Source organism: Lactuca saligna, chromosome 4 (genome assembly GCF_052625555.1).
Source record: "Lactuca saligna cultivar CGN05327 chromosome 4, ASM5262555v1, whole genome shotgun sequence".
Lineage (NCBI taxonomy): Eukaryota > Viridiplantae > Streptophyta > Magnoliopsida > Asterales > Asteraceae > Lactuca > Lactuca saligna.
In genome coordinates, this window is record NC_136420.1 from 163,495,670 (window position 1) to 163,567,758 (window position 72,089).

The following is a 72,089-nucleotide window of genomic DNA, read 5'->3' on the forward strand; positions in this document are numbered from 1 at the left end:
CCACAATCACAGGTAATTGTTAGTAAATGCTATAATGGAAAGTAGATGTATGTTTAAATGTATTTGATATGTTGATATTTTGTAGAATGGTATAATTAATTATAATGTTATTCTAATATGTTGTTAATATATTTTGTTTTCTTTATAGTTGGAAATGCTGCAAACAATACTAAAGGACCCGGCCTGTTTTGCAGCATTGGAAGAGTGGTTTCGCTCATTGCCGCCACCATATAATGAAGGAAATGATGATGAGGACGAGTATTTACTTTAGGATTTTATGGAATGTTTTGTAATTTGGAATAATACTTAGTGTGGTATTGATTAATATTTTGTATTGATTGTATAATGTGTATTAATATTTTTATAAAAACTTATCAGATTTTTCAAATGATATATGGATTAATATTTGGATTGATTATAAATTTAATGTTAAATAAACAAATTAAAAAAAAAAAATCAAAAGAGTATTAGCGGCGACACCTTTTGTGGCGACATGTACTTATTAGCGGCGATGCGTGGCATTAGCGACGACACATAGTATTAGTGGCGACTGTAAGTATTAGCGGTGACAAGAAGCGTATTAGCGACGAAACAATACCGGCAACGCATTTGCAGCGACATGTCGCCGCTAAAAGTATTAGCGGCGACGCACCTAACCTTTAGCGGCGACAAGGGTCGCCGCTATTGCCCAATCTTCTTGTAGTGGATACCAAGTGAAGTAAAATATATAAAGAACAACAAATTAAATGTAATAAATTAGCTAATAACCTTAATAGGTATGCCATTAATATACCTAAGCATCTCATTTAGTTGTGAAGTTGCATTTACATAACCCCTCTAAGAATAGTTAGTGGCATGTTTCCTTCTTTAGGGGGAATAATTTGGACTTTTCTTTTGTCATAAAGAAATGAAAAGTGATTCGTACATAACATTTTTTTATCATACACAAAAATTCATGCATTATATAGTTTTACAATACAACATTTTAAAATACCAATTGTTGTGTATGAAGAAAAATTGTTGTGTACGGATCAGCTCCATAAAAATATAATACCATGAAGAAATAAGTTTTATTCCCTTCAAAGTAGTAATATCCTCTTCGTCGAGAGCCTGAAATAAGCCTTCATATTTCGAAGAATACCCTTCACATTATCATTAACATGTTTAACGCATATTATCGACATAGAAAGTAATGAAGAATTAGTTTCGATTACATCAACAAATTTAACAGCTCCATAAGAAATAATGAAATCTCGATCATGTCTATTTATCACAGTGGGCTTTAGAATTTCCCTAAGTCACTTGGGTAATGTTCAAATCAATAATTACCCATTGTGTGATATGGCACATAGCTCTCATAATAGCAACAAAAGAAAATAGGGCTGAATCCCTTTACAAATGTGGCGAGGCTTAAAAAATTATAAATATCGTAACACAAAATCTGTTTTCAGGTTCAGTTTCTTCACTATGAACTATTCTCAGCTACTATGAACTATTCTCAGCTGCTCCTTCCCAAATGTGTTATTGCTTTTCTACCTTGGACTCTTGGTAGAGACAATCACCTGTTTTTATAAAATATTTAGAGTCTATTTAATGAAAACTTTAAAAATAAAAAGTAAAAGGGTAAAAGGGTATTATTAAAGATCTTTTCAGCAAATCTAGATAGAACCCAAGACGAAAATAACCAATGAAACTGTCATCATTTCCAAGATCCTTCTTCTCCTAAACAAAATCATTCAAAATTTTATTTGATTAACCAATGTTTTAAAACCGGGTCGACCCGGCCGGTTCAACCGGTTGGACCGTGACCCGAGGTAGAAGGCGGGTCAATTGAGACCGATTTTTTGTAAAAATACGAACCGGATCGAACCGGTCGGGTTTCCCCTAAACCGCGGTTCAACCGCTTATATCGAACCGGTTAAAACCGGACTGACCCGTTTTAATAGGGTTTTGATAGTTGGATACAAGTAGCGAACGCCAAAACGAGTCATTTGCGGTTTCTTCAATGTTATTAAATATTAAAACATTGTGGATATCAAATTATTGGTTTTATATGTTTATGCATTATGCATGAAAGTAAAAATATATAAAAATAAAAATAAAAGACCATAAACCGGGTTGACCCGGCGGTTCAATCGGTTGAACTGGTTGATCCGTGAACCGGTCATCATACCGGATCAACAAAAAACCCAGGTTTTAAAACATTGTGATTAACTGATAAATATGGTACACTACAAGAAGATTGGGCAACAGCGGCGACACCCGTCGCCGCTAAAGGTTAGGCGTGTCGCCGCTAATACCTTTAGCGGCGACGTGTCGCTGCAAATACGTCGCCGGTATAGATTCGTCGCTAATACGCTCATTGGCGCCGCAAATACTTGGTGTCGCCGCTAATACTCCTATCGTCGCTAATGCTGCTCGTCGCCGCTAATATGTTGTCGCCGCTAATATGACGTCGTCGCCACTATTCCCGTCGCTGCTAATGCTCTTTTGATTTATTTTTATTTTTTTTGTTTATTTATTTCACATTGAATTTATAATCAATCCAAATCCAAATATTAATCTGATAATTTTATATAGAAATATTAATACATAAAATCAATCCAAAATGTTAATACATAAAATCAATCCAAAATATTAATACATATATATACCACATTTAGTATTGTTTCGAATTACAAAACGTTTCATTAAATCCTAAAATAACTACTCGTCCTCATCATCATCTTCATTATTTTGTGACGGCAATGAGCGAAACCACTCTTCCAATGCTGCAGAACAAGCCGGGTCCTGTAGTATTGTTTGCAGCATTTGCAACTATAAAAAAAACAAAATATATTAACAATATATCAGAATAACATTATAATTAATTATACCAATCCATTATAGCATTTACTAACAATTACCTGTGATTGTGGTTCTTGTTGTGTCATTGGTTGTTGCTGATCGTACATAGACACAACGGTAGGGGGTTTACGCCCAATGCCTCTGATATGTCCGCGTCGAACACCCAATATTCTTTCAAAACAATCTTTTATATCAGTTGGTGCTAGACCGCTTGCCTCAGAAGTAACTTGGGTTCGTTGGTTTATCTCTTGGAGTAAAGCATTCTGTATTTTTTAAAAACAATAAAAATCATAAAAATTAGATTACTAAATACCTTTGACAATATAAACACTTATATGAAAAATACAAATTAACCACTTACGTATTGTTGCTCTACTGCAGGACTATAAAATACCCCTTGGCGATTGGAATTAGCTTTACGAAAAGCTTCGATTCGACTGATATCCTATTTAACATTAAAATTTTGATTAGTTATACTTTAAATAAATATTTAAATATATCATAACTTACCTCTTTAAAACATGCATTGCTATATGAGCTCGACCCCCCTCTATTTACAACTACTTGTTTTGCACGACATTCCTTGTTTGACGCCGAACGCCTTAAAAATTCTGGCGTTTGAAAGTGTTCGACTGCCTTCGCCCAATTTTCATGTGACATTCCGTTAGGGGGGTTGTTTAATGCAGCTTGGATATCTGCAGGCCCCCCGATTTCCTTAAAATAAGCATGAGCTTTACTTTTTCGACCTCTGTAAACTTTTGCAAGACTTGAATCAATGCTCCGCAACAATTGAGCACGCTCCGGATCCATGTTAACCTTATCCAAATCAAATTTATTCTGCAAAACACAAAAAGTTTAGTTAATTAAATAACAATCACAACTAAAATTAAAATTGTATCCAAATCTGAAACATAAATATCAAAATATACACAAAATGCATAATTAAATTCCTACAAATCTGAAAAAAAAAAAATATATATTTCAACAAAACATATACAATCAAACAAAATATTTCACATTTTATTTCAACAAAATATATACAATCAAACAAAATATTTCACATTTTATTTCAACAAAATATTCATGTCATTTTTTTATACATCAATCTAATCTAAACATTTTATTTCAACAAAATATATACAATCAAACAAAATATTTCACATTCCTATCAAAATACACACACAAACCAACAAAATATTTCAACAAAATATATACAATCAAACAAAATATTTCAACAAAACACACACAAACCAACAAAACACTCACATTTTATCATCTTAAGTAACACAAAAACAGAAAAATCATAGCAAAAAGATGAGAAATTCGACCTTGTGGAAGGAGGGGCAATTTCGGAATTTGCAAAAATATCACCGGTTTATGGCTGTCTTGGGGGAATGAGAGGCAAGCACCGGTCCAAGAAGCAATTCCAACTCCACAAACTAGTAAAAAAAGCGTGATATTGAAGAAAGAAGAAGAGGAGAACGAGAGAAGTGGAAGTAGAGAGAAAATGGCAGAAAGGGAACCTGTGAAGGGGGTAATCTGCGTTAGGTATTAGCGGCGACGGGTATTAGCGGCGACATTAGGGCAACAGCGGCGACATAAGGGCATTAGCGGCGACATGTGGAGGGAAAAAATAACGCGCGTCTCCGCTTTACTCTACAGCCGTTAGATCAAAGTGAAATCGGACGGATGGGATCAAAACGACGCGGATCGCTAAATGAACGTATTAGCGGCGACGCATAGCAATAGCGGCGACACGTAACGCGTCATTTACGTGTCGCCGCTATTGCTATGCGTCGCCGCTATAGGCGTCGCCGCTTGCGTTTATTTCTTGTAGTGGTAAATAGTTCTTAATGATTTATAAGAAGGAAAAAAAAAAAAAAAAAAAAAAGTACCTTTAGAGCATTCAAGACCTTTGAAGTTCCACTTTGAGCAACAATCAATGAGTTCTTCTTTATTCATACAAATACCAGTGTCTCTACAAAAAGGGAAAACTATACTTTGTAAATCTCATATAATTTATAAAGAAAGCTTCAAGAATCAAGAAAGTAAGTAATCTTACAATATTGTCATTGTCACTTTTTCTGGATCAGGTTTAATTCGGATTTTTGTCCAAATGCAGGTTTCCATCTTCAAATGTTTTAGATGGGTGTTGGCAAACCTAAAATTAAAACTTCAATAAACCGAATAAAAACGAATGTACAATGTTCCTTCCAAAAGTCAATTGTCAGTGATTGGTCCTACTCGACTCCAAAATCAAAAACAAAAAAGAAATTAACAGTTAAATAACGAAAGTAAAAAAATGGCTCTGGTCGTGTCTCCCTGATCTTGTAATTATCGAGTGATTACCGGAATCAGGAAGGAGGCGGAGCAACGACATGGTAAAAGACGAGAGACGATGGCGGTGGAGATGGTAACATTGACAATGGTGACTTATGCTACCAAAACTCTAAACCCAAGCGAAAAGATCGACCAAAAGAGACTGGAGAAGAGGGTTCATTAATTTGAAGATTAAAGAACAAAGGCGGTGGTCTTTCTCATGTACCAGGGACCAAATCTGAGTGATGCTTTATATAGAGAAGAAGAATGATAATGGAGGTACATGTGCAAAGTAGTGGATTATTGTTGTCCCCATGTGATTGTAAGAAAAGGGAAGACGAAGGGTAATGGAGGTCAACGTCTACATGCAGGTAAAGGTAAAATTGTCGATGAAGATATTGTCCATGTAGATGAAGTTGTTGAGATGTGCATGGAGCAAAGGTCCGGCGATGCATGAGGCAGTATTTTCTTCCATGGATGAGGGTTCACGTACATCAAAGAGGACAATGAGAAGTGGAGATAAGGTGTAGAATTGGAGTTTAATGGATACGAATCGGTTTATTGGAATTTGGGCTATACCAAGACGAAATTGATTGGAAAAGGGAGGGGGTGATATGCATTAGTTAACCTATCTTATAACTAAATATCTTTACCACATTATTAATCTAATATTTAATATTTTTGACTTCTAATTAAACTCGCTCTTTAGTTTAAGCTTTTTCCGTAACATTTTTTATAAATTTAACTTTGATCTTTATCTATATTTAAAATGTTCATATAACATTCTCATTTAATTAATAATCTTTAAACATATTATAAATAAATTATAAATATTTTAAATTAAAATTATCACTAAAAATTAGTATATAAACATATAATAAATAAAAACTATAATAGAAATAATTAAATACTTAAATAAATGCAAAACATTTAAGACTACAATAAAATAAAAACGATAAAAATAAAATAAGTTAAAAGTAGAAGGGATTAGATAATTAAAGTTTTATACTCTTAATATATATTGAGTGGTCAATATAAATACACAAAAATTAAACAACTCCTATCCAATGATGTAAATCAAAATAAGTGATAATTAATCAAAAAAAAACTCTAAAATAAAACCTCATTGGAGATGTTCTAAGCACTAGGAAAATAATATATATATATATATATATATATATATATATATATATATATATATATATATATATATATATATCCGTTTTTTTAAATAAACCAGATTTTTGGAATTTGAAAAAAAAAAAAAAAAAAAAAAAACATGAACTAATTTAAATTTAAGAAAAAAGAGAGAGATTTTTAGACTTTACAAAAAAAAAACTTATAAGTTGCATGTGTATATATGTATATTTCAGGATATGCGTATTATAATTTTCTAGTATCTGAATGCAAATAATAAATAAAATAACTTATTAAATATAATAATATACATTTTTTTGGACGATACATGCATAAAATATCAAAAATACAACAAAAATATATCTTAATTGTTTATTCCTTGACTGTATTATTTCATCACTTTATCACTTTTACTTCTACGATTTCCTGGAAATTCGACCATCATTACTCGAACATCAATAAAAAGGCATGTTCTAAAACATTAAGCAATATGCACATATATGAAAGCACAAATATAAACAAATTGACATATATTCACATATAGAATATTCTAATATATATATTTTTTAATTTTTTTTTAAATATAAATTCCAAAAATAATATTTGATTTTTTTTTTTTGAAAATTTTCAATTATTTTGCATTTGAAAAATGTTCTTTTAATTTACTAAATGAGTGGCTAGGATTACGTCTCACGGTCTCACAAAATTAGATTATCTAACATAAACCTAACCCTATATATATATATATATATATATATATATATATATATATATATATATATATATATATATATATATATATATATAGGGTAAATTACACCAATCATCCCTGGTGCAGGTGTTAAAAAGCACGTTTGGTCCATATTTTCAAAAATTAACTTGGACTGTCCCTTATTTGATTAAAAGGTGCATGTTTGGTCCCCGCAAACATAAAATGACTATCTTGCCATTTTCCTTTTATTTTCATTTATTTTTTCAGGTTTATAATTTATTTTATTAATTATAATTCTTTAAAAAATCATGTGGTCCTTATATCACCCCTAGAAAAACCCATCCAACAAGCACCACTCAATACCATCGACAACCACCACCTAATACTTCCAACAACCACCTGTAATCAGCTACTCCGACGATCCCATATCCATAATCACGGTGATAAAAAATATCAGCGATTTAAGCTTTTATGTCTGAAAAACAAACCCTAGAACAGAGTGGCAAATAAACACCGATTTGCTGATAAACACATACATATGTATGTATTTGTGTTCATGATTGATCCTGGGATGAAAAACACTGATTTGAAGTTTTTCAAATCTACACAAGTACTTGAAGGATTTCATTCTAAAGGGTTCGATTTGCAAATGGGTGTAGTTCTTGAAGGCGCATTTGCAGATTTACATATCCATATTGGTGTGAATATTCGATCTGCAACTCACTGAAACCTCTTAAATTCAAGAAAGAGGAGATGTTGTTATAGAAGCATATAGGCAGCGGTGGAGGAGCTTGATCTCAAAACCTAAGAGACCGATGACATCTGTGACGAAACCCTAGCTGACGTCGATGGCGATTGAGCTCGATCTGTTAAAACCCTTGCCGATGTCAATGGTGACGCATAAACCCTAGTCACCTCTTGTTTTTCCAGCGATACGGTAGCGAATCTCCATCCTCCCAAAGCTTCTGCCATGCCATTTAGATATGCACTCCAACAAGAGGCTACATCCTTTGACGATACTGATGATGGAACGGTGACAAGTGTTGTTCGAAGAGGTTGATTATTGGTTGCTGTACAAGGAGGGTGGCGATAGTGAATGAGGTGGTGGTTCGTGGCTATTTTTCAGGGAAATAGGTGGTGGTTGAACTGAATTTTGGTGGTGATTATGCATTCCAGTGGTGGTTGTGTATTCCGGTGGTGGTAGTTGTGCTTTCTGGTGGTTGTGGTGGTGCTTAAGTCTTCTTCAACGAAATTGAAAGAGATAGATATAGATATTAGGTTTAATAATTAATTAGAAAGATCAAGAATAAATGAAAAATAAATTGTAAAGGGTATTTTAGTCATTCCATGTCTCATAAGGGATGAAGCATGCAAATTTAAACTAACGAGGGACGAAACATGCATCTTTTTACCATATAAGGGACTAGGGACCAAACGTGCTTTTCGACACCTGCACGAGGGACGATTGGCGTAATTTACCCATATATATATATATATATATATATATATATATATATATATATATAGGGTTAGGTTCATATGAGACAACCTAATTATATATATAATTATATATATATATATATATATATATATATATATATATATACACACACACACACGTGTGTGTGTGCCGCGCATGTTTATGCTCATAAATTATTGTATATAGATATGCATATATGCCCAACCCTACATATATTTAGGCATATTTTCAGGGCGGTTCCAAATATATTTCGGGTCCGGGGCAAGAGAAAAAAATGGACATCTAAAATATTTACAAATTTCATGAAGTTCTTTTTTATAATAATTCAATAGTTGAAAAAAATTATTTATACTACTTTCTAAATATAACAATTTCCACAAATAAAAAATTAGACCCCTTTAAAAGATGGGTCTTGAACGGTTGCTTCTATCGCCCACCCTCTGAGATGGGCCTACATATTTTGGAAAACATACATGTATACATATTTGTAAATGTACATGTATTTAGACATATATTTTAATATATAAACATGTACACATGTCTTCAAATATTAACAAACATAGAAACAATCATGTTTCGTATATGTAGTTGTGTATATATGCAAATTTTCTGTTATATATATATATATATATATTCATTTATGTACATATGCATTTTTGCACGCACGTACACAACAGTCAATGATGTAAAGTTACCATAGGATCAAGTTTTGTAGCTAAGGATGTCGTTTTTCAGCACTCCCTCTCACATCTGAGCATCATTATCATCACAGGATTGCACAAACATGGGTAGTGCATGAGAAATCAAGTATGTTTGTCTTGCATGACACTATAGATACCTTTTACCAGTCATAAACATAAATGTAGGCACTTTGGTGAAACTGTTACTTTTATATAAAAAGTGCCGAGACACAACATAACAAGTGCTTTAAGTCGGATCAGACATAATTTTTCAAAAAAAAAAAACTAGAAAGCAAAGAAAACATCAAACAAAATCCTTAATCAAAGCCAAATAATGCCTTTGTTCAGGATAATTAACTTGTGAAAAATAATGTTGAATAATACATTAATTTGTTCAATCTTATCAATGAAACAAACGATAAATATGCTTTGTTGGTTTAACTTGAAAAAGCTACTTTGCAAGTTGTTGATTAAAGAGGGTATAATCTGTCAAGATGTAGAAAGCTGAAGGATGAAAGTTAGATTGTAACATCCTAAAAATACAGGTCAAAAATTTCATTTTTAAACACATCATTATAAAACCAACAGTGTAATAAAACATTTGTAATATCATGTCATGTCAAAACCAAAGTCGAAATAATCAAACATGTTATCGTGAAACAATATCAGAGTGTAATCCCAAAGATCTAATGTGCGGAAAACCATAGTGTGATGCGCTACGATCAAGCCGACTCCTTTCCTTTAAACACGAAGTACCTGAAACCAAAACTGAAAACTGTAAGCATGAAGCTTAGTGAGTTCTCCCATCATACCACATACCATATAATCACATAACATACATATATTGTCAAGCATATCTGGGTGCCCGCCCTACCCCTTCGGTCCTCACGACCGGATACTGACTAGCATATCTGGGTGCTGGTCTCCCCTTCGGTCCTCTCGACCGGATACTAACTAGCATATATGGGTGCTGGTCTCCCCTTCGGTCCTCTCGACCGGATACTGACTAGCATATCTAGGTGCTGGTCTCCCCTTCGGTCTTCTCGACCGGATACTGACTAGCATATATGGGTGTTGGTCTCCCCTTCGGTCCTCTCGACCGGATGCTGGGGACTATTTCAACCCCTACCACTACCACATAACACATATCATACAAACACATAAACATAACACGGGTAGTAGCAACCCTAGATGAATGTCACAGAGATAATCATCTAATCATACAATTCCTACTAGTGGGACGACATTGTGGCCTTAGACCCACTGCTACTAGAAGGTAACTCACCTCACACTGCTGAAGTCCCGAAGACACAATCCCACACTTGTTGAAGTCTCGCAGACTCAACCCCAGCTACTGGATGACAGATTCTCGAACTGTCAACACCAAAATAAAACCCAATTAATAATTGGGTCCCAACACATAACCATAAATACATAATTGGATAATTACTACATTACCCTAAGATTTTCTTTATTCAAGTCCAAGGCCCAAACCATAGGCCCAAAGCGAACTAGGAATCAAAGCCCAGCATATGGCCCAATTTTCCAAATTGGGCCCAGGCCTATATGTGGTCTTATGGCCCAACATAATACAATCATTAAGGCCCAACTATGGTCCATCTATGGCTCAATTTTCCAAATTTGGGCCCAACCCCTTACACAGGACTTACCCTAGGCCCATTAAATTATTTTAGCCCATATAATTATTCTTGGATGGCCCATTAATAATCCAATCATTAAGGCCCAATAGAAAGGCCCAACAATAAACCCAAATGAAGTTAGGGTTTCACATAAAATGCCGATTAGGGTTAAGTTTCCTACTTAACCCATTAAGGAATAATTCCTCTAAGGACTTAATCCATTAAGTCCATCATTCTTTTAAATAAGTCATATGGTGTGATTGGGCTTAATCACACAATTCCATTCCAATGGCCCAAATGTGGGTCTTGATAAGTCCAAGCCCATAATGCCAAATTAGAGTTTTCACATGAAATGATCATTAAGGTTCAGTGTTTCTTTCTTAACCCATTAAGGACTTAATCCATTAAGTCCATTATGCCCTGCGCTAGTTTGCCAATGATTATTAATTATTCTTTAAGAGTTAATAATTAATTCTCGTATGCGTCCCAAGCAATTTCCACAAATTAGGGTTTTATTGGCATTATGGTGTTCCAATCCAAATATTAGCCCATTTATCAATTTGTTGGCCTTTTATGACAATTAGGGCTTTATTGGGCCTAATAAGCCCACTAAAATCTTATTAAGCCCATATGGGTTTAATTGGATCCATTAGAGTCCATTAAGATTCATTGGGCCCATTAGAGCTCCTTTGAGCCTATTAGGGTTTCTAGTATCCCCAATCCAGTCAACTCACAAGACAAGCACACCGCCACCCGACACGGCGGCCGGTGGCAGCAGGAGGCGGCAACCACCACCCTACGATGGTGGTTTGAGATTTCTATTATTCTCCTTTTTTTTGTACAATTTACAATGCCAATCCGATTGACACACACACACACTAATCTAATTAAAAACACACACATACACAACCACCTAATACAAGCGCATATACAACAACCTAATGGCGGCCGGTGGCGGCAAGTGGTGGCGGTTGGGGTCTTTCTTCGGATATCCTGCCAAGAAATGCTCCTGCAACCTCATAACATCCCAATATATGAACACAACACCATCACATGCCCACAACCACCTTTCACGGTGGCTAATGGCGACAAAAGAGCTTTCCCGGTGACAGCCACCATGGTTGGTTGCCATGGTGGTTTTCTAGCGTCTTCCAGCTAACCTTTCACCCACACACACGCTCCAAAATAATCACACGCATATAACCATCACCGAAAACGCACTAATCTCGGCCACCCCTACGGTGGTGTGAAGCAGTCGAACGGACAAGCAGCTACGTCATACACATCGGAACCACAACAGCGCTGCAACATCGGACATAAATGGAGAAGGGCAAGAAGAATACAGTAGGGAGAAGGTCGTCCGACATCCGAACAGCAGCAACGACCATGCTATCTCGAACCTCCACTTCTCGTAACTGAGCATCGACTTCGCAACTCACCCTTCGCCGTTACAACACAAAAACCTGGTCTCGGTGATCCCTGTCATTCACGGTGTCACCGACAACAATGAAACTTCAACGAAGCAGCAGCGTCGGGATGCTCTCTTCCACCCCTAGACAGTCTTCGATGTTGATGGTGATGAGGACTACCCGATGATGCTGGGCGGCCAGAAGAACGAACGAAGTAGATGATGGTGGCACCGGATTGGAGATGAAGAAGGAGGGTAAGGTGGCGGCCGAGGGTGGTCACTTGTATGGGTGGCGGCTGAACATATCTTCTTAGGGTTAGGGTTTAAGAATGGGTGACGGCTTTATATACCCGGTCCCCTTAGCTACTTTCCATAATATCATCTTTAGTCCCTCCATTCCATTTTCTTTCAAAATAAACCCCCACAGTTACCATTTAAACCCTGAACTCGAAAACCCCTTTCAAATTAAGTCCCATCTTTTACCAAACAATCCCCATCTTCTAAAATCTTTACAATTAACTCCTCGAGACCATCCTTTCATACATAATTATTTATTTTAGGACTACTATTTATTCATTTATTTATTTAATAAATAAACGGGGTTTTACATAGATGGACATATAAGTTATTCATGGTATAAAAGGAAGATTGGAAGGCTTCTTTCAAAAGATCAGTTAATTTATTCATGTAAAACTGTCTTAAATTAATATCTTGTCTTCTCATTGAGTCTTAGGGTTTCTAGGTTAACTTTTTTGTAAATACTATGTTTATCTTGAGTCTGTATTTACTAGTTTCTTTTCGTTGTTAATCTTTTTGTAAGAGTGTGAGAGATTTATGTAGTGAGGTCTCAATTGTCAGTTGATGTAAACCAACTTGATCTTAATCTAAATAAAAAAGATCTGTTAATGTTGGAATTGTTTGAGTTTTTGATACGTTATCAGAGCCAATTTTGGATGTTCGTGTTCGAGTTGTTTTTCCAGATATGTCTACATCTAGGGCTTTCTGTTAGGGTTTGTTCATCTGGGTCTCTCTGTTTGCCTATCTGTGTTACTCGATTCTCTTGGATCTTCTGGTCGTTGTCATTCGTAAACGGCTCGTTAATTGTAAACACTAGGGTTAACCCTTATCCTATCAGTGGTCTACATTTAGCCAATCGGTCAACGCTAAGAGATGTGCAAATGACGATCAGGTGGTTGTGGTGGTTCTGGCATTTGAATGTTGTTGATTTGAATCAGTGTTAGGTTCTATCATTTTTCACGACATTTCTCTATATACCGAAGTATTTATGAGGATTACTTTTCCAGGTTTGTTCAACACCTTTTAAACAATTTTTTATATTGTTTCAATGCTTTATCATTCTTGATTTCTTAGTATAGCTTCTACATCAAACTACTTTGAGAATTGAAACTAGGTTTTAAATTCAATTCAAATTTTACTTTAAACCCTAAGTGCAGTCGATCGGTTAGTTTAGCTTTGTTTCTAACCTAACATACCTACAATCATGTTGTATTTATGTTGAGGTGAGAAGAAATAGTGTGGCAGTGAAACAACTTGCTCCTTCATACTTTTTTGTTTCCTGATCCATTATATGGTCTAGAAGTTTTTTTAAGTACTTGTTCCTTTCTGAAGCATTTGTATTGTGTGAACTCTTGTGGTTCTCAAGTTTGGGGTTATACCTATATCCAATTTATTTGGTACTCGTATTGAGTTTGTTTCCTATGGTTCCCTATTGGTCCAGAGTGTTGCTTAGAGAATTGTTTGTTCAATATATGTTCCCTTAGTAGCGTATTTTTTATTTTAGACTTGGCTTCCCTAAGTCATTGTCTTCATTATTACCTTATTTGTTTGGGCTCTGTTCTCTTGGAAACTTTTGCTTATGTGTATTCTTTTCTATTACAAAGCAACCAACATGAGTGTGTCTTAATTTGGTCATGCTCTAGTAAGTTTCTCTTTTCTTTCTACTGTAGCAAGTGCATCCTGCAGGCACGAGCCTGACTATGTGCTTGGCCTATAATTGAGGTAGTTTTTTAGTGTTATTGCTTTACTTTGAGTCTGTCAATTTTTTTAGGAACTCTTTAATTTTTCCATCTTCATGTACTTTCATAGTCTTCAATTAACATAGAGTTTTGTGGAAGTACTAGATGATGGTGGGCGATTTCATTTGGTGTTCCAAAATTTTGATGACTATTGATTCTCTTGTCTTTGCATATGTTTTTTTATTGATACGTGGTTGTGCTCGACTTAGTTGCCATCAATGCAACTCATTTGTTAGGATAATACATTGGTTTTTCAATCAAATGATTTAAATAATAGTTTCGTTTTTTTTACAATTGAAACAAAATTCACATTTGTGGTTTTTGGAATCTCCTTACCTGGTACATTTATTAAGAAAAAAAAATTGTTATCTACTTTAAGGGGTCTTTATCTTTGTTATTACCAACTAGCATTAATGATTGAACATGGGATTTCTGTAAGTCTTCTTTCTCACTTCACTCTGTAGCAAGATTGATAGGTCATTATTTTGTGGTTTGGGCTAGGAAATTATATGTATAAGTCTTATTAAAGTTCATGTTCATGTTAGCTTATTTTTCTGAGTTTACAGTTGTGTTTGTGTGTACGGCCGTATACCTATTTACCGCCACCAACCTCCCTATATATAGGGTGTGTCAGAGTCGTGTCAGATTTGTTGACGAATCATAGAGTGTCTCTTATAGTTTACGGCCAAGTGTAACCAAGGTGTATTTGGCGTTTATTTGTATAAAATGTGTGCATGCTTGGATTAATTTGTCTATAACCCCATTCTCTATTTGTTCGATTGATATCTGTTTGATCACTGTTCGAATTCTTAGTTTTAGGGACATTACAATTGGTATCAGAGCAGTCCGGTGTCAAAACGGATTTTCAGTCGTATTCACAGTTAAACTATTTTCAACTTATTCATTGATTAAGGCTCGATTCTACGTCATCATAGTTAAAGGGATTAAATTTGCTGGAAAATCTTGTGTTTTATCTCTTATGGAAGTTTTCGGATTAGTATTGTTGAAGGGAGTACGACCGTAAACTCTTTCTACAGCCGTAAACAGATGTTCTGCAAAGACCATAATGTGTCCATACTCTAAGACCGTAAACTGCCAGGACCGGAAACTTGTGTACGACCGTAAACTCCTCTAGCTGCAAACTGATTACGGCCGTAAACTCTTGGTCGTAAATAGTCTAATTAATTTAACTTTTGGTTCTTCAAGTTAATATTATAAATTAATTAATTAAACTCAGAAAATTAAAAATGGATTCACAAAATTCTCATCATGAATTTGATTCTATTATGGGAACTACCACTCGCATACACCATCTACTGTCTGCTGAGGAGTTTCTAGAATGGAAGTATCGTATGGAGAAATACATCAAGATGAAAGATTTCAAAATTTGGAGACGTATTTTGAAAGGCCCCATCAGATACACCACCACACTTCCTGATAAAACAATTATCAACAAAGCTATTGAAGAATACACTGATGAAGAATTCGCTAATATTGAACAGCAGGAAAGAGCACTTGCTACCCTTACTATGGCTCTTTCTCCTGAAATTGCCCAGGGTTTCAGGAATACAAATATGCAAAAGCTCTGTGGGAAGCCTTGATAGAGGTGTATGAAGGAAATAAGGACATGAAACAGATCCGTCAAGACACGTTGAGACTGAAATTCAACATGTTTAATCATGTTCTTGGAGAAACTATGTGTCACACCCCCAAACCAAAGATGGCGGAAACGTCCGGGGGTGGAGGAATTCGTGTAGAGTATCACAACAACGATATAATAGTGCTCAAAGTAAATACAACCATCATAAATATAATTGAAAAGTTACACCAAAGTATATATTTACATGATTCAAATCAATTACATTATGATACAAAATGAACTGTTTGACGAATTATCGTCTCATCCTCAAAACGTTGTTGATTTCCTGTTTCACTGAATTCCTGAGGATACAAGTAGTTTTGAAAAAGTGTCAACACAAAGGTTGGTGAGTTCATAAGCTTTTTAGAGTAAGAGTTTAAAAATCGATCTTTGTATAGAGATGTATGTTACCAAGAAAAATCCAATATTTTCCTTATAAAAGTTATGTCGTCCTAAATACCAGGACCGAAAACGAATAAGTATTTGTCATACTTAAATATATAAGAGTGGTTTCAAATGATGTGTAGTCATAAATACCTAAACCGAGAGTGTACAGTAATATCTATATTTATTGATATAAAAGTGATTTTAAATCGACATAAAACCCCTTTTGTTTTATAAAAATCCCGTAAACTTTATGTATTGTTAGCTCCCTATGTGAGTCTCTATAACCATACTATGACTAGAGGTAACCTGCACAACGTCTTTTAGACGCCCTGATCATATGACTCTTGTCACCCGCAGACCTGCCGATCCGGCTGTAGCTAGCAGCGAGGTGTGGGATGTCAACCCCAATATAGATCTATACACAATTATCACACTCTCCCTACAAGAGATTTTGGTTATAACTTACAGGAATTAGGATCCCGTACTCGGACGTACGGGGAGAGATAGTCTCACATTCTGAGTTAACGAGTTTATGTGTAGTGTGCATGAGTGTAGAACCTCTTGTATGAATGTACCCTTTTTGTACGATTGTGTTATGTGATGAATCATAAACTATACCTATTATAGTTTATCCAAAACGTTTGTAATGTATAATAACTCTTTTATGAAAATGCATTAGTGTTATGAATCCATAAACTATGCTTATTATAGCTTAATATATGTGTTCTGAATGAATGAATAATCTTATAATGAATGACTAAGTTTCAGTTTATGATGATAAACTAACAAGGGAAACACATTCAATATTTAGAACTTATTGTCATACGCTTTGCTCAACATAATACAAAGTGTTATGAAATTTATATGCTGTTAACTAAATTTAACCTTTCTGCGCTGTTTTAGAAAAGTCATAGAAAAATCATTCGAAGTCGAAAACTAAATCCGTAAATTCTTTGAATTCCCAAAATTTGTCTAGTTTACTCATAATTTTTATCATGATTTTTAATGACCTCCAACTTGGATGAAAAAGTCCATAATCACAGACTGGTCGGGATTGGTGTTTGAAATGAAAAGCAGTTTTGTAAAAATCACCATAAATTGTAGAAACATCGTATGGAGATGTGCAAGTAGTCATTTTAAAGCTAAGAACTTGAACTACTTGCACCTTGTACAGTTTTGAAAACAAAAATGTTTAGGTTGCCCAAAACAGTTTGTGAATGGAGTTGAACTTTTCTGATGAAGGCTGTTAGAAAAGTTTAGTTATGTTCTTGGTGTTTTAACTTGTATTCCCCCCCTGAAAACCTAGGAAAACATAAAAATGTAGGGGTATGAACTCACCTTGAGTGATTTTAGTGGATGAATGTTGGATTAGGGAAGTGTTCAACTCAAGAACACTTGAAGATGCCTTGAAGATTTTCAAGAATCTAACACCAAAATGATGTAATTTGTGTAAGCAATCTATGATTGGAGTAGAAGGAAGTGAAATAATCATAGAGAGGATGAATTATACTTACCAAGAGTGTGAGAAAGCTTGATAATCAGCCTTGAATCTCGAATTTGATAGAGGAAGTTTGAGAGAAAAGTGAAGTTGGATCCTTGGTGAAATGAGAGCAACTGAGAGAAGTAAGGAGAGAGGATGGATGTTCCAACTCTTAGAACGTGGGAAATGGCTGGAAATAATGAGAAAGGACTTATGAAGTGACTAGGGATGGGCTGATGGTGAATAGTGACATGGAGTGGGTATGGGAGTGGTTGCTTGTGTTATAAGGTAAAGCAAAGTCAACACTCCACGTTAATTATTCATCCACTAGATTTTTTTATTTAAATAAGGATTTTCATGAAAATATGATTTAATTATGAATATTTAGGGTTTATTATGTTAAAATACGAGTTTGGGTGAAAATCCCGCGTTAAAATCTCGAGAAACGAGCTTAAAATGCTAAAAATATCAAAAATGGGTGAAAAGGGTTGCATTTCCGAAGTCTGGCCGAGGTCTCGGCCTCTGATGTTTGGAATCGAGACTAGAAGTGAAGACCGAGAGGTGGAGAGAAGATACCGAGAGTGTGAGAGGAGAGACCGAGAGTGCGAGAGGAGAGACCGAGAGTGCGAAGAAGAAGGAACCGAGAGGAGAGACTCGGTCTTGCAAGTTTTGGCCCGAGAGGCTTCTCTTCCCAGGTTCGGTCCGAGAGGTTTCTCTTCTCAGATTCGGCTACTAAGTCTCGGCTGCTTAGGGTTTCGGTCCTAAGAGGGGTTTCGGTCCCTTAAGCCTATTTTACTCGATTTTACCCCATTTCAAGCCGTTTTTGACCCGGTTAAGGGTCGGAATGACCCGAATGACTCCAAAAAGTTACGGAAACTTTTGAGAGAGATTTGGGAGAGATTTCTCATACAAAGAGAGATTTGGGAGAGATTTCACATTCTTGGAGAGATTTCTCATACACAGAGAGATTTGGGAGGGATTTCATATTCTTGGAGAGATTTCTCATACAAAGAGATTTTTGGGAAAGATTTCACATTCTTGGAGAGATTTCTCATACTGAGAGAGATTTGGGAGAGATTTCACATTCTTGGAGAGATTTCTCATACAAAGAGAGTTTTGGGAGAGATTTCACATACTTAGAGAGATTTGGGAGAGATTTGACATACATGGAGAGATTTATCATACAAAGAGAGTTTTTGGAGAGATTTCACATACTTAGAGAGATTTGGGAGAGATTTGACATTCTTGGAGAGACTTCTCATACAGAGAGAGATTTGGGAGAGATTCTAAATAGAGAGAGATAGAGTGAATACGATTGAGAGAGGTTTCATGTGTGGCATTTATGAGTGTCCGGCTTCGCCACGCAAGGTCCGTAAACCCTGTTAAGCCTTGTGTAAGGATCTTACACACTCCCGATGAGTATGCAAGATTGTTTTATCGGTTTGGTTCACCGCGTACCACAGTTTTAGGTTAAGGAGATCTAGATATTCGCACTTTTTGATTTATGATCTCTCATTAGAATAGCGAGTTGTTTAGTATTTACCTAACATAAACTCTAGTACCCACGGGCAAAATGAGTCGAACGGTTTGACTTGTTGACTTCGGTTGACTTTGACTTGACCGGAAATTGACGGTTGTCACATCATCCCCCCGTTAGAGGGAATTTCGTCCTGAAATTTGAATTTAGGCAAGGAGTAGGCGCGAATAATCGAGCCAAGGAGTGGGGATACTTCCTAATCGATTGATTTCTCGCGCTCCCAAGTGACTGCAGGTCCTTGGTTAGTATTCCAGCGAACTTTCACTAATGGGAAGCAGCGTTTCTTTGTTGTTTGACCTTGCGGTCCGTGGTCACTACGGTTCTTCTATGAAGGTGAGGATCTTGTGGAACTCGATCTCGTCGAGGGGGATTACAAGAGTCTCGTCGGATAGATACTTTTGTAAGTTTGGGACGTGTAGGGTAGAATGTACTTTACCAAGCTCGCGGGAGTAGATTGAAGTAGCGAGTTACAGGGCTGATTCTGACAAGAATCTCGAAAGGCATAATTATATGGGATATTGGCTTTCCACACTTTCCGAAGCGTAATAAGCCTTCCCAGAGTGAGGCTTCCAGAGGAATTTGGTTTCTTATTATGGAGTTCTAAAGGTTTCTCCCTCTTGCTTCTCTTCCCAGTCAAGGGTTTCTCCCTTCAGGGTCAAAGTTGGGAGGGGTTCCGTATTTTACGAGAAGTTCCAAAGGAACTAAGATGGTAGGTCAGCGAGACACAGAATTTTGGCGTATTTCTGCTAACGCCTTTGGTGCTGACTGTTTCTCAATGGTTTTGATCAATTGAAAGGGTCCTTAAGAATTTCCACCTTGATAATGATGTGTCTTAAGAATTGGACTCCTCAATTCCAAAACTCGTATCTAGAGAACTTCGAGTAATGCTTCTCTGATCGTATTGCTTTCGTGGTTTGTTGTAGTTGCTCTCCTTAGTTTCCTTCTTACTATGAGGGTAGATAAGCAAGTCATTTACAATGACAATGACGAACTGATCTTAGTAAGAATGGCATTTCCTATTCATTAAGTTCATGAATACTGCGAGCAGGTTGGTCCTATCCAAGGGATATCACTACGGACTTGCGGTGTCCGTATCGAATTTGGAGGATTGTCCTCGGACATGCTTCTCCAATACTCGCGACTAGTGATATTCAGACCTCAGGTCCAATTTTTGAAGGGTACCTCGTTCCTAGCGGTTGGTCGGCCTATTCATCTATGCGAGGTAGATAGTAAAGGTTTCTACTAGAGATATTGTCGGGGCCTCTGAAGTCGATGGAATTATGAGCAATTTCCCTTTCTATTTGAAGAATAAGACCAGAGCTGTCCAGGGTGAGAAGCTTGGTTCTTCAATTTCATTGTTGAGTAGTTCGACAGGTTTGACCTGACAGTTCTTGTAGCTCGGTAGGAAGCATGTGGGTTTGGTTTACGCGAATAGGCCTTTTCGGATGGTAGGACATTCACTCATCCTCCTGGGCGACCTTGGCCCGAAGTTCATGGTAGGACTCGCACCTAGTTGTATCCGTCCCAAGCTTCCGTGCTTGAACCTTGTCTGCTGTATGCATCACATTCCCAAAAGGTCTCCTGAAATTACTTGTGACAAGGTTTCGGGAAGTATAACACTCCTCTGGTGCGCGTTTTGGAGTTTCACAACAAGAGATGAACCGGAGGTCCGTGCTGGATGTTTATGAGAGACAAAGGTTTCAATATTCGGGGGGTTAAGCGAAGGGTCCTTTTGTAGTCGTTAAATCGGGAAGATGAGGGCTATATCAATGAAAATTGGATGATGACAACAATATCTTTTAGATAACATGAGTTAAGCTGTATTCGTAAGAAGAGATCACTAGAGTGATAGAGTATCTTGTGTTTCTTTACAGTGTTTTCCGTTTTGTTTGATGTTATGATTACTGTAGATGATTCATCCCACAGTGTCTAGCATTGGTAGTGGGTGTGTTTCGATAGCCAGTAATGATACTTGATATCCTGATCCCTGACAGGTCTCCCTACGATCAAGCGGTATACGAACGTTGTATGTAAGTTGATGTTGGTGAAATCGTCGAGTGAATGGTTCTATCCAAGTACCACCACTAGACTTGGAACATGAATTCGAGAAGGAATTATTCACTTTAAATCTTTAGTATCTTGTTTATAATTAACCCCGCAGTATGGACAAGGTCATCACAACTTGCAGGTAATGATCCTAAGGTCATATATGAATGTCTTTGGTTTGATTTTTATGAGAGAGAGTATTTTAACTACTTTTTAGAAAGACGGTGACTTTAGAAAGCATACCAAATTCATTACAAATATATAGTACTTAAACGTTTTGTCGTTAGAACATTACAAAAGTCCTCCTACTCCTTCGTCATTCTTCTCAGTTGGACATTCTCTCTTGAAGTGTCCCGTTTCACCGCATAGGTAGCATACTAGGCCTACCTTGGTACAGGTGATTGAAGGGAGGTGTTGGGTCGGGGCCTTACAGAAACGGATGGTATGTCCTTTCCTGTTGCAGTTTTTACAGTGCATCTCCCGGCAAGCCCCATTATGATGCAAGCCACATTGGTTGCACTTTGGGAGTGATCCCTCATATGGTCTGGCCGGGATTTGGGTGGCAGACCCCGTGGCTAGTGTCGAGGCATGTGTCGTGACTGCTGTTGTAATGGTAGGGGTGGCCATAGGTTGTTGTCTTTTAGTGGATCTTTGAGATTGGTGGTGCTCTTTCATGTTCCAAAACTTTCTCTTCTTGTTCGTAGGTTTGTGGCCTAAGGTATTTTCATTGGTAGACACCCATTGGTGTTCCTGATTGTTACCACAATTTGTATTGTTAGCACCGCTTCCACCCCTATTGACGTTGTTAGCATTGAATTGCACCATGACGGCTGTCACAACTGCCGTGACTACAGCCTGGAAAGTAGCAGCGTCTATCTGCAGTGTTGGCGCCTTGCTAGTTGGTTGGTTGTCTCTAGGTGAAGACATAGCTCTGTTTCATGATGAAAAACAACTTCGTTAGTGGAAATGATTATCTTAAGTGCATCATTACAATTTATATTTACGCATATAAATTTTTGCACATTACTGTACTATTCCTAGTGTTTCCGCTAACGCTCCTGAGATGGAGTTATGGTAGTAGGTAGGAGTAGGTTTCATATGGGCGTTAAGCTTTACTCATCTTAGAATCATGTTTGTCCGAACACACTTAGCTGAGGAATTTTGATGGGACCCGGTGTATTAGTTCTTGAACGTTCGCACTCTATAGGTCTATGAAGAAGAAACTTCTCAACAAAATATTTAAAGGTGAGACGATAATGAGTTTTTAGAATGGCTATATGTCGCGAGTTTTTTTTTAACTAAGTTTATCTCATATCGATTTGTAACGTAATTCGGTTGTTGAGGGTGTTCTGAAAACAATTTATAACGAGATTCTTTATATGGTAAACTCATGTATTTTAGTAGTTCTGTATCCAAGTGAAACCTTATACTTGAACCAAGCTAGGTCCTTATCATGACCTATTGATGTATGCTTAGTTATATAATTAAGGCTAAATAGACCTTCGAGTCTGTTAGGTACATCCTAAGCCCATCTTGTTAATATGACTTTAGTAATCATGGTTTCAGTGAAAATTTTGACCTCGATGTAGGTCTACCTCACATTTGTGCATGGGCGGGTTTTGATAGTAACTAGATTTCTTGATTAGTATGACCACTTAATTTGTAGTGTCGTGATTTTACCTACAATAGACTAGCACCAGCGCATACTTATGAAGCTAATTTACCAGGTCTGGTGAGCGGTATGAACTCTACTTACGACGATCCATCCCTTGTGATGCCTAAGGCAAGGTCGATGCAATCTTGTAGCTTTGCCAATCAACGCTTGGTTGCAATCATCCTTTCTTTGAATGTTGTGTGTCTACCCTGTTACTCTCTTTCCTCTTCACGAGCGGCGATAAGGTCCTAAAAAGAGAGTTGGTCTCAGGAATAGTAGTCTAATTCTGAGTCACGGGTACGAGAGATGGTAGGGTCCGTAGTAGCGCGCAGTTTTCTGAACTCGGATTGTAGTCTTCCTGTTTTAATCCCCGATGTTCGCGATCCGCCAGGTCTTCGCCGGGAGGGCTCTGTCAGTCAGTCCCCCGTGGTTGAGGTCATAGCACCCTCGTTGGTCTCCACATGGTGGTTGTTGTTATTGTTGTCGAGATTCAACCCTCGATCACAATTGCCCAACGGGGCATAGGTTCGATATAGTCGAAACAATTCGTGGGACCCTTGCTATGCATGGAGGATCAATTACCTCCGGTTCCGCTTCTGATTCTTCTCATAACCATTCAACATTCCTCGAGTTCGGATTAGGAAAGTATGGGTCGTCCGGTAAGTAGGATCTTGCTATGTTGTACTTGTGAGAATAGGGGCGGAAGAGATAATTACTAGGCGTCTAACTCTATAATTAATTACTTATAGGGGCGATCCTTATTAGTTACTTCTATAATGACATAGTGCATACTAACTACATATAACAAGATATGATAGACCTTCGAATAAGTGATCCTACTCTAGGTCCGCATCCAAACAAGGAAAAGGAAGTAAGCTAATGACCACAAATTCTAAGTCTATGATTTCTAAGTTATATATAACCTTAAAGTATCCACTTAGGGACTATAGACCTATTATTAAGGATCTATTTAGTTTTCAGATAAGTTATGATATTACAAAATACTCCTATAGTATTTCATTGTGGTAGTGTTGGTAAGTTTTTAGACTTTTTGCCATATCACAACTATTCTTGGGCATGTGCTAATCACTCCTCGGACCAGCATAATTGATCAGGCTATGCCACTCCCAAGACTGACCATACATCCCCGAGCTTACCTGTCATATCCAACAATCATTACTTTCGTTTTGTTCTAGAATGATGCTGAGCTTAGTATGCATGCATGCATGTATACTTTTAACAAGAAACTATTTATTTCTAAAAGTATAATTGTTTTGAAAACATTAAATCAGAGACCTTTGTCCCAATGCATTTATAGTTTGTATATCTTATATGGTTCGATATACTAACTTCACTATAAACAATCCTCAGAATACCAATCTATCACACCCCCAAACCAAGGATGGCGGAAACGTCCGGGGGTGGAGGACTTCATCTAGAGTATCACAGCAACGAGTATAATAGTGCTCAAAGTAAATACAACCATCATAAATATAATTGAAAAGTTACACCAAAGTATATATTTACATGATTCAAATCAATTACATTATCATACAAAATGAACTGTTTGACGAATTATCGTCACATCCTCAAAACGTTGTTGATTTCCTGTTTCACTGAATTCCTGAGAATACAAGTAGTTTTGAAAAAGTGTCAACACAAAGGTTGGTGAGTTCATAAGCTTTTTACAATAAGAGTTTAAAAATCGATCTTTGTATAGAGATGTATGCTACCAAGAAAAATCCAATATTTTCCTTATAAAAGTTATGTGGTCCTAAATACCAGGACCGAAAACGAACAAGTATTTGTCATACTTAAAGATATAAGAGTGGTTTCAAATGATGTGTAGTCATAAATACCTAAACCGAGAGTGTACAGTAATATCTGTATTTTATTGATATAAAAGTGATTTTAAATCGACATAAAACTCTTTTTGTTTTATAAAAATCCCGTAAACTTTATGTATTGTTAGCTCCCTATGTGAGTCGCTATAACCATACTATGACTAGAGGTAACCTGCACAACGTCTTTTAGACGCCCTGATCCTATGACTCTTATCACCCGCAGACCTGCCGGTCCGGCTGTAGCTAGCAGCGAGGTGTGGGATGTCAACCCTAATATAGATCTATACACAATTATCACGCTCTCCCTACAAGAGATTTTGGTTATAACTTACAGAAATTGGGATCCCGTACTCGGACGTACGGGGAGAGATAGTCTCACATTCTGAGTTAACGAGTTTACGTGTATTGTGCGTCAGTGTAGAACCTTTTGTATGAATGTACCCTTTTTGTACGATTGTGTTATGCGATGAATCATAAACTATACCTATTATAGTTTATCCAAAACGTTTGTAATGTATAAGAATTCTTTTATGAAAATGCATTAGTGTTATGAATCCATAAACTATGCTTATTATAGCTTAATATACGTGTTCTGAATGAATGAATAATCTTATAATGAATGACTAAGTTTCAGTTTATGATGATAAACTAAAAAGGGAAACACATTCAATATTTAGAACTTATTGTCATACGCTTTGCTCAACATAATACAAAGTGTTATGAAATTTATATGCTGTTAACTAAATTTAACCTTTCTGCGCTGTTTTAGAAAAGTCATAGAAAAATCATTCGAAGTCGAAAACTAAATCCGTAAATTCTTTGAATTCCCAAAATTTGTCTAGTTTACTCATAATTTTTATCATGATTTTTAATGACCTCCAACTTGGATGAAAAAGTCCATAATCACAGACTGGTCGGGATTGGTGTTTGAAATGAAAAGCAGTTTTGTAAAAATCACCATAAATTGTAGAAACACCGTATGGAGATGTGCAAGTAGTCATTTTAAAGCTAAGAACTTGAACTACTTGCACCTTGTACAGTTTTGAAAACAAAAATGTTTAGGTTGCCCAAAACAGTCTGTGAATGGAGTTGAACTTTTCTGATGAAGGCTGTTAGAAAAGTTTAGTTATGTTCTTGGTGTTTTAACTTGTATTCCCCCCTGAAAACCTAGGAAAACATAAAAATGTAGGGGTATGAACTCACCTTGAGTGATTTTAGTGGATGAATGTTGGATTAGGGAAGTGTTCAACTCAAGAACACTTGAAGATGCCTTGAAGATTTTCAAGAATCTAACACCAAAATGATGTAATTTGTGTAAGCAATCTATGATTGGAGTAGAAGGAAGTGAAATAATCATAGAGAGGATGAATTATACTTACCAAGAGTGTGAGAAAGCTTGATAATCAGCCTTGAATCTCGAATTTGATAGAGGAAGTTTGAGAGAAAAGTGAAGTTGGATCCTTGGTGAAATGAGAGCAACTGAGAGAAGTGAGGAGAGAGGATGGATGTTCCAACTCTTAGAACGTGGGAAATGGCTGGAAATAATGAGAAAGGACTTATGAAGTGACTAGGGATGGGCTGATGGTGAATAGTGACATGGAGTGGGTATGGGAGTGGTTGCTTGTGTTATAAGGTAAAGCAAAGTCAACACTCCACGTTAATTATTCATCCACTAGATTTTTTTATTTAAATAAGGATTTTCATGAAAATATGATTTAATTATGAATAGTTAGGGTTTATTATGGTAAAATACGAGTTTGGGTGAAAATCTCGCGTTAAAATCTCGAGAAACGAGCTTAAAATGCTAAAAATATCAAAAATGGGTGAAAAGTGTTGCATTTCCGAAGTCTGGCCGAGGTCTCGGCCTCTGATGCTTGGAACCGAGACTAGAAGTGAAGGCCGAGAGGTGGAGAGAAGAGACCGAGAGTGCGAGAGGAGAGACCAAGAGTGTGAAGAAGAAGGAACCAAGAGGAGAGACTCGGTCTCGCGAGTTTCGGCCCGAGAGGCTTCGCTTCCGAGTTTCGGCCCGAGAGGCTTCTCTTCTCAGTTTCGGCCCGAGAGGCTTCTCTTCCTAGGTTCGGTCTGAGAGGTTTCTCTTCTCAGATTCGGCTACTGAGTCTTGGCTGCTTAGGGTTTCGGTCCTAAGACGGGTTTCGGTCCCTAAGAGGACTTTCGGCCCCAAGAGGGGTTTCGGGCCCTTAAGCCTATTTTACTCGATTTTACCCCGTTTCAAGCCGTTTTTGACCCGGTTAAGGGTCGGAATGACCCGAATGACTCCAAAAGTTACGGAAACTTTTGAGAGAGATTTGGGAGAGATTTAACATTCTTGGAGAGATTTCTCATACAAAGAGAGATTTGGGAGAGATTTCACATTCTTGGAGAGATTTCTCATACACAGAGAGATTTGGGAGGGATTTCACATTCTTGAAGAGATTTCTCATACAAAGAGATTTTTGGGAGAGATTTCACATTCTTGGAGAGATTTCTCATACAGAGAGAGATTTGGGAGAGATTTCACATTCTTGGAGAGATTTCTCATACAAAGAGAGTTTTGGGAGAGATTTCACATACTTAGAGAGATTTGGGAGAGATTTGACATACGTGGAGAGATTTCTCATACAAAGAGAGTTTTGGGAGAGATTTCACATACTTAGAGAGATTTGGGAGAGATTTGACATTCTTGGAGAGATTTCTCATATAGAGAGAGATTTGGGAGAGATTCTAAATAGAGAGAGATAGAGTGAATACGATTGAGAGAGGTTTCGTGTGTGGCATTTGTGAGTGTCTGGCTTCACCACGCAAGGTCCGTAAACCCTGTTAAGCCTTGTTTAAGGATCTTACACACTCCCGATGAGTATGCAAGATTGTTTTATCGGTTTGGTTCGCCACGTACCACAGTTTTAGGTTAAGGAGATCTAGATATTCGCACTTTTTGATTTATGATCTCTCATTAAAATAGCGAGTTGTTTAGTATTTACCTAACATAAACTCTAGTACCCACGAGCAAAATGAGTCGAACGGTTTGACTTGTTGACTTCAGTTAACTTTGACTTGACCGGAAATTGACGGTTGTCACACTATGGAAGCTCAGCTTCAACGCTTTATCACACTCACCACTGAAATGAGTTCAGCTGGTGTCTTTGTGCCAAGGTTAGAAGTAAACAAAAAGTTACTTAACTCTCTCCCAGAAACTTGGGATATGAATGTAGCTATCATCAAGAAAACAAAAGACCTTAATCGACTTAGTTTGGCTCAAACCATGGCCATCATTAAAGCTTTTGATCTGGATTACAAACAAAGAGAGATCAATCACATTAATTCCTATTCTTCTGACAATCTTGGAATTCAATCAAACAATGCTTTCTCATCTTTCACCAATCCTCAAGTTCCACCATTTGCTGCTGCTCAGTAATCATTTATTACTCCCCAGTCATCCTTTGTTGCTCAATCATCATTTGCTGCTCCCCAACCTTATCCCCAAGTTGCTTCTTCTTCAAAGACAAACGTTCCAGTTCCTGCACAAATTCATGTTTCCAAAGAGAATGAAGAGAACATGGCTCTTGCAACTGGTCTGGTTAACTGTTACAATGCTTTTGTAGCAGGTGAACTGTCTCCTCAGTTTTCATTTGCTGATTTGGATCAAATTCACCCTGAAGATTTGGAGGAAATGGATATAACCTGGCAAATTTCTATGGCGATATTCCGTGCAAAACAGTTCTCCAAGAAGACTGGCAAAAATAACTGAGGAATGAATACAAAGAAGAAAATGGGATTTAACAAAAAAATAAGCTTCGTTGTTTTAACTGTCATGAACCTGGTCATTTTGCCAAAGAATGCCCAAAGCCTGATAGAAGAGAAAATCATGAAAGAACGATGGTGTCAGCTGGCAACAACATGCAAGATACAACCAGCAATCAAACTGCGAATCTAGTTGGGGTAGCACATTCATTTGATTGGGATGACCAAATTCAAGCCCTAGACATCTCAGGATCTGAAAATGCGCATCTTGCTCAAATCAACGACATTGCCAAAGGAGAAGTTGAGATAGATCCAGAGGAGGAGATGATGAATCTTCAGTTTGCATTCATGGTTCAAAATACACAAGAACTTGAAAATTTTGAGGTCAGTGAAGTATCTTGTTCTCCTTCTTGCGTTAAAACTATAATTTTTTTGCGTGAACAGGCTGATTTAATGCAAAGAAATTGAGGAACTTAAGTATGAGGGATACCAACTAAGAAATGGCCAAAAACCATTAAAAACCAATTAGATGCCAAAACAAATGACTGTAAGAAATTACAATCAGATTATACTGACAAGTGTGTTCATTATAGATATCTTAAAATGGATTTTGATGTTCTAACTACTGAGCTTGACACATTGAAGAATCGTTTTGCAAATGTTGAATTCAACTTTAAAAAATTCGATGTGTCAAGTGAAAAGGTTGCAACAATAACGGAACACCAAATAAGATGGAAGGACCAGAAACAACTAGGTTATGTGAGTGTCCCTCCCCCTTTCAATCACAATTATATTACTTCTCAATTGAGTCAACTGAGATTGATCGTGAACCATTTATGGTTTATGGTAAATCAGTTGCTGAATAGGCAACAAATTGTAGTGCTAGGAATTTAGATACTAAGGTTACTACTTCTGATGCAGATTCATCAGTAAGCCAAGAAAAGCAGGAGAATGGAGGAATTGAATCTAATAATAATTATGTGTTGAAATTTGGTGTCCCTTTTTCAAAAGATGATGAACTTTTTTTGATGTTAAGACTGATGTTTTACTTGGTGATAATGTGGTGTCAAACATTAATACTTCTGATAATTGTGGTGTTATTTTTGTGAATTCTACTAAATCTGAATCTGTCACTAGCACTTCCACATCATCCATGCCTGTCACACCACCTGAATCATACACCTACACTTGTGGAAATAGTGGGAAGGTCAATAAGACCGTGAAAATTGTTAAAGGCAATACCAAGTCTTCTGAAAATAAACAAATTTGTTTTAACTGTGGTACTGCTGGTCATATTTCTCGAAATTGTTCCAACCGAGTGTTTGTGCATTTTTCAACACCGAGGAAAGAAAATGAGTCTCGAGGAAGGTTTTTAACTAGAAAGTCCTCGAGATCTCGTCTTCGTGAAGATGATTGGAAAATTCATAATAATAAGAAAAGGGCAAATCCTAAACCGAACAAATAGGTTTTATATAAATATGCTACAGGTGCTTTGCGGAAATCGACTATGGCTGAGCCAACGTCAATTTTGTCAAAGGGTGCGTCTGGATCTTCGACTACTTGTAGCCAAAAATCTAAGTGCTCAAAGAAGAAGAAAACTATTTCTAATTCACCTGTAAATATTTCAAAACCTAATTACAAATGGGTGCCCAAATCTACAATTACCCAATCATCGTCTTCCTCTAAAAATGTATCTGATGTAAAGTTGAAAAATCAAAAAGATAAATTTGTAAACATCAAGGGTAGACCCAGGACTGTAATGACATTGGTTCCCAAAACTAAATAAATCTCGCTCATTGTGCAGGAACAACTGTGGAGGAATGTTGCCAGACCTTAGTATGCCGACAACGATTGTTCCAGGCACATGACACGAGGCATCTCCCAACTGTACAACATTCAGAATTTTAATGGGGGATATGTTTCCTTTGCGGGAGGAGATGGTGGAAAAATCACTCAGAAAGGAACTGTTTCAAATGGAGTGTTGAGTTTTGAGAATGTCAATTATGTGCCTGAGTTAAAGCACAATTTGGTAAGCGTCTCTCAGATCTGTGAAAAGGGCTATTCAACACATTTCACAGATAAAGAATGTCTAATTCTGAAGTCAAGCATTCTTATCCCAGATGTGTGGATCCTTGTTAAATCAAAATGGGATGGCAATGCATACATTATTGACATGAACAATAATATTCTTGAACAAGTCACTTACCTTTTCTCAAAGGTTGTAGAGCACAATGCTATGTTGTGGCATCGCAAACTCGGATATGCCAACTCAAAGAACTTGAATCGACTTGCTAAAAATGAAATAGTGTGTGGGATCCCTATCAAAGATTTCATCACATTTAAAAAGTGTGTGGCATGCGCTCAAGGAAAACATCACAAAAAGCCACACCTACCCAAACAGGCCATTCAATCAGCCAGGTGTTCCAATTCTTACATATGGACTTATTTGGTCCGGTCAATGTCCTCAGCATCAACATAAATTCATATTGTCTGGTTGTGATCGACGACTTATCGCGATTCATGTGGGTTTTCTTTCTATCCAACAAAGTTGGGGTTGTTGACTTGATTAAGAAGTTTATTGTGATGATAGAGACCAAACCAACCAACGGGTGAAGGCACTTAGAACTGCCAAGTGACAATGGGACAGAATTCAAGAATGTTGTCCTTGATCATTTTTATGCAGAAAGAGGGATCGTGCATTAATTTAGTGATGCGCACACACCGCAACAAAATGGTGTTGTTGAGCGGCGAAACCAAATATTAAAAGAAGCTGCAAGGACAATGTTATATGACTCCAAACTTCCGTTTTTCTTTTGGGCCGAGGTGATTAATACGGCGTGTTACGTCCAAAATCGTGTACCGATCAACAAAGCTCAGATGAAGACCTCGTACGAAATTCTCTATGGTCACAAACCATTTGTTAATCATTTATGTATATTTTGTTGTCCTTGCACCCTTCTTCATCTGGATTCCAACCCAAAATTCAATGCCAAAGCCGATGACTGTTACTTTGTGGGGTATGACCACCTGTCACCTCCATCCACAAGCGAACTCTGGAAAACACCATCATTCATCTCCAAAATAAATAAATAAAAACTAGAATTAAACCCTAAAATCAAACCCAAATCGATACACTTGATCTACTAAATCAGTTAAACGAAGAAGGGAGATGAGAGGATATGAGGAAGATTGTGGTCGGAAGCAAACTCTAACCCTTATCCTAGCACTACCATGAAACCTGCAACTCCGGTTGGTTTCTCCACCAATCTCGTTTGAAAAAAAAATCCCATAAATCATTTCAACGAAGAGAGTTGATCCGATCTATTCAAACGTCATTCTTCTTCCACTAGATGTCGTCATTCCCCTTCCTCGCCTTCTTCTTCGTGTTGAAACCCTAGGAGGTACGATTTTTAAGATGATAGCGTAGATTTGAGACATTAGTGCAAAGATGGTTGTCCTCTGGCTCTCTCCAACACAATGGTATAAAGACAACGATGGTTTTCAGGGGCTAGGGTTTCAGGCAAAGAGGTGGTGATGATGGATTACAGGTAACGATCGACATTTTCAAGTGGCGATGACGGCGTTGGAAATGGTTTCAGATGTCAATGGATGTAGAAAGAAGGTTAATTAGAGGTTAGGAACGATGATGGGAATAGCCACATGAGGGAGGTTTTGTCGGAGGGAGTAGTTGTCAGTGATGGTTTAAGGAGGGTAGTTTTAGGTTTCTTGGAAGACGTTAGAGATGAGAGGAAAAGAGATATCATTAAAGGGGACGATGAGGTCGCTAGGAAGGTAGGGTAAGGGTTTTTTCTCTTTTTGAAATTACTAATAATATTAATAACATTAAATTTATTGGAAAATAAATACACAAAGGGCATTATAGTCATTTCAGATCTGATAGGGACTAAAACTGCAACAAAATCATCTGTTACGGACGAAGCGTACAATTTTTAACCAAACAATGGACGGTTCGAATTAATTTTTAAAAACAGGGATTAAACGTGCTTTCTGTCACCTGCACGAGGGATGATTGGGTGTAATTTACCCAAAAATTATTATCCACGTCAGCGATGACGTGTCGCGCCAAGAACTCTCCATGTGTTTATGCAATGCGTTTATGCAACCAGATGGTAACCGGGTTACCCTTAAAAGGGCAAAAATGCACAATTTCATTTAAACCTGGGACTTTAAGTGACGAAAAAAAATTAATAATAATAAATTAAAAAAAAAAAAAATTAAAACTTAAGGCTTTTATGACCTAACTTAATCATTGATCATCAATAAACAACTTCAATTTCAAAGGCACATTACACCTATCTTTCCGACCCAAGAAAAATGTAAACATCAAATTTACACTACGCTCTTACTTTCTTCACACTTCGTGGTTGTCTCCGAGAGCATTCTTGCCACGGCCACCGTCTGCAACCTGCGGCAGCTCTTCCTCCACCCCAATTACTTTCGCCGGAGCCACATATTTGGAACCAACGAATGTGAAATAAATCAAATTCAAAACTCCAAAACCAGCAATAATATAGTAGTAATAATCTAGCCTGTTGTTGTTAAGATCATGACTGCCTAACCATGGTGTTCTTCCGTTCATCCCTGTTAGCTTGTGGATTATATTAACGATCAGCGTATTTAAATAGCTGGAGATCGATAAAGTGATGAAAAAGATAGCACCCGCGATAGTCCTCATACTTTCCGGCATACGAGTGGTAAAAAACTCCATCATCGCCACATTATCAAACGCTTCCATCAATCCCGAAAGAACTAACTGAGGGATCAACCACGATATATGTAGTGGTGCAACGTAGGTTTTGTTGTTTAAGGCTGAATCACGGCGTTTTCTTTCTATTATCCCGGCTGTTACCATACAAAGAATCGACATAATGATCCCAACACGAAATCTCATGGCCATTGTTAATCTTGCATCCCTTTTGAAGAACTTGGTAAGTTTAGGGATGTAAATCCCTTCGTAAACGAAGATCCATATTGATAAAGTGATCATCGAGATCTCAGTCATCCAACCCGGTGGGATCATGAACTTGGATCCGATTGTTCTGTTCATTTGGATGGCTTGAAGGATCCCAAATGTGGTTTGTTGATCATTCACAAGCATACACCCGATACCCGACACCCAAATGGGCAAGATTCCAACGACACATTTCAAGTTCTCCACTTGTTGTAGGTTGCACAATCTCCACTTATTTTTAGCCACTCCAGTAGCATTCAGTTCACTCGAATCAACGATCATGGCTGCTTTATCTAAGCATTTGAATCTTTGGGTTCGTGCAACATTATGCTCTTTTGACACCGATTCTTCTTGATACAACGAGTATCTTAATTCATCATCATATGGTATTTTACGTTTCCGTATTGAAGCAACAACCACTTTGACGATATCAGACAAAACACTCCCAACTGGTTTCTTCATGACGTAAGTATGCCGACCGATCAAGAAAATAATGAAGGAGGACAACAAACAAGCTGTCGGAACTGCAAATCCGATCAACCAGCTGATATTCGTTTGGATGTAGACAACTCCGGTGAGAGCTACGAGGAGAGCTAAGGTGAATGATAAGTACCACAGATTGAAGAAGCTTTCAAGCTGTTTCTTTCCTTTAGAGTTGGTGGTGTCAAACTGATCGGCGCCAAAAGCAATACCACACGGCCTTAAACCGCCGGCTCCTAGGGCTAAGAGGCCGAGTCCAGCGAAGAGAATCGCTAGCTGCCAGTTTTCCGGCTGCACGCAGTTAATCCCGTCGGTGCACTTAGGTGGTCTAAGATGCGGCACGCCTGCAGTCAACGTCATCATACCCATTCCCTGTTTAAGTAACAAGTTTGAGTAATTAATTAAAATGTTAGAAAGTTAAACCCTAATTAGTGAGCTTTTGTTGTGTTTTAGGGTTGTGATGTATTACGTACCAGAAGAGACACTATGGATCCGAGAAAAAGAGTGAGGAATCTGCCGATATAGGCGTCGGAGATGAAAGCACCGGCCAACGTTGAAAGATTAGAGGTACCCATCCAAATGGTAACCACATTTATAAGGAAAATGCCATTCATGTTGTAATTTGATTGTAAATAAACTGTCATGTTCATAATCAAACTAATCGATGCCAGTTTTTCAAACGACTCATTACCTGTTCAACAGCAACTGTAAATTAATTGTTCGAACTATGTTTTCGTGAAATAATAATTTATTGCATCAAACTAACATGAAACAGCAGTTACCAATAATGTATTTGATGGATTTCCAGCCACCTTTCTTTCTCGTGGGTGTTTTTGGTTCCTCCATGGCGGCCGAAGAATGACGGCCGCTTTCCATTTTATTTCTTCTAGTTGTATGATGATTGAAAACTGGGATTATGTAGAGGACGACTGTGGGGGTTGTAAGCGTAATTTTGCATTGGATTACCTATTTTTGAAGAGAATGAAGTTGTGGCTATAATATTGGAGTCGTTGTAGGTTTTCTTTTAGGTTTGTTATTTGGGATCCTAAGTTTTGGGTTTGGACTACATTTTAGCCAAAGGAACTCTTTCAGTCAAGCCGTCAAAAAAAAAAAAAAAAAAAAAACCGTCAAATTAACACATGAATGAGGCCCTCGTTGGTAAGTTTGTTGTGAAATAAAAGATTGCTAGCTTTTTTATTAAAAACTAGATGTGAAACATGGGTTTATTTTAAAAAAATATATTAAATTTTAATAATTTGAAACTTTGAATTTAAAAGAAAAATAAAAAAAATTTGAATTATTAAAATTAATGAGATATTAATGTATCGAATACATTATATATATAAATTTTTTTTAATAAATACATTACATATATATTACCATACATATTAAATGTAGAATTTTTATTTAATAAAATGAAAATTGAAAAAATAGAAAATTCAAAATTTTTAGAAAATATCATGCATCTAAATAAATGAGAAGATAATATGTGGTAAAAAGTTCTTTATTTATTAGGGGAGAAGTGTAGCACCTATGAGAGTTTGAAACCCAAGAGTTGTAAAGCTTATAATTAAGGTAGCAATCATAGAAATGATATATATTGTAACATCCCGAGTCCAGGAGTGCAAGTTCGGGGTACAAAGTGTAAATTTGAAGGGCAACTCGGCGAGTCCATGGGAGGACTCGGCAAGTAGGGTCGCGACTCAGGTCGCGTGTTAAGTGGCCAACTCGGCGAGCCCAAGGCTGGACTCGGCGAGTAGGCGCTGTGTGAAGAAAACCCTAAATTCGGGGGATGAGCCCTATATAAAGGACATTATACCCTCTCCCCAGCCTCTTTGATCTCCCTTGAAGTCCAGAAACCCTAGATACGCGTTTGTAAAGGTTTTGAGTGCATTTGAGCCTTGGAGAAGAAAGTTGGAAGAAGATCTTAGAGAGTTAGGAGGCTTGGAGCAAGGGTCTTTGCTTAGATTCGGACTCCTTGTTGTTGGGGGCTTCATTTTGAGGTAATACCTCGTTCTTTGGGCTGCTATTCTTTAAGATTCTTCATTTTGGGTTATATGGAAAGTTTGGCTTGTGGTATATGGAGTTTGAAGGTTAGATCTGAGGTTGCTACCTCAGATCTGGAATGGAGAAGGTCTAGAGTGCATTAAACTCCCTGTTAATGAGTGATTGGTGAAGCCATCTTGTCCCAAACCCTAGCCTAGAGTGTAAAATGCCTAGATCTCTTTGGATTCACGTAAAGTTTGCCACTTTACCTGATAGAAGGGTTGTAGAAGGGTAGATCTACGTTTTGGATCGATCGCATGGCCTGAAAAGCTTCTGTATAGGTTAAGAACTAGTGGTACTTGGCGAGTCACAAAGGTGTACTCGGGGAGTTGCTTGAAGATGGACTGGAACTCGGGGAGTTGCTTGAACAACTCGGCGAGTAGAGTCAGTCAGGAGGTTGACTTTGACCAAGAGTTAACCAGTTGTCTTCCAGGGATATTTTGGTAATTATTGGTATTTATTGAGTTCAGTCTTTTGGTATTATCAGTGGTGGAGTTCGTGTCGGAGGTTGGATCAGCGTGATCTATCTTTTCAGTCAGTAGGTGCGAGGTGAGTTATCCTCACTATATCAACAGGGTCTAAGGCACCAAGGCCGAGCCTTTATCAGATTGTAATCCGGGTATTGTTGTTATGTTGTTTTTTTACTATGTTTGCATCCTGGTAGTTAGGATGGTATTCGTTAGAGACCTGGTTAAGGTCGGTATCCTGGTATATAGGATGATGCTATGCTAGTGACCGGTTAGGTCGGTATACTGCTTAGAGTATGTTGTAATACGTGATCTGCTAGATCGGTTTTGTAACATCCCGGAATAGTAAGAGTAGAGTTGAAGGGCTAAAAGTGTAAGCCTTGAAGGGCGACTCGGCGAGTCCATGGATGGGCTCGGCGAGTAGAGTCGCGACTTTGGTCGCGTGTCAAGTGACCTACTCGGCGAGTCCAAAGATGGACTCGGCGAGTAGGTGTTGGGCGAAGAAAACCCTAAATCCGGAGAATGAGCCCTATATAAATACCATTATGTTTCCTCCACAGCCTCCTTGATCCCCCTTGAGTCCCAGAAACCCTAATTTCGTGGAGGAACCCCATTGTTAAGCAAATTGGAGCTTGGAGAGGTGCTTGTTGAAGAAATCTTGAAGGAGAAGAGGCTTGGATCAAAGGGCTTTGCTTGGATTCGAGTTTCATTGCTGTTGGGGCATTCTTTGGAGGTAATATTTCGTTCTTGGGCTGTGTTCTCTTAGATTCTCATTTTTGGGGTTGTGTGGGAAGCTTAGTTGTGTGGCATCTTGAGTTTGAAGGATGGATCTGAGGTTGCTACCTCAGATCTGGAGTGGAGAAGATCTTAAGAGCATTAAAGCCCCTATTCTTGTGTTGTTAATGGAGCTATCATGTCCCAAACCTTAGTTCTAAGGTGAATAAGGCCTAGATCTCTTTGGATTCACGTAAAGTTTGCCACTTTACGTGATGGATGGATTGTAGGAGGTTGGATCTATGTTTTGGATCAATTGCATGGCCTGGAGTGCTTCTGAATTGATTCAGACCGGTGCTACTCGGCGAGTCACATGGGTGGACTCGACGAGTTGCTTGATGATGGCCTGGAACTCGGCGAGTTGGAAGAACAACTCAGCGAGTAGGTTGAAGATAGCCTTAGACTCGGCGAGTCTGTTCTTGGACTCGGCGAGTCTTGTCGAAGAGTCCCAATATTTCCTGGTTGAGTCGAGAATCGGTGAGTCAAGGGATGACTCGGTGAGTTGGGTGTGAGTGGACTCAGAATTGTTGGACTCGGCGAGTCTTGGGGTGACTCGGCGAGTTGGGTCGCTGATTGAGGGAAGTTCTGAGCATAGGGACTCGGTGAGTCATCGGGTTGACTCGGCGAGTAGGGTCAGTCAGGGGTTGACTTTGACTTTGTCCAAGGGTGACCAGTTGTCTTCCAGGGGTATTTTGGTAATTAAAGGTATTTATTGAATTGAATGTTTCGGTGTTCAGTGGAGGAGTTCGTGTCAGGGTTGGAGCAGCAGGATCTTATCCTTTCAGCCGGCAGTTTCGAGGTGAGTTATCCTCACTATATCAACAGGGTCTAAGGCACCAAGGCCGGCCCTTATCGGATTGAGATCCGGGTAGTTGTTATTATTTTGTTTTTGTGATATGCTTGCATCCTGAGAGTTAGGACAGTATATGTTAGAGACCTGATCGAGATCGGTATCCTGAGAGATAGGGAGATGCTATACTAATGATCTGTTAGGACGGTATCTTGCTTAGAGTATGTTATGCTATGTGATCTGCTAGATCGGCTTGTTTGAATGTGAACTGTTATATGATTATATGTTTATGTGTACATGGTTGTTTGGACTGGAGATGGGTTGTGACATCCCCAAAATCACGGCCAGAAAAGACCGGTTTTGTTTATACTTTATTTCAAAATCAGAGTTATCTTTTAATAAATGGTTTGCGGAATTTGTCCCAAAACAATAATATGATAAAGATTTATCAAAAGCATTTCCATAGAAATGTATTCATTAAAAGACTCGGGATGTCATGTTCGTACAGATCAAAAGTATAAACAGTACAATATAAGCCTTACTACATTATTTCATATCTACAGGCCTATATCCGTAATCCCTCGTCCAAAACATCACACCTATGCTCATGCGCCACTACCTGTAATACATAAAACTGAGTGGGTCAGGCTTGGGAGCCTGGTGAGCACATAGGGTTTTCAACCCACAATAAATAAGTTTATTAATTTCATCAATCAACAATAACCCGATTACCCGTTCCCGTTATCCTCACTTTACGTCCCTAAACACCTATCATAAGGGACCTAGCCTAAGGATTATCATCGGGACGGACACTACTGCTAAGGGGATTCCTCAGCAATAAATGTCCTAATAGGCAACCATGTGGGGGATGGAGTACACCGGTGAACACATCGTTCACAACACCTACAGGTTGCGAACCTGCTAGTGTTCCACTGGACTGTCTAGAAGAGTCCGTGGTCGTCATCTATACTCCGCTAGATGACTGGATCAACAACAACAACATCGAGGCCTCTCATCATTTTATCACACATCACCTATTACATCTACCCATGTTTTACCCCAACATTTCCGTAGATATAAAATACATATACAGTTTAAATCATTGAAAACATGTATAACAACGTTCATCTAGCATAGATAGCAAGTATTCAGATAATATGCACACATAACACGTAATTTATATAAAATACTTCATATCTATGTGTAAGTTGAAGGTAACTATGCACTCACTGGAAAAGGTGGTGATTCCGAACTCAGACAGCGCTTCGCTTCTTAAAAAGAATTTTTCTTCGACGAAACCTAGTATTATTACCACTAGAGTTTAGTTTATTATTCGTCGAGACTAATTAATAGTCTAGCTATTATTATTATTATTATATAAGCGTCAAAAAAATACTTATATAACCCATAATAATAGCCCAAGTATTTATTATAAGTTCCTAATAACGTTACTATAATTAAATAAAAGTTATATTAAAAATAGCGTAGGCGTAGCTCACTTACAGCGGGTTTTATAGAAAACCGGGTTTTGCTTGGAGCAGCGTTCCTGAGCCGAAAAGCTCTTCTTCTCAGAGCCTTCGAGCACTCCGGGGCTTCCGCCTCGTGCTAGGGAGGTTCCCTAGGCTTTTCGGGGGATTTCGGGGCTAGAGAGAGGTTCTAGAGAGAGAGAGAGAGTAAAGAGAAGAAAGAATGGGAAAGGTGTGAAGAAAATGAGGGTGGGAGAGGTGGTATTTATAGGGTGAAATGTGGCTGAACTTGGTGCCACATGTCACCATCTGGTGGCAAGCCTTGGGGAGAAAGCAATGGCCAAGATTGTGCCACATCACCCATTTTCGCACAGCACACTTCCGACTTCTAAAATCCGTAACTTTCACATACGACCTCCGTTTTTGACGTTCTTTATATCCACACGTAGGTAATAATAAGATCTACAACTTTCATTTTGACACCGTCAGCTAATTCTCGACCGATCTTAAATTTAACAGTACAAGGAGATTATACTATTAAACGTCTGCGTAAAATTAATAACTTCTACATACGGACTCTGTTTTTGTCTGTCTTTTTACCGTTGATTTCCTATTAATGAGATCTTCAACTCTCATTTATGTTGCGTAAGCCAAAAACCGCTCGAACTAAAATTCGAGTTTCAGGCCGTGCACTGCTAAGCCGAATCTTAGAAAAATCATAACTTCTTCATACGAAGTCAGATTTGGGCGTTCTTTTTATCGATGTTCTTAGTTTAACATATTCTACGACTTTTGTTTAGATTGCTAAGGCTAAAAAGTCTTCTATCGTAAATTCACTATTTACGTTTCCCGGTGTCGTGCCGGTTTTGTCGTAAAACTTCGGCGGGCCATAACTTCTTCTTTATAGCTCGGATTTTGGCATTCTTTATATGCACGGAAACCTTGAGACATATTCTACAACTTTATGTAGAGATATCGGGATTATCTCACACTTTAATTTTGACGCTCATTTTTATTCTTTATTAATTATACATTTATAATTAAATAATAAACACATAAACACACATAATTCACATAATACTCAAATATTTCATATTTATTACTTCAAAAAGAGTTACAATAGTTGACCTAGACTATTACATTGACAAAAATGCTTAGCCCTGAAAACCCGGGCGTTACAATTCTCACCCCCTTAGGATGATTCCGTCCCGGAATCATGCATCAGCAAACAGATGTGGATAGCGACTCATCATGTCATCCTCTGTTTCCCAAGTGAGATTCGGCCCATTCGAATGTTTCCATCGGACTAGCACCAAGTCGACCATCTTGCGTCGTAACTTCTTAGTCTTACGGTCAATAATTGCCTCAGGCTCTTCGATCAGCCTTTTATTCTCATCCATCCTTAATTCCGAGATTGGAATTATGTCGGGAACATCTCCCATGAATTTCCTCAAATAACACACATGGAAGGTGTTATGAATACCATTGAGTTCTTCGGGCAATTCCAGCTTGTAAGCTTGGTTCCCAATCCTCTGAAGAACTTTGAATGGTCCAATAAACCTTGGACTCAACTTTCCTCGTTTCCCAAATCGTATAAGTCCCTTCCACGGTGAGACTTTAAGTAAAACGGAATCCCCAACTTCGAAGGTTATCGGTCGTCTTTTCTTGTCGGCATAGCTCTTCTGACGATCCTGAGCTGCTAACATTCTTTCCCTAATCACCTTCAATTTCTCAGCAGTCTCATGGACTATCTCGGGGCCCATAAACTGCTTCTCTCCGGCTTCAAGCCAACAAGACGGCGTACGACACTTCTGCCCATACAAGGCTTGATAAGGAGCCATCTTGATGCTCGAGTGAAAACTATTGTTGTAGGAAAATTCTACCAGAGGTAAGTGCTCGTCCCAATTCCCTTGGAATTCGAGGGTACATGCTCTCAGCATATCTTCTAACGTCTGAATCGTTCTTTCACTCTGACCATCAGTTTGCGGATGGTAAGCAGTACTCAAACACAACTTTGTACCCAACTCCTCTTGTAGACTCCTCCAAAACCTTGACGTGAAACGACTATCACGATCTGACACAATCGTAAGAGGGACACCGTGAAGTCTTACAATTTCCTTCACGTAAGCATTTGCGAGCTTATCCATAGACCACTTCTCGTTGGCGGCTATGAAGTGTGCACTCTTGGTGAAACGATCCACGACTACCCAAATCATGTCGTGACCATTCTTCGTTCTGGGCAGTTTAGTCACAAAATCCATGGTGATGTCTTCCCATTTACCCATGGGTACAGGTAAGGGTTCTAAACTCCCATACGGTTTTTGATGTTGTGCCTTAACCCTCGCACATGTTACGCACTCAGCCACATACTTCGCAACATCGAGCTTCATCGTCGGCCACCAGTAGTAGGGTTTTAGGTCCTTATACATTTTAGTGCTACCGGGATGAATCGAGTACATGGTCTTGTGTGCTTCTTCCATTAGAAGATCTCTTATTCCTCCCGTCTTAGGTACCCAAATTCGATCTTGGAATACATTCAGTCCTCGACTGTTCGTACCGAACACTAACGTTTTTCCCAAACGTTCTTCCTTTCGGTCATTCTTTTCTAAGGCTTCTTCTTGAGCTTTCCTGATACTTTCCACAATCATCGAGACGACTTCAATTCTTAACGCTCTTGGCCTTCTTCTTTCAAGATTGACTTTCCGACTGAGAGCATCAGCAACTATATTTGCTTTACCTGGGTGGTAAAGTATCTCACAGTCGTAGTCCTTGAGAAGTTCTAGCCAGCGTCGTTGCCTCATGTTCAACTCCTTCTGATTAAAGAGATACTGGAGACTCTTATGATCAGTGAAGAGCTTGCACTTCGTGCCGTAGAGGTAATGCCTCCATATCTTTAAGGCGAATACTACCGCTGCCAACTCCAGATCATGAGTGGGGTAGTTCTTTTTGTGCTCTTTCAATTGTCGAGATGCGTATGCTATCACCTTTTCTCTTTGGGTCAGAACACAACCTAACCCGACTCCAGATGCATCACTATAAACTACGAAATCTTCGACTCCATCGGGTAGAGAAAGTATCGGCGCTTCACATAACTTCTTCTTTAGCTTCTCGAACGCCTCATCGTGTTTCTCACTCCATGTATACGTAGCTCCTTTATGGGTCAAAGCTGTTAATGGAGCAGCTATCGAAGAAAAGCCTTGGATAAATCGTCGGTAATATCCGGCTACTCCTAGAAAGCTTCGAATCTCCGTGGGATTCTTCGGACGTTCCCACTTCATTACAGCCTCGATCTTGGCGGGATCAACCATTATTCCCTCTTGGTTAACAACATGACCCAAGAATTGGACTTCCCGTATCCAAAAGTCGCATTTGGAGAACTTTGCAAAAAGCTTCTCCTTTTTTAACACCTCCAACACTTCTCGTAGATGCTTGCCGTGCTCCTCCTGGCTTTTCGAGTATATGAGAATGTCGTCGATGAACACTATCACGGATTTATCGAGGAATGGTTTACAAACCCTATTCATCAAATCCATGAATGCTGCGGGAGCATTGGTTAGTCCGAACGACATAACCAAGAACTCGTAGTGTCCATATCTTGTTCTGAATGCAGTCTTCTCAATATCCTGCTCTCTCACCTTCAGCTGATGATATCCTGACCTAAGATCGATCTTTGAGAAGTAGCTCGAACCTTGCAGCTGATCGAATAGATCATCAATCCTCGGTAATGGATACTTGTTCTTCACCGTTGCCTTATTCAACTCTCGGTAGTCTATGCACATCCTCATGCTTCCGTCCTTCTTCTTCACGAATAACACCGGAGCTCCCCAGGGTGATGAACTAGGTCGAATGAAACCGCTATCCAACAGCTCCTGAAGTTGCGTCATGAGCTCCTTCATCTCCGTCGGTGCTAATCGGTAAGGTGCCTTTGCTATCGGTGTTGTTCCTGGTAATAAGTCTATACGAAATTCTACTTGCCTATCAGGTGGTAATCCAGGAAGATCTTCGGGAAAGACTTCCGGATAATCGCACACAACCGGTATATTCTGCACCTCTTTCTTTTCTTTCTTAGCATCGATTACGAATGCCAAGTACGATGCACATCCCTTGGACAAACATTTCCTAGCTTTCATCAAGGATATGATTCCAGAACTCACTCTGCGTTTGTCCCCGTACACCATAAATGATTCCTTTCCGGGTGGGTTTATCCTAACTATCTTCTTTCGGCATAATATCTCGGCATCGTTGGCGCTAAGCCAATCCATACCCAAAACGATGTCGAAACCGTTTAACTCTATGGGTAATAGTTCCTCCTGGAATTCGTTTCCGTTTAGGTCAATGACGATGTTCCTAATACGATTACTAACAGGTACGAATTTGCCACTGGCAACTTCTACAATTAGGGCGTTATCAAGTTTTTCTACAGGTAATGCTAATTTCGCACTAAATTTATGCGACACAAAGGAGTAGTTGGCTCCGGAATCAAACAGTATATTTGCAGGCAAACCATTTACAAGAAAGGTACCTGAAGCGACGTCTGCTGCCTCCTTTGCAGCCTCGAGCGTCATCTGGAAGGCTCTCGCCTTCGGCTTTGGTGGTATGTTGGGTCTTCCTGCCTCCTTCTTCTTCGGGCAGTCCTTCAAAATGTGCCCTTCTTCATTACACCCATAACAGGCCTTCTGGTTAAGGGTGCATTCGTTGGCATAGTGCCCAGGCTTTCCGCATTTGTAACAAGTGACCCCTCCATCACACTTCCCAGAGTGCTTCTTCTTGCACTTGTCACACCACTTTGCTTCTGATCCTCCTCCTCTCGAACTAGACTTCGAGAATCTACCTTTCTTACCGGACCTCGAGGATCCGTCAAATTTCCGTTTCTCTCCCACTTCCGCTCTCTCCAGACCCTTTTCTCGTATCTGGGTCTCCACATTCTTAGCAGCCCAGATGGCAGCTTTTAGAGTGGTAGTTTGCTTGACCATTGGACCGAAGTCCGCTGGTAATCCGAGGGCAAATTTGTTAACCTTGGAGAGTTCAGTTGGGACGAGGTGAGGAACAAGCTTCATTTTCTCAGTAAAGCTTGCAGCGTATTCAGTAACGCTCATTCTTCCCTTCTTCAGATTCTGGAATTCGTTGCTGATCTCCAGAAGATCCTGCTCAGAACAGTATTGCATCTTCAACTGTACCAGAAAATCCTCCCACGACATTTTGCTTGCTTCACCTTTGGGCATTGAATCAGCTAATAGCTTCCACCAGCTTAGTACTCCAGATTTCAATAGAGGAACTGCAAGAGCAGTCTTCTGCCTATTGCTACACTCGCAACTCTCAAACATTGTCTCCATCTCAGAGATCCAGTTTATGACTTCCACCGGCGTCGGGCTTCCGGATAGACTCGGTGGCTTGGATGCCATGAAATCCTTGTATTTGCATCCACGTCCATTATTTCCTCCATCCTGGTGGTTTTGCCTAACTATCGGTGGGTTGGCTTGACCAATAGTCCCACTGTAGTTTCCTTCTTCAGTCTGCCCTTCGTTCAACTCGGGCTGTTCGAGCTGAATAGTCGCTTCCTCTCGATTTTGCTGGAGCAAACGCCTGGTTTCCTCCATTTGACGATCCAACATTGCCTGGATCATCGCTTGCACTCCGGCCATCGTTATTGGTCCGGCAGCGGCTTCCACAACTGGTATTTGCTCGATCACGGGGGGTTGGTGTCCGTTCCCATTTGCGTTTACGTTTCCGCTACGGGTCCTTACCATCTTGATCTATATACCGAATAAGGTGGATTTAGATCTTTATTTAGGAGAGACGTTTTAAATCGTCCTTATCACTCCGACACGTTTACATGCTAGTTCTAATATCGTAGTCATACGTTTAGAATCCTAAACACATAAGGTTCCAGATCCGGTCGGCAACAGACCATAAATCCCGAACAAAATAACAGCATATCGTGCATAAAACATTTAGCACATAAAAGCATTTTAGGCACAATTCCTAAAATAAGCTAGTGCTCACACCTCACAATCATCGCTTAGCATTCTAAGTTTAAGTCTAGAAATCCTACAAATTCCTAGTTCGCTTAAACTAATGCTCTGATACCAACTGTGACATCCCCAAAATCACGGCCAGAAAAGACCGGTTTTGTTTATACTTTATTTCAAAATCAGAGTTATCTTTTAATAAATGGTTTGCGGAATTTGTCCCAAAACAATAATATGATAAAGATTTATCAAAAGCATTTCCATAGAAATGTATTCATTAAAAGACTCGGGATGTCATGTTCGTACAGATCAAAAGTATAAACAGTACAATATAAGCCTTACTACATTATTTCATATCTACAGGCCTATATCCGTAATCCCTCGTCCAAAACATCACACCTATGCTCATGCGCCACTACCTGTAATACATAAAACTGAGTGGGTCAGGCTTGGGAGCCTGGTGAGCACATAGGGTTTTCAACCCACAATAAATAAGTTTATTAATTTCATCAATCAACAATAACCCGATTACCCGTTCCCGTTATCCTCACTTTACGTCCCTAAACACCTATCATAAGGGACCTAGCCTAAGGATTATCATCGGGACGGACACTACTGCTAAGGGGATTCCTCAGCAATAAATGTCCTAATAGGCAACCATGTGGGGGATGGAGTACACCGGTGAACACATCGTTCACAACACCTACAGGTTGCGAACCTGCTAGTGTTCCACTGGACTGTCTAGAAGAGTCCGTGGTCGTCATCTATACTCCGCTAGATGACTGGATCAACAACAACAACATCGAGGCCTCTCATCATTTTATCACACATCACCTATTACATCTACCCATGTTTTACCCCAACATTTCCGTAGATATAAAATACATATACAGTTTAAATCATTGAAAACATGTATAACAACGTTCATCTAGCATAGATAGCAAGTATTCAGATAATATGCACACATAACACGTAATTTATATAAAATACTTCATATCTATGTGTAAGTTGAAGGTAACTATGCACTCACTGGAAAAGGTGGTGATTCCGAACTCAGACAGCGCTTCGCTTCTTAAAAAGAATTTTTCTTCGACGAAACCTAGTATTATTACCACTAGAGTTTAGTTTATTATTCGTCGAGACTAATTAATAGTCTAGCTATTATTATTATTATTATATAAGCGTCAAAAAAATACTTATATAACCCATAATAATAGCCCAAGTATTTATTATAAGTTCCTAATAACGTTACTATAATTAAATAAAAGTTATATTAAAAATAGCGTAGGCGTAGCTCACTTACAGCGGGTTTTATAGAAAACCGGGCTTTGCTTGGAGCAGCGTTCCTGAGCCGAAAAGCTCTTCTTCTCAGAGCCTTCGAGCACTCCGGGGCTTCCGCCTCGTGCTAGGGAGGTTCCCTAGGCTTTTCGGGGGATTTCGGGGCTAGAGAGAGGTTCTAGAGAGAGAGAGAGAGTAAAGAGAAGAAAGAATGGGAAAGGTGTGAAGAAAATGAGGGTGGGAGAGGTGGTATTTATAGGGTGAAATGTGGCTGAACTTGGTGCCACATGTCACCATCTGGTGGCAAGCCTTGGGGAGAAAGCAATGGTCAAGATTGTGCCACATCACCCATTTTCGCACAGCACACTTCCGACTTCTAAAATCCGTAACTTTCACATACGACCTCCGTTTTTGACGTTCTTTATATCCAAACGTAGGTAATAATAAGATCTACAACTTTCATTTTGACACCGTCAGCTAATTCTCGACCGATCTTAAATTTAACAGTACAAGGAGATTATACTGTTAAACGTCTGCGTAAAATTAATAACTTCTACATACGGACTCTGTTTTTGTCTGTCTTTTTACCGTTGATTTCCTATTAATGAGATCTTCAACTCTCATTTATGTTGCGTAAGCCAAAAACCGCTCGAACTAAAATTCGAGTTTCAGGCCGTGCACTGCTAAGCCGAATCTTAGAAAAATCATAACTTCTTCATACGAAGTCAGATTTGAGCGTTCTTTTTATCGATGTTCTTAGTTTAACATATTCTACGACTTTTGTTTAGATTGCTAAGGCTAAAAAGTCTTCTATCGTAAATTCACTATTTACGTTTCCCGGTGTCGTGCCGGTTTTGTCGTAAAACTTCGGCGGGCCATAACTTCTTCTTTATAGCTCGGATTTTGGCATTCTTTATATGCACGGAAACCTTGAGACATATTCTACAACTTTATGTAGAGATATCGGGATTATCTCACACTTTAATTTTGACGCTCATTTTTATTCTTTATTAATTATACATTTATAATTAAATAATAAACACATAAACACACATAATTCACATAATACTCAAATATTTCATATTTATTACTTCAAAAAGAGTTACAATAGTTGACCTAGACTATTACATTGACAAAAATGCTTAGCCCTGAAAACCCGGGCGTTACATGGGTTGAGGCGGTCCTGCTTTGTGTTGTAGGCCAAGATACTCAGGGCAGACCGGTTGTTCCGAAGGCCCAGCGAGCGGTCCGGATTTGTTGTAGGCCCCACGAGGGCGGACCAGACATGCCGAGGCTCGGAGAGTGGACCAGGCCGACTGAAGGCCCGATGCGGGCAGACCAGTCATACTGTAGACTCAGAGAGTGGACCAGGTGAGTTGAAGGCCCAGTGCGGGCGGACCAACCACACTGTAGACTCGAAGGATATGACTAGACTCGGAGGATGGATCCGGTGGACTGAAGGCCCGATCCGGCGGACCAGTCACACAGTAGACCCGATATGCATGGTTGTTCTATGTTCTGTTATGTTATGTATGTTTTACATGTTATGGGCCGGAAGGCAATATGTTTTGGACCGGAAGGTCGTAGCCTGGAAGGGCGTATATGTGGTTGGTATTTTGGGGGTATCTGACTAAGCTTTCGGGCTTACAGCTGTGGTTTAATGTTTTTCAGGTTCTTCAGGAGACTATGGCAAGGCGAAGGCGTGATCGTACCGCTCCTCATGATTTTGTAGCAATGTGATTCTGGGAATACTCTAAATGATTTGTATTGAAAACCTTTTGTAAACAGTTTAATGAAATCGGGTTGTTTTTGAAAAATTTAAATTGGTTGTATTTTTCGGTCGTTACAAGTTGGTATCAGAGCCTTGGTTTGAGTGAATTGGAGGAACACTTGTGTGACTCCAGTCTCAAATCGAGGAGGGTTTTCAAAAGAGAATTTAAAATGGTTTTCAAAATAAGTAAAGGAGGACGCGGAGGTACGATCAGCCGGAGCCAGTAAGTAACCCCAAATTACCATACATGATATTTGTTTTATTGAGCTTTGATAGAACAGCATGCTAGAGTTAGGCTAGGGATCTTCAGGATTTCTTGATGTGTTGCCTGATTTATGATGCCTGCTAGCCTAGGGTTTCCTTGTGAGAGATTTCTAGTGTTCCTCTAGTTGTGAGGATAGAGCGTTGTTATGTGTATTTGTCTCTAGGGTGTTGTGGGTGTACTTCATACAAATATGGGTAGGTGTGGAAGGTAGTATGGGCCCGTACTACTGAAAGCACAAGACCCATACGCGTATCAGGGAAACCATGACCTCTTGGGTTGGGTTGGGAGTTGGTTCCCGGGATAGTGGGAGGTGTCTGAGATTTTTGGTGGTTTATTTTCAGTATGGAGATTTCAGGGCACGCTGGGAGTGGATCCGGGTCAGGATCAGGAGCAGGAGAGGGAGTTCCGGGTGGGTCTGTGCAGCCCGAGGTTGTCAGTCAGATGAGTACGCACGAGTTGGATGCGAGGATTCGTGAGATCCTGCATAATGAGGTTGCTGCATTGTTTCGGGCTGAGCTGTCGGAGCTGTTTGGGTCGATCAAGACCGCCATGGTGGAGTATTTTGATGAGCGCTATGCGGCTCTCACGGAGACGGCTGTCGTGGCGGCTACAGCAGATGTAGCAGCGGCAGGGGGAGGAGCTAGTAGAGGTTTTCAGTATCGGGACTTCGATAATACGAAGCCTCCCACCTTTGATGGAGTTCAGGATCCGATCGTTGCTATGAGATGGTTATCGGATGTGGAGGGATGTTTCTTCACATGTTCATGCCATGCTGATCAGAGGGTGAGGTGCGCTCTGAACCTATTAAGGCTCGGGGCTAAGGATTTGTGGAGATTGACCACGGGGTCATACACGGATGCACAGAGGGCTGCGATTTCATGGGATCAGTTCATAGGGATGTTCAGTACTCGTTATCTTCCACAGGTCGAGAGGGAGAGGTTGGCTCAGGAGTTCCTCGAGCTGAAGCAGGTTTCGGAGTCGGTGATGGAAATCACCAGGATGTTTACTGAGAGGGCGATGTTTTGCCCTGAGTTCGCTTCGGAGCAGGCTCAGATGTCCCGATATCTGAGTATGCTAAAGAGAGACATCATGCAGTTTGTGTCTGCGCAGAGGTGCGAGACCTTCTTAGAGTTGCAGGAGGCCACCAGGCGGCGTGAGTTAGAGATTGAGTTGCAGATGCGTGAGCTGAGGCAAGCTTCGGTTCAGTCGCAGCCATCGACGAAGCGGTCTAAGACCGTTGATTTCAGGATGGGAGAGCAGAGTAGCCACGTCTGTGGAAAGTGTGGAAGGGGTCACGCAGGAGTCTGTCGGTCCGGTGGTGCATGCCGCAAGTGTAGGAAGGATGGGCATTATGCGAGGGATTGTCGGCAATCAGTGTCGGTTCGGGATTTGAGGATCTATCATCATTGTCATCAGGTTGGACACTAAAGGGTCAACTGTCCACAGCTTGCTGCGGGACCGGTGCAGGCTCCAGCACCGGCCACGTTGAGGATCACAGGTGGAGGTCAGACCCCAAGGGCTTAGGGTCGTGCTTTTCAGCTTGCTGTTGCGGGTATGTTTCTTTCCTATTGTCTTAATTATTTATGATTATTGTGGAGTATCGCCTATCTGCTAGTCTCGTTGGATGGTTATAGAACCGCGTTTCGGGTTTCGTGTGGCATCTGTTGTTCCTTAGGGGTTGGTGAGTGGTGTTCGGGATTTTGTTTTGGTATCCTTTGTTCCGTAAAGGATCGTTATGGTTACGGATCAGTGCTTAGAGGTATCGTTGATTATCTTTGTGAGGATTAGTGGCAGATGCGGCGTTGGTTGAAGGTCGGGTAGCTTCTACAGTCTAAGGAATGGAAAGTTAAAGATTGGGTTCCTTTCGAGCGGGTTGTTCAGTGTGGAAATATGTTTTTATGAAAGTTGTTAGCTGGTGAGGAACTAAGTGCGTGTAAGAGTTGTTTTTTCTCTGCATTGTTGTTTTGGGAGATCGGTGATGGCGACCGGTGGTTAATTGTCAGTGTTTTAAGTGGGGTTGAATTGGAAATTCTCCGGATGGTCGTTAGGCTTGAGAGGTTGGTTAGCTGCTTGGGAATTCAGCGGTGTTTCGATCAGCCGAGAGCAGGCTCGTATGGGTGAGTAGCAGGCGTGCGGGGCGGAATACAGACCTAGGGCATTTGATTATGGAAGGCCTGGGAGCAGGCCGGGATCGAGTATGTATGATGGAGTTAGAGTTCGGAACCCTTAGAGGGCTAGAACGGTATGCACGAGAGGACTCCCCGAAGAGATAGCTCGGAATGATGAATTCTAGTTGAGCGATCCGGATAGACTGAAGGCCGGTAGGCGTACCAGTCAGGCCGAAGGCTCGGAAGACGGTCCAGCCAGACTGAAGGCACTGAGAGCGGTCCAGATTGGCTGAAGGTTCTGAGAGTGGTCCAGAATGGCTGAAGGCCTGGTGAGGCGGTCCAGTCATCCTGAAGACTCTGCAAGTACTGTTGGATCGGTTCGAGATTATGGATTGCGTATGTTGCCGTGTGATTGCATTGGAAGGTCTGGCCCCGGGTAGTGATCTTGACCAGTGAAGATAATGCATGGGCTTAAGAGTCCCTGCGATGAGAGTCAGAGTAGTTGTGTCGAATGGATGTCGGGTGCGCTTTAAAGAGGTAGTGTAGCGTGGGGTGAGCACCATAGTACCTGTCATGGTGACAGGGCGGGCGAGTGGTTTCCTTGGTAAGGAAAGAGGGAGGAATGAAATTCCGAAAGGGAGTGCGAATTCACGGAAGTGAAAGTGGCAGTGTAGAGTTATGATTGGAGTGGTCCGACGGTGCTTTTTGAGTAGCATGTTCGCAGCAGTGGAATAAAACCTCTTCCGACTTGAGATGTCTGCTCAGGGCGCGGAGGGGATTCTGCAGGTGTAGAGCCAAAGGGGGAGGTTCGGAAGGGATGCAGGGAGAGGGTCTTGGACTCTCAGTGAGATTCTGATCAGGGTTTTGAGTATGTATTAGTGGTTCATCCTGGAGGGATGACTGAGGCTATCATCAGTGTATCGGGTTTTCCAAACCTGAGGGTGCTAGAGCTAGTTCAGCATGCGGTGTGATTGCAAGAGGAGAACTCGTAGGAGTTGCTCCGGGATTGAAGGATGGGACTTTCTATCGTCATGGAGTGGATAGAGTGGGATTCGGATCGGGGATCCGATGGTTCATGATTTTCTAGCCATACGAGTCAAGTGAATGATGAGAATTGGAGCAGTAAGGCATCATGGGTAATTCTCGGTTGTGAGTGCGACTATCGGAGGGTACAGCTGGTGCCCGGTTTGAGACGGTGGTCAGGACACCGTAAGGAAAGAGAGAATGAGTTGAGTTTCGTGGGGTATGCCTTGAGGGACCTGGTCCGGTTAAAGCCAGATGGCGCGTCGTGGGAGTATTTTGGAATTGAGTTGCCATAAGCTTCGAGGACGAAGCCTAATTTAAGTGTGGGAGAATTGTAACATCCCGGAATAGCAAGAGTAGAGTTGAAGGGCTAAAAGTGTAAGCCTTGAAGGGCGACTCGGCGAGTCCATGGATGGACTCGGCGAGTAGAGTCGCGACTTTGGTCGCGTTTCAAGTGACCTACTCGGCGAGTCCAAAGATGGACTCGGCGAGTAGGTGCTGGGCGAAGAAAACCCTAAATCCGGGGAATGAACCCTATATAAAGACCATTATGTTTCCTCCACAGCCTCCTTGATTCCCCTTGAGTCCCAGAAACCCTAAGTTCGTGGAGGAACCCCATTGTTGAGCAAATTGGAGCTTGGAGAGGTGCTTGTTGAAGAAATCTTGAAGGAGAAGAGGCTTGGATCAAAGGGCTTTGCTTGGATTCGAGTTTCATTGCTGTTGGGGCATTCTTTGGAGGTAATATTTCATTCTTGGGCTGTGTTCTCTTAGATTCTCATTTTTGGGGTTGTGTGGGAAGCTTAGTTGTGTGGCATCTTGAGTTTGAAGGATGGATCTGAGGTTGCTAATTCAGATATGGAGTGGAGAAGATCTTAAGAGCATTAAAGCCCCTGTTCTTGTGTTGTTAACGGAGCTATCATGTCCCAAACCTTAGTTCTAAGGTGAATAAGGCCTAGATCTCTTTGGATTCACGTAAAGTTTGCCACTTTACGTGATGGATGGATTGTAGGAGGTTGGATCTATGTTTTGCATCAATTGCATGGCCTGGAGTGCTTCTGAATTGATTCAGACCGGTGCTTCTCGGCGAGTCACATGGGTGGACTCGACGAGTTGCTTGAAGATGGCCTGGAACTTGGCGAGTTGGAAGAACAACTCAGCGAGTAGGTTGAAGATAGCCTTAGACTCGGCGAGTCTGTTCTTGGACTCGACGAGTCTTGTCGAAGAGTCCCAATATTTCCTGGTTGAGTCGAGAATCGGTGAGTCAAGGGATGACTCGGTGAGTTGGGTGCGAGTGGACTCGGCGAGTCTTGGGGTGACTCGGCGAGTTGGGTCGCTGATTGAGGGAAGTTCTGAGCATAGGGACTCGGCGAGTAGGGTCAGTCAGGGGTTGACTTTGACTTTGTCCAAGGGTGACCAGTTGTCTTCCAGGGGTATTTTGGTAATTAAAGGTATTTATTGAATTGAATGTTTCGGTGTTCAGTGGAGGATTTCGTGTCAGGGTTGGAGCAGCGGGATCTTATCCTTTCAGCAGGCAGTTTCGAGGTGAGTTATCCTCACTATATCAACAGGGTCTAAGGCACCAAGGTCGGCCCTTATCGGATTGAGATCCGAGTAGTTGTTATTATTTTGTTGTTGTGATATGCTTGCATCCTGAGAGTTAGGACAGTATATGTTAGAGACCTGATCGAGATCGGTATCCTGAGAGATAGGGAGATGCTATGCTAATGATCTGTTAGGACGGTATCCTACTTAGAGTATGTTATGCTATGCGATCTGCTAGATCGGCTTGTTTGAATGTGAACTGTTATATGATTATATGTTTATGTGAACATGGTTGTTTGGACTGGAGATGGGTTGAGGCGGTCCTGCTTTGTGCTGTAGGCCAAGATACTCAGGGCGGATCGGTTGTTCCGAAGGCCCAGCGAGCGGTCCGGATATGTTATAGGCCCCACGAGGGCGGACCAGACGTGCCGAGGCTCGGAGAGTGGACCAGGCCGACTGAAGGCCCGATGCGGGCGGACCAGTCATACTGTAGACTCAGAGAGTGGACCAGGTGAGTTGAAGGCCCAGTGCGAGCGGACCAACCACACTGTAGACTCGAAGGATATGACTAGACTCGGAGGATGGATCCGGTGGACTGAAGGCCCGATCCGGCGGACCAGTCACACAATAGACCCGACATGGCTGTTCTATGTTCTGTTATGTTATGTATGTTTTACATGTTATGGGCCGGAAGGCAATATGTTTTGGACCGGAAGGTCGTAGCCTGGAAGGGCGTATATGTGGTTGGTATTTTGGGGGTATCTCACTAAGCTTTCGGGCTTACAGTTGTGGTTTAATGTTTTTCAGGTTCTTCAGGAGACTGTGGCAAGGCGAAGGCGTGATCGTACCGCTCCTCATGATTTTGTAGCAATGTGATTCTGGGAATACTCTAAATGATTTGTATTGAAAACCTTTTGTAAACAGTTTAATGAAATCGGGTTGTTTTTGAAAAATTTAAATTGGTTGTATTTTTCGGTCGTTACAGGTTTGATTGAATATGAATTGTTATGTGATTGTATGTTTATGTGCACATGGTTGTTTGACTGGGGTTGGGTTGAGGCAGGACCTGCTTTGTGCTGTAGGCCAACATACCCATGGCGGACCGGTTATTCTGAAGGCCCAGCGAGCGGTTCGGATAGGCTGTAGACCCCACGAGGGCGGACCAGACGTGCCGAGGCTCGGAGAGTGGACCAGGCCAACTGAAGGCCCGGTGTGGGCGGACCAGTCATATTGTAGACTCAGAGAGTGGACCAGGTGGATTGAAGGCCCGGTGCGGGCGGACCAACCACACTGCAGACTTGATGTATATGGATAGACGCGGAGGGTGGACCGGGTGGACTGTTGGCCGGTGCGGCGGACCAGTCACACAGTAGACCCGATATGCATGGCTGTTCTATGCTTCATTATCATATTGCATGTTATGTGTGTGGTATCTGTAGTTGGTATTTTGGGGGTATCTCACTAAGCTTTCGGGCTTACAGTTGTGGTTTAATGTTTTTCAGGTTCTTCAGGAGACCGTGGCAAGGCAAAGGCGTGATCGTACCGCTGCTCGTGTTTATCTTTTATGATATGGACCTGGGAATACTCTGATAATAAATGTATTGAAAACCTTTTTGTAATAACGTGATTAAAATAGGTTGTTTTTGAAAAGTTAAATTTTGTTGAAATTTTTGGTCGTTACATATATATATATATATATATATATATATATTAGTTGTTAAGGTTAAATAAATATTAAATCTAAAATGTAATTATATATAAACTAAATTTCAATATTAAAATAATATTTTTACTTTTATTTATAAAGTTATGTCTTTAACTTTTAGAATATTATATTTAATTTATTAATTTTAAAATGTTTTTGTATGTAAACCATTATTATTTTAAAGCTACAACTTTTGAATAGTTTTGATAAAATACTTAAGTAATTAATTTAAATATAACATTACATTGTCAACTTAAATATTAATTTAAGTTCAAATTAAATAACTCAAAGAATGTTTAGTAATAGTTAAAAGTGATAAATTATAGTGTTTTTCAAATAAAAATTATAAGTTGGTTAATAAGGTTAAATAACTAAATTTCAGTATTAGAATAATATCTTTACTTCTACTTATAATGTTATGTCCTTAAATTTTAACATATTATACCTAATTTATTAGATTCAATATATTATTATATGTAAATCATTATCAGTTTAAAGCTGCAACTTTTGAACAGTTTTGATAAAATACTTAAATTGTTAATTTTAATATAACATTACATGGTCTACTTAAATATAAATTTAAGTTCACTTAAAAAACCTAAAGAATAAATTTTGAATAGTTAAAAGAGATAAATTGTAGGGTAAATGCAAAACTAAATTGTAATCTCAATTTAACTAAAATATTTCCTAAAGATATTTTTATAATCATTTAAAGTTTTCAAATAAGTAGCTTAAAATAATTTACAATAACAATAGTTAAAACTAACTCTATATAAATGATGATATTATTACCTTTAAAAATAAAAAAACAATTTTTGATATTTTAAATAATTACAATGATAGATGTATATATTATCATATAATTCAAAATAATCAACATATTATATCAAAAAAGTATACGAATTATTATATCAAATTTAACAACAACGTTTGGTGTTTTAAATCATTACAATGATAGATGCATATATTTCCTCGCAACATACGGGTATTTGCCTAGTATAAATATAATTGTAGTACTCGAACATCCATTACCTTTGGTTTCCGATGACATTTTTGTAGTTTACTTGAAATCTTAACATAGTTTTCATTTACAATATGATGCCCATTGAAACCATAGGGAATCAACCGTTATATCACTGGAGGTGGTCTCTCCCAATTTCAAATAGAAAAATGCTAGTTTAGTAGGTTATCTTCCTATGTTGATCAAGTTGAAATCACATTTTCAAACAATATTGTATATACAAATGTATATTTTTTTAACTATTTCTCACATTGAGTGTCTGTGTATGTGTGTGTGTGTATATATATATATATACATATATATATATATATATATATATATATATATATATATACAGAGAGAGAGAGAAGGGGGAATGATCATTTGAGAACTCAAAGTTTCCGAACATACAAACGAGCTCAGTCTAACATACAAAAGGGCCCAGCCCAACATACAAACAAGCCCAAGCCAAGGAGTAAACAGTCCCAACCTAATTCCCATTGCCAGAAGCCACCTCCTGGTTCTCCATATATGAAATAAAGTCGTATGTAGTCAGGGATCAGATAGACAATCAAACAGATGATCCACTCGAGAGCGAACAATCAGACAAGAACAACACAAGCACGCACTAGACCAAGAGTTCTCATGCTATCCAATTTAGACTACATAGGATCCACTCTATCACTACCACAAAAACCATGTAGCATACACACATGCATAAATAACATAGTACATTCCCTTAGCAACTATCATTCCATAGTTACCCTGCCAAACATGCCTCCAAACATAATCATATGATTAACAATCAAGACTCAAGACCCTACCAGTCTAGCATACAAAAACATCAAGTGCCCTAATTGCATGGCATAGCAAAAGCTCGCCCTAGGCCACTAGCATACTTGTACTCTAACAGTACCTCTATCCTACCATGAAAAGGATATATAATGGTATACATGGCATAGTGAGAAACTCACTTGAACTAGAGAACTGAAGATGCACAACAATACACTCACACCTAGCAGTGCTCAATCCTACGATTCGACTAATCACCAAAAGAAATGAATCATCAATTAAGAACCCAAATCCTCCAAGTTTGACCCCAAATCAAACTGGTCAAAAGTTAATGGTCAATGGTCCACCAAGTCAACGTCATGTCGTGGGCCCTCCTTGGCCACATCATGGGAAAAAATATCAAAAAGTAAACAAGCATGACATTGCCACATCGTGGTCCCTCCTTGGCCACATCATGGCAATTCCAGGACAAAACAGTTTTGATATCGAGTATTATCACATTGTGGAAAACCCTAGGCCACTTCGTGGCTTCTGGTAAAACGACAAAATCTCCATTAAGTGCTTAATTCCTTCATACCAAAGCCTAAAACTTCATATCTGTTTATTTTTACTAACTTAATGGATAAAGTTTTCAATGTTATCCATTAGGACTTCATCACAAAGCTAGATATACAATTCTAAGTCCTCAATAGCATAAAAACCTTCCCAAAACATGCATGACTTCAAGAACAAGATCAAGATGAAAAGTGTACCAATCCAACAAGATTTTAAGATGATAAAATAAGCTCAAGAGGTGTTGGAGTTCACTCAACTCTAAGAACAAGCTCACAAGGACCAAAAGGGGATATAAATGATCAACCTACAAGATCTAGCAACCTAAAGATCAATATGAAACCTTTTTACTCATAATGGTCCAGAAATGGAGTCCTCTTGCTAGATCTACACTTAAGCCCTTCACCAAAACACTTTTCAAGAAACTTTTTCTTCAAGATCCACACCAAAATATGATAAATTAGTCTTCAAATGGCCAAGAACACCAAGAACACTCAAAGGTGGATAGGGTTTTCAAAATAGAGACGTTTGGAAGCTAAAAATGATGCCCTAACTTGAAGTTAAGGTGTTTAAATATGAAGAAAACCCTAAATACTCATGGGCTTGGTGTGTCACACTTACCACGTCAAGGTCAATCTACTTCCAAGTTCTAGAGCCTTCCAAAATGCATATTCACCAAATTGCATGCCACATCGTGGCACTTTACATGCACATCATGGCACATGGTTTTCCTCAAAACCATACATTTGACTCCCTTATACTATCCACTGATCCATTATGGGAACCAGATGTTACATGTCTTCTCTTTCACATCTTCTATACATCTCTTCCTTCTCCATTGAATGCCTCCCTCCTCCATCCATCGATCATCGCTACCTCTGTTGCCAATCAACGACAATTTACAATCCACACTCTCGGCACACTAAAGAGCAATTTTGAAGCACACATGAAAGATCTATGATTGGCCTTAATCACCACCGGTTTCCACCATGAATAACCCTTCTGAACTCTTCGTTGTAGCTCTGCAAAATACGATATGATCTTTAATACACAAAATCATAACCCTAAAATTGTCTGGATACATGATCCATCATTGATGAAATGAAGAAGGTAGTAAAATTACCTTTGCAGATCCAAATTAAATCAACGAAATGTATGATGTTCATTTCTAAACTAGTCATTCACAGATAACTAGAAATAGATTTGCAATCAATGAAATGTTTTATTTCGTTAAAGATCAAATGCTCGGTATCAAATCAAAAGTGGTGACATCATCGATTTCCATAAAAATATCATTGTATCTGCTTCTTCTTGATGGAAAATGCAATGACGTCTTACTTAATCGCATTCCGGAAGGTTAGACCACCTTACATTTTTTCTATTTCACATGTATTTTACAATTTGACTAGTTTATCTTCGAATTTGCCAAAACTATGTAAACTGAGTAGTTATTATGTAGTTGTGGATGAAAATTTTCTGGACCTTTGATCACTTTCGAATGAAATAAAATAGCCGCAGACGTGAAACATCATCAGATCGTGTTCAAAAAGAAGGAGAATGGTCGAGACCATAATTATCCCTATAAATTCATTGAAGTTACACCTCTTCCTAAAAGCCTAGGCATTCTCTGCTTCCTTCCTGTAAGCATAATTCATCCTTAATTTTAATTTCATCTTATGGTGTTACAATTCTACTATCTATTCATTTTGTGATTATGTCTAAAATAAGGGGAAACTATTCCACCTTATCATATGTGAAATTGATTACCGACTACATTTTTTTGTTATAATGGGAAATGTGCGACACCCATCAATTTTGGTCAACAAAAGTCCATTGAAGCGTAACTTAGGTTAAATGGTGAAATGTAATTTTCATAACTTTCCTAATGTATTATTGGATATTATAATACTACATACGCTATTTTAAATCAATTATTGAGTAAACGCTTTAATTACGAATAGATTACAGTAGCGTAATTCGATAAATCACACACATATTAGTTTAAGAGTAAATTACACGAATGGTCCTTATGGTTTAGGGTAAATTGCACGTTTAGTGCCTAACTTGTTTTTTTAACTCGGAAGGTCCCTACTATTTGTTTTTGTTATGTGCTTAGTCCCTACTGTTTGTTTTTATTACGCGCTTGGTCCCTGTCTTACCTAATAAACTATTATTTAAATAGGAAAAAACGGTGGGGTAAGTAAGGTAAGGTGAAGGGGATGGGGTTGGGATGTATTTATTTAAATAAATTAAAAAATCAAAGGAAAAGAATATTTTTAGGTAAGACATGGACCGGTCGTGTAACAAAAACAAACAGTAGGACCTTCCGAGTTAAAAAAATTATGGACCAAACACACAAATTACCCTAAACCATAAGGAGCATTCGTGTAATTTACTCTTATTTTAATGTATGTAATATTCATAGCACGATGTATTTCTATTTACAAATTCGTAGACATATAAAACGTCTAAAACGGAGCTTGCATTCAAAAGTTACGATAGTTCAGTCGCAGAAAACAATAGATGTACATCGGGTATCGGCTCTAAACGCATTACAGCATGCCATAAACAATAATTATAAAGTATCAAAACACATTTTATAGGACATAATATGACCTAGTATTTAGTTTTATACTCCGGTTATTTTTCCAGAAAAATGACATATACCGAGAAAACGGAAGTTTATCGCGTTTTAACGCTCATATTTTTATATAAAAATTGAAAAAAATATAGTTAAATTATAAGGTTTTAATATTATTATTAATAATATTAATTAACATTATTATTAGTTATACCTTACAAATTTCACAATTTCAAAACACTTTTTGCTACATTTTTATAAAAACACCAAGATTTATAAAAGAAACTATGAACTTTTATAAAAACTAACTAGAGACAACTATTGCCTCCTTTCTCCCAACTATCTGTTGGAATAGTGTCTAAGGCTGCAACTATATTTGGTAAATACTTGACCCGATTGAGCATGGTCCTTTTGGGTTGCCTTCACCATAGCAACTTGATAAGATGATTTATAATGAGAGTTGAAATATTATATGGAATAATAATATTATTTGATTAATATAAGTCATAAATTAATTAGGAATTAATTTGGTGACTTAAAGAGATTAATTAAATAGAAGGGCTTAAACTGTCAAATGTGTGATAGTTATACTTTAGGCTATAATTCCTTACGCATAATATGGTGGATGATTTTATGGCTTAGGATAGACCTAAAATCATCCAAGGGTTATCATGAAGGGATTAGGATTGCTTAGGGCTTAAGTTATCCAATTAGGGTTTAAAGGTAAAACCCTAGGAGCCTTACAAGTATAAATAGACCCTAGGGGTCATGGAAATCAGCACCCTTATGTCTAAGGAAACCATGGCCGATTTCTAAGTCCCTCCCCACTCTCTCAAATCATCCTCTTGCTAGTCGGTGTTTGTAAGCCATTAGAGGAGTGACAATTGTGACTCTAAAGCTCCAAGAACAAGAAGATCAAACAAGTGATATAAGGTAAACTTATAACTCTGATTTCTCTTTGTTATTATGCTAGAATAACCATTATAAGTCTTGGATTCATGCATGTTCAATTAGAGAAACCTAGATCCAAGCATTAGGGTTTGTATGTGCACATAGGAATGCTCATATGGCCAAAACCCATCACTATCCCCTCTTTCCCCAACATCATCATGATCATCTTTCTATATAATAATAGAAGAGTCATACCTTAAATTTTTTAATCAAAAAGCCTTAACCCTAATTAAATAATCAAAAGAGCTTACCTTGTCACTTCCCCATGCAAACCACCCCACTCTCCCCCCTTTCCTCTCTTATTTATAACCAAGAAGAGCCATCTCCCAACCCATTTCATCTTAAAGTCTCATTCTTACTCTCTCAAGGTCCCTCTAAGAACTCTCAAGTTGTTTCCAAGGCTTTTTCAAGTGTTTAGCAAGATTTTGGTAAGTTCTCCCTTCATATTTCGAGTTCTAACATCCTTTATCATCATCTTTTGGTTACCTATTCATATTCTTGAACCAAAAACCCTAGGCAAGATCTTGAAGTTTCAAGAAGGTGTTATCTCCCAAGACTTGGTTCTTACCACCATCTTCTTATCATCTCCTAAGAAAAATCATCAAGGTGAGTTCACATCCCTCATTTTTCTACTTTTTAAATTTTTAAGGGGGAATACAAGTCTTCTAACTATTTATTTTAGTCTCAAAATATAGTATGTTGAATATGTTTGGTTATTTTTCTGTAAAAGTGTTTTATATGATAAATGTGTTATGATAAGCTAAGATTCATTTTTAGTTTGAGAAACTAACATATAAAACTCTTACACTTAAAAATCACCAACAAAAAAATACATAAGATTACTTTGTTAGTAAAAATAGTTATAAAAGTGTACCATATTATTTTTGGCAAAAATACAAGATTTTAAATGTTAACATCATAAAATGACTAAAACTAGTAAGTTGTCATCACTTATTACAAAAAATATTTTATTTTCTTTATTGGTTATATTTAGTGTCTTATATGTAAGAAAACTATTTGCTTCAAATATATGTAACATCTTTTAGGCATAAATACGATAACACGAAGAAAGCACTTATATAAATTATAATAAGTATAATTTATGAAACGAACAACAACGATATGACAAATATACGAAAAACAATTATATAAAAATAAAATTATTACATCCTATAATGATTATGAATATTTTGATAATTAAAAATATAAAGGAGATTTAAAAATATTACAAACCATGAAAAAGATCATGTTGAACAGTTAATTGAGACATTTTCTTCATAGTACTAAAAAAGTACCGGGGTAAGTCCTGGATTGTAACCCAAATCTTAAATGAACGGGATAGTTGTGTATAGATCCATATGGGATAGAAAATCCCCACCTATAGTTGTTCGCTAAAACTATGACTAATGGGTATGGGATGACTATATCACGACGCTTGAAGAACATCAAGCAGGCACACGACATAGTCGATAACAAGGTTATAATCACTCACAAATAACTACAACAAACATCTATTTTTTTCATAATACCCTCTTTATTCTTACACAATTATGAAACTTCATTTTCATACTTTATAAGTATTTTACTATTGCATTCTAGTTTTATGGTTTTAAAACTACATCGATATTTAAGAAAATATTGTTTTTCTTGTTATGAATACTATTGGTTTTACAAAGGAAATACTCAGTTTTTTCACTATAAAATCTTATGAACTCGCCAACGTAATGTTGACACTTTCAAAACCACTTGTGTTCTCAGGTAATCATTAGTCGGAAGAGACTAAGTTTTTAGGAAGGGACGCGAAGACGTTACACTTGTTTATTTTGTTTCATATAGTAATTAGATTCGAAACAATTAAAATTTGGAACATGTAACTTATCTAATTATAGTGTATGATGGTTGTTTATGTACTTATGTTTCAACGTATTCATTTATTGTGATAATGTGTTCTCGTTCCACCCTCAGACGATTTTGTCATCCGGTATCGGGTTGTGACAAAATGTATCTATCGATTTTCTGACAAAAAATTACAGATTTTGAGTAGATAATTAGGCATCCTAGTTGTGGATCTCAATTGTAACTCTTCTTTGGTAAAAATGGAGTACTATTTCAACTTTCACAAATGAATCACCTATGAATTACATCTGATTCACATACAAATCACATGTAATTCACATATGACTCACATGTAAATCACAAGTGAATCACATGAAAATCACAACTGAATCATATATGAATTACATGTGATTCATATGTAAATCACATGTAATTCACAAATGAATCACATGTAAATCATAAATGAATCACATGTAAATCACAAGTGATTCACATATGAATTATGTCTATACGCACACATGTATTTTGTGTGAGTGTTCTTCATTAATTATTTTTTAAAGTTTCCTTATTAACTTCACATTTGAATCTTAAAAGATACAATCACATATGAATATCACATTACATAATCAAATTTGAATCTTACATGGTATAATCACATGTGAATCTTACATGATATATACATATATATATATATATATATATATATATATATATATATATATATATATATATATATATATTTGTGAGTGTTCTTGCATTAATCAAAATTTTGTTTTAATTTTCTTATAGATTTAGAAGAATTTTTAGAAAATATTGAGGAAGTGAAAAGTAGTAAATTGAAGAAAGTATGGAAATCTTAACACGAAGTAATGATACAATTTGAATCTTTGTAGCATTTTTTGTTTTACTATTTTATTTTGTATCGAATAAAATACTTGACTATTGTGTTTATAAATTAGTAAATAAAAAGGTTTTTTGCTAATTTATTTACGAACATTATAGTATAAGAAATATGCTATATGAACTTGAAAAACAATGCATATATGTACCTGAAACGTTAATTTTTTGGTTAAAAAAATTATACATTTTATTAAAATATTCCAGATTTTTTTAATTTACTTATTTTACAAAAACTACTGATTTTTTCTAAAAAAAAATGTTTTTTTTTAATTTTTTTTTTTAAATTCAGGTTTTCTAAAAAAATTAAAAAATCAACATTTTTTTAAAAAATCGGAAAAAAATTTTGTCACTTGTCACACGCTTATTTCATTTGTCACATGTCATTTTGTGGTTAGTTTGAATTTTTTTTTTCCATATGTTATTTTATAAGTTTTTATATTTTTTAAAAATTCTCATAATATTTTAATATCATAAATACAATAAATGTAGTAATAAATATATATTAATGTTATTAATGAACTTACCTTTTAATTTTAAACTTATCAAAATTAAAGCGAATTATATTTTTTATTTAAATTATTTGTTTAAATTTAAAAGATAAAAAAAATTTCATTATAATAATTTATTATTTTTCTTATTATCTTCAAAATTCAAAGTTCTCAAATATTTAGATGTTTATATTTATTTATTTTTAAATTAACCCATGTAATATATGGGTTTTACACCTAGTGTGTCTGTATATATATATATATATATATATATATATATATATATATATATATATATTCTAATAAAAGAATAGTTTTAATCTCCTATTGACAAGTGTCATACAATTAGAACACCTCATTAATGTTATATATTCATTATCATACCACTTGTCAACCTATTAATTATTCATTTCAAATTTTAAATTTAAAATTTTTTCACTCTTATTACATTAAACTAATAATTGATTCTTTTATTTAAATTTCAAATTTTAAATTTTCCCACTTTAATTATATTAAATTAATAATATTATATTGAAAAATAAAATAAAATTAATACATATTATAACATGATATAACTTCATGTATTTATTTAAATCAACGATTATAATTTTATATAACTAAAAAAATTTCTCTTAAATAATAATTTATTTAAAATAATTAATTAATAATTTTGACTTTTTATATGAAAGTTTAATTAATTTTATAACCGTCGTTCTTACAGGTTATAAACTAATATATATATATATATATATATATATATATATATATATATATATATATATATATATATATAGGTAGGTTCATATGTGTATGAACAATTATTGTGTGGTTTTAATAACCAATCAGAATTTAAAAAAATTAAAATCATTAATAAATCATATAAGTTAATTTAGTAATTTTGTATATAATTAATTTAAAAAAACCAAAAATAAATTATTAATATATATAGAAAATGTCTTGATTTTTTGAATGGTTACCGAAAAATCTGTTTGACCTTCTAACTCATAAACCCTACCGCTAGCTTCATCATCTCGCATGCCATCGTCAACACAATCATTTTTCCCATATAATTGCTCATTTATGTTCTTCCCAAGCTTTCCTTTTCTCTGTAAACCAAATATAGATCACCCTCTCAAACTCACTAGGAAATCAAACACTGTCGACTATCCAATGCCTAACGCCGCCTTGCCTCCACAGTAGCATTTTCCCGTCAGGAATGATACAATGAGGAAAAAGATGGTGAAATCACATATCGTTTAATCGAAGAAAAAAATCTGGTTTAATCTTTAAAATGTATTAAAAAAAAAATTCAATTGTCTTTGATTATTTATTTGGCTTAGTCTTTAACAGTTACATTTTAAAGGTTCAAACTCTTTTGTAATTCAATTTTGGTGTGTTAGTAAGATATAAGATTATGTATGGTTTGTTTAATTTTTCGATTAAATTTATAAATTGTTGTAGTTTTTATGAAGGCCGGTTAGGTTTATTTAGTTTAGTTTGTAATTCTAAATTATAGTAGAGTGATTGATTATTTATAAAATTAATGGATCGTTGGGTTTTGAAAAATCCAATAGGAAAAGCATTTTTCTTGGTGGGAACACATGAACATATATGGACCGTTTAATTGATGAATGAAGTGTCTATGGAAAAATGTCCTTGGTAGTCCACGTACTTCACACAATTTCCTTCAAGTTAGGATATATTAACAAGTTTTGATCAATATGAGATTTAAGATTTGCAAGTGTATGGAAAAATGTTACTGTGATTATGGAAAAAAGTTATAAGCTACATTACGCGATATTACACATTTGTAAGTTTATTTATGAAATCAACGGTAAGTTTAAAATCGATTGTAAGGTTGATTTCTAAAATCGGCTATCAAAAATAAAAGATGCTAATCAGTTATTTACGAATGTGAATCGATTTCTATTACCAGAACCTTTGTGAATCTTCATCATCTTCAACCATATTCTATTTTATTCTTTTAGAATGCACTGAATTTAGAACTATAATGTTGAATGTATTGTTTAATTTTTTTACTATTTGTATGTTTTTGTTTTGTAATTACAACTTAAAGAATTCTACACAATTCTTATAAAATGTATTTTATTATGTTTTGCAGGTCAAATTATTTAAAAAATGAAGTTGGTTTGCTTAATTTCATACATGCGGAAAACAAACCAAGAAGGAGAAGAGATTCTTTCAAGAATTTTAAGAATGTTTTTTAAGAATTTTTATTATTTTGATGTATTTGTGTTTCTAATTGTATTTTAAGTTCATTCTCAAAACAATATAAACAGATACTACACAAATATTATTTGCATTAACATTTTTATCATTCAAATTCTATGTTATTTCACTCGTTGTCGAAGAATGATCCAATATTCGTTTTTAGTTTCTTACTAGACAAAACATTAAACTTTTAAAATTCAAGACTCTTTATTAGTTTGGTGTTGTCATTCGAATAGAATATAATTCTAACAAGATATCATCCTTCCATAATTAAATTGATTATGATTAAAAATTCTGTTAGAATTGAAATTAAATTAATTTAAAAAATAGATTTTAAAATTATGAGAATCAATTATCCTCTAAAATCCGAAAATTTCCTTTTTTAGATATAGTTTAAATGGCTAAAATACCCTTATAATAAAATAAGTGTGATTATATGGTACATGTTATTCCATTGTAATATAATAGACCTTCATATCATGGTTATTCATTTTTTTTTCATCCATTGGTTCAGAATTATCCTTACATTCTAATAGATGCTATCCACATTATAACCTAACAATATATATATATATATATATATATATATATATATATATATATATATATATATATATATATATATATAATACCTTATAAAGCATCTTTGGTCAAATGTTGAATTTAAGTCGAACAAACTTTATTGCATTGTTTACAATCATTTTATGCATTACTAAATCATGAATTTTAGTTTGGTCAACATCCGAAAAATATCAAAAGATAGTGATTGAATATGTCAAAGTTGAACAAGTATTCTTAACCTATAGCCAATAGAATCGGTCAATCTAACAACCTATACATGTTATAAATGATTTCCACTCCACCGGTCTCCATGAAACGTAGAACGTGTTACCTAAAAATCAAACTCCACAGCCACTTTCACAGATTTCCTCAGCCACTTCTGTTATCTACTCTCCATAAATGATTGTGTCCACCACCATCACCACCCTAGAGCCGATGGTCACCTCTATTTCTCAAAATCATATAGCCCTTGAATCTATCACCACCACGTCGGTTCTAGCCGGTGGTCTCCCTACAGTTATCTCCCATTCTATGATCCCCACCACGATCTCTCCAGGCCGCCTTCACCAATATATCCTTTCCAACCCAGCACACCTCTATGAAGAAATAACCCTTGTTATAGCATCCTCAACACTTTATGTCATATCGACTTCTCTGTCCTCTTCTTGATCTGCCCACTATAACCATCATTTTCCTCCACCAACACTAACCCTAAAATTAACCATCTATATATGTTTGTATCTACTATCTCTGGATAGGAGCATGGCTAAAGAAACTGGAAACAAAGCAAATCTAGGGTTTTTTTACTTCTGATTTGGCCGATCGAATCTTAAACTAAACAGATCGGTTTTTTGTTTCTTTTCAAACCCTCATAATATTTTTTCAAACCGTTGCCTCCTTCTAATTTATCATGTATGCTTTATCTACATATACCCTTTGTATATGTGTTAAAAGTTGTTTTCTTACTCATGGTTGTCTTTATTTAGTCTTTATTCAATTGTAGTGCTGCCACTAATGAACCATTTGGTAGGTTTTGACCATTTTTTTGTTTGATTTTTAAATCCCATGCAGGTGTGGTTTGAATCTCAGTAGGTGGGTATGTGTAACTTGATTTGTGAAATTGGACCAACATTTGTTGTTTTCAGGTAGATGTGGCTTATTTGTATTTCTCAAAAAAAAATTACCAGGCTTGTATTTGGCAGGATCTTCTTAAACTTGTATTTCATAAATCTTTATTTTTTCTATCTTTACAAGTATTTATTTCATTTTCTTTTGACAGTTTAATCCTTGAAGATTCATCTGGATAACACTAAAGAAAACTCCAACTTCTTGCAGTTTCTTATATGAATTTATGAATATTTATTCCCTTTATCACAAATTTGTTACCAGCATCACCCTAAGAAACCGTGAAATAAGAAACCTATCAGATGAAGACAAATGAGAATTCATGGTTGGAGGTAAGTTTTTGTTAGTAATCTTTTATTTTCTTCAATGTTTTTTGACATCGATTGGATATTTTAATACTGATTTCTCTATTCCTATGTATAAACAAGCCAAAGGTTTAAGAAACAATTGTGTTATATACATCGCCCCTTAACTATTTGTATGTGTAACGACCCAAAATTTAAGACCAAAAATTTCTTTTAATTAAACATTACTTTAAGCAAAGTCATCATTCCAAAACATAATTTGAGTATAAGTTTTCAAAACACATGTTCATTATCAGAGTAAACATTCCCAGGTTGTCTAATCTATGGTGTGTGCCATGCGATCACCCCGAGCTCTTCCCTCCGCTACCGGAAGTACCTGAAACCAAAACTGAAAACCGTAAGCACGAAGCTTAGTGAGTTCCCTACCCTACCACATACCATGCATAACCACATACTGCACAAACTGGGCCACGCCCGCTATCTTGGGCCTCGCCCCCTACCTCCGGCCTCGCCCGCTACAACGGCCCCACCGCTCCAGGCCCCGCCTGGCTTCGAGCCCCGCTCGGATACAGATCTATTTTTCTTAGGCCTCGCCTATCACAGGGCCTCGCCCGCCAATAACACATAAACATATCACAACACATAAGCTAAACTCATACGACTGATCATGTCCTAAGGCCTCGCCTATCCTGGGCCTTGCCCTTGTCTGCTACTGATGAGTCATGGAACCCCGTCCACGCTCCTACTGGTAGTGAGATACGGGCCTAGCCCACTCTCACTCCTTCCCTAACTTGGGCCTCGCCCCTGTTCTGCTACTAATGAGATGTGGAACCCCATCCACACTCAGCTATTGAAGAGATACGGGACCTCACCCACACCCACCTCCCTACCAGGCACATACATGTATCACACAGACAACAAGTATAAACTATCATATAAAAAAAATCCTTGGGCACCCGACCGCTATTAATGGACCTCGTCCTGAATATCATACTAGCATATTGTGCCTAGGGCTAACCCCCGGGTCTTCTACTCATAACTACGTGGGCCGGCATTGTGGCCTTAGACCCATTCACACAAAGGGAAACTCACCTGCACTAGCTGAACTTGCTGATGAACTCAATAGCTGCTGCCCGACAACTCACTGAACTCCTGCTCCCCTTGCTCCCCGAACTACCAATATCAATGCAACACTGAGTCTAACTAACCCCCGAAAGACAACCAAGTCAACCCTGGTCCAAGTCAAAGTCCTGGTCAAGGTCAACCTTCCAGGTCAACCCTACTCGTCGAGTCACCCTTCTGACTCGCCGAGTTCATAATTTCAGAATCCTTCTTTTCGCGTCTCGACTCGCCGAGTCTACCGATTTCTGAGTCCTGACCTGTCCAACTCACCGAGTCTCCATCCGACTCACTGATTCGAGTCTCAACTCGAAGGGTTTGGGGTTTCGCAACCTGACTCGCCGAGTCCAAGAACAGACTCGCCGAGTACAAGGCAATCTTCATTTGACTCGACAAGCTGTTCATCCCACTCGTCGAGTTGCTCCTGCTCTTCATGCTACTCGCCGAGTCCACTCAAAGGACTCGCCGAGTCCATTCAGATCTCCTTACATTTAGAGGACTTTTGAGTCATGCATGGACTCCAAACTATAGATCTACCCTTCCCAAGCCTATTCCTCATGTAAAGTTGCAAACTTTACGTGTAGAGAAGGAGATCTAGGCAAAATACACCATGAACTAGGGTTTAAGGCAAAGAGACTCCATAATCAACTCAAGGGCTGCTACTTTATGCTTCTCAAGACCATAATATGCTTAGATCTGAAGTAGCAACTTCAGATCTGGCTTCTAACTTGAAAGAATAACATTATGGCTAAAAAGCCCCAACAACAACACATAGATCTAGGTGCAAAAAGGGTCCAAGAACTAGTTTATTACCTCCAAATGATCAGAATGAACTCACAATCCCAGATCTATAGTGCTTTCTTGCTCCTCTAATGTAACAGCCCGGAATTTCAGGTATTTCTTTAAATTATTTTCGGGGCACATTTAGGGGGGGACTCGGCGAGTTGGTGCATGACTCGCCGAGTAGGGCCATGGTCCTGGTCGCAGATACACGACTGGACTCGACGAGTCCAGATAGGGACTCGGCGAGTCGACGCTGATTCAGCTGAACCCTAGCCGTTTCAATTCTGAATCGTATATAATGATCTTATGGCCGTCATGTCGCGTCTTTTGGCCGATTGAAGATACTTTGGGAGTTTGTGGGCATCTGGAGCAAGAGTGAGGGCTAGAGGAAGCTTGAAGAGATTGTTAGACAAGGAGAGGCAAGGTAGTGATCAAAGGAAGTCCAAGGAGTCGAGTACTGGAGGTTGGGGACACAGGGAGCACGTTTCCAGGTAATCTTCGGATCATAATCTGTAGCTTTTACGTTGTATGTGAATTTAGGGTTTAGGAAACCCATTTAAGGAATTGTTAGATTATAGTGTTGTTACAAGTGTTTAAAAACCCCTGTAATAGTATATGTGAAAGTCCAGGAAGCCCCATATCTATATACTTCGAAATCATGCGAAATACAGGAGGCAGCGGGTTAACTGCATGGCTAGGACTCGCCGAGTTGTTCTTCAGACTCGGCGAGTAGCTTGAAGATTGACTAGGACTCGCCGAGTTGCTCTTCAGACTCGGCGAGTAGCTTGAAGATCTACTAGAACTCGCCGAGTCGTTCTTTAGACTCGGCGAGTGGAGTCGGGGTGTCTATACTCGCCGAGTTGCCCTTTGCACTCGACGAGTCCGGTCAAGATTGACCGTTGACCTGTATGTAACTTAGTAGGGTCAGTTGTCTGGTTTGATAAGATCACTAATAAAGGTATGTGGTAATATAGGGAACCTGCGGATTAGCGGATCGAGTGCGAGTAGCTCGAAGGGTTTATAGCTTGCGTACTACGAGGTGAGTCTTCTCACTATACTTCACCCGGAAGGGTTTGACTGCGTGACCGGAAGGTCGTATGTGTTACATTTATGCTATGTCTAGAGAGGTAGATGCTTTATATGTGATGTATGCTTATATGTGATGTATGCTTATACGGGCCGGAAGGCGAGACTTTATGTGATAGAAAGAACGGTATGATGTATGACTTATGTGATATGTGCGTTATGTTACATGTGTTATGTTTTATTCTATTATGGGCCGGAAGGCAAAATACTATGGACCGGAAGGCAATTTAATACGGGCCGGAAGGCGATATGTTATGGGCCGGAAGGCGATTATGTTACGGGCCGGAAGGCAATGTTATGTGGACCGAAAGGTCCGGGCCGGAAGGCGTATGTGGGTAAGTCGTATACTGGGGAACTCACTAAGCATTTATGCTTACTAGTGGTGTTTATGTTTTCAGGTACTAGAGATGACCGTGGGAAGGCGTCGGCGTGACACGTACACACTGCCATTGTTGAAGATCTTGGAGATTTATTATTTATACTTTTGCAATAAACTTGGAATAAACTCTTTTGTCGAATAATGATGTTTTGTTTAAAT

At 38.1% G+C, this 72,089-nt stretch overlaps 2 protein-coding genes across 5 annotated transcripts; both read right to left on the bottom strand.

The window, feature by feature from the left end:
- Positions 1-2,644: 2,644 nt before the first annotated feature.
- On the bottom strand, positions 2,645-5,399 carry LOC145038897 (uncharacterized). Of its 4 annotated transcripts, none has more exons than XM_078987113.1 (9): positions 5,197-5,399; positions 4,910-5,008; positions 4,743-4,825; positions 4,371-4,503; positions 4,176-4,286; positions 3,358-3,684; positions 3,209-3,292; positions 2,907-3,110; positions 2,645-2,817 (listed from the first exon to the last, which is right to left on the bottom strand). In XM_078987113.1, the coding sequence occupies exons 6-9, from the start codon at positions 3,655-3,657 to the stop codon at positions 2,707-2,709; spliced, it is 699 nt and encodes a 232-aa protein (XP_078843239.1). In that variant the 5' UTR covers positions 3,658-3,684; positions 4,176-4,286; positions 4,371-4,503; positions 4,743-4,825; positions 4,910-5,008; positions 5,197-5,399; the 3' UTR covers positions 2,645-2,706. The 4 variants fall into 4 exon arrangements, with proteins under 4 accessions (XP_078843239.1, XP_078843240.1, XP_078843238.1 ...); XM_078987114.1 differs by having other exon boundaries at positions 4,910-5,020; XM_078987112.1 differs by having other exon boundaries at positions 4,910-5,095.
- Positions 5,400-32,718: 27,319 nt separating this feature from the next.
- On the bottom strand, positions 32,719-38,443 carry LOC145040321 (Major facilitator superfamily protein). The gene is made up of 5 exons (XM_078988262.1): positions 38,411-38,443; positions 37,652-37,669; positions 34,819-34,852; positions 34,510-34,727; positions 32,719-34,408 (listed from the first exon to the last, which is right to left on the bottom strand). The coding sequence occupies exons 1-5, from the start codon at positions 38,441-38,443 to the stop codon at positions 32,957-32,959; spliced, it is 1,755 nt and encodes a 584-aa protein (XP_078844388.1). The 3' UTR covers positions 32,719-32,956.
- Positions 38,444-72,089: the final 33,646 nt, after the last annotated feature.

Coding starts and splice junctions, on each gene's coding strand:
- LOC145038897 (XM_078987113.1), bottom strand. CDS start 3,657: ATGGATCCGGAGCGTGCTCAATTGTTGCGGAGCATTGATTCAAGTCTT. Junction 3,293..3,357: donor GCAATGCATGTTTTAAAGAG/GTAAGTTATGAT, acceptor AATGTTAAATAG/GATATCAGTCGAATCGAAGC. Junction 2,818..2,906: donor AACAAGAACCACAATCACAG/GTAATTGTTAGT, acceptor TTTTTTTTATAG/TTGCAAATGCTGCAAACAAT.
- LOC145040321 (XM_078988262.1), bottom strand. CDS start 38,443: ATGTCACAACCCATCTCCAGTCCAAACAACCAT. Junction 34,728..34,818: donor ATCCATCAAATACATTATTG/GTAACTGCTGTT, acceptor GCTGTTGAACAG/GTAATGAGTCGTTTGAAAAA. Junction 34,409..34,509: donor GATCCATAGTGTCTCTTCTG/GTACGTAATACA, acceptor TTACTTAAACAG/GGAATGGGTATGATGACGTT.